Source organism: Felis catus, chromosome E3, assembly GCF_018350175.1.
Source record: "Felis catus isolate Fca126 chromosome E3, F.catus_Fca126_mat1.0, whole genome shotgun sequence".
NCBI lineage: Eukaryota > Metazoa > Chordata > Mammalia > Carnivora > Felidae > Felis > Felis catus.
This window is the reverse complement of record NC_058383.1, coordinates 8,009,617-8,061,631: the sequence shown is the minus strand read 5'-3', so window position 1 is coordinate 8,061,631 and position 52,015 is coordinate 8,009,617. Positions and strand designations below refer to the sequence as shown.

At 50.6% G+C, this 52,015-nt stretch overlaps 2 protein-coding genes across 5 annotated transcripts; both read right to left on the bottom strand.

The window, feature by feature from the left end:
• Window positions 1-6,096: 6,096 nt before the first annotated feature.
• SERPINE1 (serpin family E member 1) lies at window positions 6,097-13,843 on the bottom strand. The gene is made up of 9 exons (XM_003998526.6): window positions 13,686-13,843; window positions 12,625-12,896; window positions 11,784-12,017; window positions 11,082-11,276; window positions 10,099-10,297; window positions 8,995-9,095; window positions 8,789-8,875; window positions 8,147-8,230; window positions 6,097-7,834 (listed from the first exon to the last, which is right to left on the bottom strand). Exons 2-9 carry the CDS (start codon window positions 12,893-12,895, stop codon window positions 7,797-7,799), a joined length of 1,209 nt encoding a protein of 402 aa, XP_003998575.2. The 5' UTR covers window position 12,896; window positions 13,686-13,843; the 3' UTR covers window positions 6,097-7,796.
• A 17,611-nt stretch (window positions 13,844-31,454) lies between these two features.
• On the bottom strand, window positions 31,455-40,274 carry TRIM56 (tripartite motif containing 56). 4 transcript variants are annotated; one of them, XM_045048068.1, is made up of 4 exons: window positions 40,104-40,274; window positions 39,614-39,688; window positions 38,666-38,807; window positions 31,455-38,555 (listed from the first exon to the last, which is right to left on the bottom strand). In XM_045048068.1, exon 4 carries the CDS (start codon window positions 38,552-38,554, stop codon window positions 36,242-36,244), a length of 2,313 nt encoding a protein of 770 aa, XP_044904003.1. In that variant the 5' UTR covers window position 38,555; window positions 38,666-38,807; window positions 39,614-39,688; window positions 40,104-40,274; the 3' UTR covers window positions 31,455-36,241. The 4 variants fall into 4 exon arrangements, with proteins under 4 accessions (XP_044904003.1, XP_044904004.1, XP_019676085.2 ...); XM_045048069.1 differs by lacking the exon at window positions 40,104-40,274 and adding an exon at window positions 39,790-40,043 and having other exon boundaries at window positions 39,629-39,688; XM_019820526.3 differs by lacking the exon at window positions 40,104-40,274 and adding an exon at window positions 39,790-40,042.
• Window positions 40,275-52,015: the final 11,741 nt, after the last annotated feature.

The window sequence follows — 52,015 nt, the reverse complement described above, 5'->3', positions numbered from 1 at the left end:
AGGAGGGGCTGATATTTAAGCGATGTGAAGAAAAGGGAGAGGGGCATGAACGAAGGCCAGAGGAATGTAGAGCATCTTACAAGGTGAGCATGGGTCGAAACTGAAAAGGGACACAGGTAGCCTAGACCCAAGTTTAAAAATGAGGAGGCTGTGGATTGGGCTACGGGCTCTTTGGCTGTCCATGTGCGTGTACCTTTCCTTGCGGTCAAGTAAAGCGGTTCGCACCTAAGAGAAAATCTTAAATTTTGTCACGTGGAAAATGACGTTTTTTAATTTTCGGGTACCACTTGAAACAATTGTTGGGAAGGCCTCGCCTGTCTCCATTTTATGTTCTTTTTTTCTTCCTCTTGGATATGGAAGTCATATGCTATTGTGGCAAGACAGGGGGCCTAATGCATCTGGCATGTAGTGTGGTCTCTGACCCTTACCGGATGTGCGGCCTCAGGTGAGTCATTTCAGCCGAGTTTCCTCATTTGAAAACTGAGGATGGCCGTACCTGCCTTGCAAGATGGTTTTGAGGATGTGCAGAGTATCCGGCATACTGTCAACGCCTGTTAACGGTGGCGCTGGTCATTTTCTCCCATTCTCAACTTTTTTTGGTCTACTCCTTTGTCTTCTTCCTCTTTTTCATTCCCCTTTCTCCTCTGCCTTCAGCTTGCCAATGGCATACATGTTGGCGGAAGTATCTTCATAGTTGTTGGTTTTTTTTTTTTTTTTTTTTTTTTTTTTTTTTTTTAGGTCAAGTATAAGATCAATAAAGCAAGCTGTTGGCGTTAGGAAGGGTAAATCATTAGGGAGTGAAAAAAAGGCAAGGAAATGTGTAAGAAGGGCAGAAGGCAAAAGGAATGAAAGAAATGTGCTCCTGGTGGGAAGAGGAGAAGGTTGTAGATAAGGAAGTAATGAGCTGTGAGGCAAAGACGTAAAGCAGAGAGCTGAGCAACAGCCTGTGGAAATTTGGAAGCTCTAGAGATGTGAACTCCTACACTCCTTGGAAAGCTGATACTTTCTAGAATTCCTTGTCTCAGCGTGGCATTGCCTCGCTGCAGAAAAGAGAAGATTTGTGAGAGAATTGTTAGAAATACGGGTTTTGCTCATGTAGAGTCCTAGACTTCAAGTGGTTTACATCATTTTGAAGACAGTGGGCTGGATTTCTTCACTGTTAGCAAACGGTGAATGTAGCGAATCTGTGAGTTAGTGGATCCAGCGTGGCTTGTGTCTGCAGAGAGGAGTTCGGATTCGAGGCCGTGGGCAGTTGGGAGTCACTATGGTTGCCTGAGCTGATGAATAACTTGGCGAGAACACTTTTAAGAAGGTTAACCTTACAGTAATCTGGGGGACAATATGAAAGGATAAATGGAAGGCTGGAAGATCATCTTTGGGAATCCAGGCACAAAGATGAAATGGAGAGTTACAAATTGGAGAGGTGCCTGAAATGGGCCAATCAACTCACGCTGATGACTAATTTGTATTGTCACCCTACAAACCCTGCCGACACCTCCCTGAGCCTTCCCTCACCTGGTTGTAGCGGTGGTTCCTGCGGTGGTTGGCAGGGGGGTGGCCTGAAGCCTTTTCATCTCTATGAGTTTATGCTCTGTGTTTCTCCGTCTTGTGATAACCTGTGCACCCACTTTTTGCACATTCTTTAAGTAGTCCATAGTTCCCAGATGATGTTATTTGTAGTCATCATTGTTTTTTCAACAACTTCTTCTTCTTCTTCTTTCTTCTTTCTTCTTTCTTCTTTCTTCTTCTTCTTTTTAACTGAGCAATCAGGACCTTACTATATGCTGTTCCTAACAGTTTGGACAATTAGAATATCTTCTGTGGTGGATGTTTGCCCTTCTTTTCACTTCCCAGGCTCCAACCCCATGTCGTAGGGTTTGGGAATCCCACCTTATGAGTCTAGGGTGAGACAGAACAACCTCCCAGTGAAACATTAGAAGTTTCCTGGGGTGTTTGGGCGGTTCAGTCAGTCAAGCGTCCAACTTCAGCTCAGGTCATGATCTCGTGGTTTGGGAGTTCGAGCCCCAAGTTGGGTTCTATGCTGACAGCTCAGAGCCTGGAGCCTGTTTCAGATTCTGTATCTCCCTGCCTCTCTCTGCCCTCCCCTGCTTTCACTCTGTCTCTCAAAATAAATAAATAAACATTTTTAAAAAGAGAGAAGTTTCCTGACTTTCACTTTTGCAGCCTTCTTCGTGCCCAGAGCATTGGCATGTCTGCTGGACTCGACCAATCTGTGCATGTGTCCGGACTTTGGTCCAGGAAGGAATGAGGTGATGGAGGGGATATAAGACTCTGGTAGAAGGGCAGAGGGTCAAAACCTAGGGTGCCAGTACAGTGGCACCAATGGCAGTGTCCGGGGCCCAGTGAAGGTTATAGGGCAGAGTCACCAGTGTGATTTGGGGCGCTACCTCTAGTGTGAGACCTTCCTCTGGTTCTCTGGCCCTCCTGGAAATTCCCTGAGCTCCCCAGTTTCCTCTGGTGCTTCCCTTAGCTAGAGTTGGTTTCTGTCCCTGGTAGCTAAGAACCTTGCCTGGTACTCTCGGTAAGCATGCCGTGTTGTCCCTTGGCTGCACGTGTGAGTTGGCCTTGTCTCTTCAGCTGGATTGTCTCCTTCAGAGATGGTATCTTTTTTTTTATGTTTATTTATTTACTTAGAGCATGAGCAGAGGAGGGGCAGAGAGAGAGAGGGAGGGAGAGAGAGAGAGAGAGAGAGAGAGAGAGAGGGAGAGACAGAGAATCCTAAGCAGGTTCCATGCTGTCAGCACAGAGCCCGATCCAGGGTTCAGACCCACAACTGTGAGATCATGACCTGAGGCAGAATTGAGAGTCAGATGCTTAACTGACTGAGCCACCCAGGCGCTCCCTTCAGGGATGGCATCTTATTCATCTTCTGTTTCTTCACAGCGTCAAACATAGTGCTTGTTGACTGGCTTCAATTATGATTGGTATTCATGGTTATCAAATCTAGATATTTAACTCTTCTAATCCAAACTATTCTAAACTCTAATTTTGTGTATGGTGGGTAGCATATTCAACATGTATTATTTCTGCTAGAGGATGAACTGTCTTTTGGTGTTTCTACTGTGCCTGGCACAATGCCTGACATACGGCAGCAGATACCCAACATTAGTAGAATAAGCGTATCCTGGATCCCCCATTTGGAAATCCCAATGTCGTCTCAAAATTCACTTGATAAAACCTTCGCCTTCCCCTGAAACCATCCCATCTTTTGGTTTCCCGCCATGGTCAATGTCACTGCCTTTTCCTAGACTTGCAGACTATGAGCCTGGGACGTGAAGGATAACAAGAAAGCATGGCTGATTCAAGGGACATAGTCCAGACTTGCCTGACTAGATCAGGAGAGGGGGAGACTTACTGGCTGGGTTATCAGAGGAGGGAGGAGCAGTCTCAAGGTGACTTGGGACTTCCTCCTCAGGTGTGTCCCTTGAATGTGCCTTGTTATTATTTTTCCTTTGTCATTTTGTCCACAGCGTTTTCTCAGATGCCCTACAGTTCTGCCCCACAGACCCAAATCCGTCTTCTCCATCTTGTAAGTTTCCAGCAAACGCCCCACTCCCAAGTAAGCCTCACAGTCTGGTGTAGACTCTAGTGATCATTTCGACAGTGTTCCCTTCAGCCCTTTTTGAAGTGACTCACGTAGCATTGCAGCTTTTTAGTGTCTATTCTCCTTAGGTACTGGATAGTTAGAAAGACCACTTACACTTTGCAAAACGTGCTTCACAGCACCCCTATCAAGTTAAGCTTTTAAATAAATACTTGTTTGATTGAATGGGGTTCAACCTCAGGAAGATTTTGGGAGAAGCCACAGCTGCTTTGCTTCAAGAAGAGCTTTCCACTGGAGTCAAAGCGACACCTGGTGGCTAAGGGATAAAAGGCCATGTGGTGGTAGGACGCCGGTGTGCTGGCTGCAAGGCAGAGGTGTGAGCGCAGGACCCTCTGGTGACTGGCACGTGAGACCCGTGTTCACAAATGCCACAGCCTAAGTAGTTTTGCTACTCTCACCCCAAAATTTACTTGAGGAACCACCTCAAGGAAAGCGGCTTGGAAAACAGATGGTGTCTCCTTGACAAGTTTCATTCTGATGGAATATTTTTTTACCATTGAGGGATTTACAGAATGAGTCATACCCTTTGCCCACACGTGGGCAGATAAATAATCCCACTGCGTGAGGCTTATGAGAAATGTAATGATGGCTGGAAGCAGATCTGGTTGGTTTTTCATTTCTAAAGAAATAGAGGAAGAGAAATTTGGAAGGGTAAGGAGGGGGCCCGGGCGGAGCCAAGCAGGACCAGGCAGGCTTTCCACTGTGAGGCTACATCGTCATCTCTGTGCTCAAAATATCCAAGAAAAGCAGAGGGCACCGCTAAATGGGGCACTTCCTGGAGCAAACTCTCTCTGCGGGGGTGAGGCCTTCTGATGAACCCTTTTCTTCTGAGACCTCTCAGCATGTATGGATGGTTTCTGAACTGCCCACTGTCAAATCAGGCTAACTTGTTATGGTTTTTGAGGCTCTTGTGGTTTCTAAGCAAATCTGTTACAGATAGGTAAAATCCTCAACAACTAGCCCAGTACCTGGAACTGGGTGTAAGGAGGACACAAGATCTGTCTGAGTCCCTGTATCCCTGAATTCTTGGACCGTTGCCTTCATGACCCCAGCTACCTACTACAAGCTGAAAGGGAGACCGGTGTGAGCGGAAGGGAGTATTCTTGCCGGAAGAGGAATACTTTAGTACCAGCTGAAGTTTTGGCTACAAATCTCAGTGATCTCGTGAACTGGATTAGGCCGTGTCTAGTTTGGGTAGCCCTGGTCTGAGCCAGCTAGAAGCAGGCCAAAGTCGCCTCTATGGCCCCTTTTCTCTAGTTCTGTGACCATATCTTGGTCCTACAGGGGTTGCCAGAGATTTGGAAAGGGAAGAGGAAGCACTCATTGAGATTGAGAGCATCTCTCTAAAGCTGAGAGTGGGCTTTAGTGGGCTATGCGTTCTACTCCTTTCTTCTGGGTCTTGCTCTGGTTCCCATTTCCTTCCTTCCTTCCTTCCTTCCTTCCTTCCTTCCTTCCTTCCTTCCTTCCTTCCTTCTTTCCATTAAGTTTAAAATTTTAATTCCAGTAAAGTTAATCCTTTGGCTTTCTAAGGAGAGAGGAAGACTTTCCTTCCAGGTTGGATTGGGCTTTAGGACCCCTCTTACTATATAGACCCTCATGAGGGAAGAGAAGGCCTGAAAAAAGATGAATCCAAAGAGATGAATCCATAAAGAGAAGATGCCAGACATCGGCACCCACCTGGAACACATTAGTGCACCATGTTGGAGGCTTCCAAGAAGGTCCCTGACTGTCCCTCGAGAGGGACACAGGAATGGCGGGGGCAGTGGGAAGGCCTTTCGCACAGGTCGAGTGAGTGAGGGCGAGCAGTAAACAGATGCCCCTCCTGAATTTATGTCATGATCTAAAACTGCTCCAAGGAAGTCTAACACAATTTAGAGAAAGTTGTAACGTGAAGGTTCCTTTAGTTCAAGGCCTGAAATCTATCTTTATCCATGGTAGTGGGCTTATTTAAGCTTGAGAACGGGTAAGATTCTAACCAGGCAGAATGATCACTTTTGGCTGTTTTTGTGCCATTTGAAGATGTTCTTATTACCCAACCCATGGGGAGTGCCAGGCGAAGGAAACAGACTCTGGGTTTTGAGAAGTGGGGAGTGGGGCAGGTGCAGGGTGGGGCATTTGGCGGGGAAGGAGATGGCATGAACAGAGATGGGAACTCCCAGGGGCAGTGGGCATGAGCAGGCCTGTCAGGGAAGGTATGAGGTGACAGGTGTTCGGGGGACCCCTCTTTCCCTTTTGACGGTGGCACCCAGTGTGGGGGGTGTGGAATTATGCCCTGCACACCATGTCCCTTGGGTCTTGTGCAGCCCCGGTGGTCCACCCTGTGGACTTCCCTGTGGCAGGTCTTCGTGCCTTGGGCTTGTGGGTGTGTGTTTCGTAAAGCTCCCCTTTACTGGAGAAGGGCTGTGCACTGATGAGCTTTTGACTTGGCACTGTGCAAAATGTTGGAAATAAAGGCAGGGACTCTTTCGGACTATTTTTAATTATTTATTATTTTTAAAAAATATTTTACTTGTTTATATATCAAAAGTGAAAAAGCATGTAATTCAACAGTTTCAAGAATGTTGGACCCCGCATTGGGGTATCCTTACGGGTACTGTGTGCGGCTGTCACTCTCCAGTGCATGATGAGAAACAAACAAACAGACACACAAAGAACAAAGATTTTTCACTGAGGAGCACGGTGGGATGATTAGGGTCCTACTGGCTCACATTCATTCGTTCGACATCTATGTGCAATTCTTCGATGAATCGGTCTTGATGTCATGCCCCCTAGCTCGTTGGTTTTCAGAAAGATTACCTAGCTGGGGTAGTTGAGTCCAGGCTCATGGTCTCTCTCATTCTCTCTCCTCTCCCTCCTCTTTCTCAGTCTCTCTCTCTCTCCCTCTCCCTCTCTCACGTGTCCACTGCTCACACACAGCAGCCGGAAATGACACGTTGAAGTGAGTCACCAATGCGGCTATGAATCACCCTGTAATTGGGGAAAGTTCTGTCCTTCTAGGTCGTGCAGCCCCTTGCTCTCGTGTTCCTAAATATATTGGAAAATTTTGAAACCACTCTGTCCTCACTCCGATCTCTCTTACCCGCCACATCCTTTTGGTCCCTAAAGTGGGCTGAAGTTAGATCATCTTGCGGGGGGGTGTCTCAGCCCTCGAGTGGAGAAGGGCGAGGAAAAGAAGGCTCGGGCAGCCACAAGGTGGCAGTGTGGGCCCCACCATGCTGGCCACCCAGCAGGGTGGCCAGTCAAGTGGCCAGACTCCTGAGATGCAATGACCAAGACCACCGAGGAACACTACTAGCTAGTTCAGATTATACGTTTCTCTTGAGAGTCCTCTTTCTCTTTAACAAGCACATGTGGACAAGGCTGTGATAAATACTAGGCACACCCCGGCATCCCACCCTCCCCACCAGATGAGGGCCGAGAGCCAGGCACACATCCCACTCTCCCCACCCCCCCACCCCCCCCCATTCCTGCAAAATAAAGTTTGTGGGAAGCAGAAACCTGCTTCTATGAGTAAACAAGTCACCTACACTCCAAAATAATACATGCACACTGTTTCTGGGAGGGAGCCGGCCAGGTCGGAGGGGGTCTCCGCAGGGAGGCGGGCAGGTGCTCTGTCCGTGTGCAGGACCGCCGAGCCAGGGAGCACAGGCCTTGAGATGAAAGGGTGTCTCTTCCACTGGCCTTCTTTGGCCCGCCGCCAGCCTCCTCAGCAGTGGCAGACAGTGCAAGAGTGACAGCAACGTGACTGGAACGCAAATAGTGTCTACCAAGCGCACAAAAGCCCCCGTAAAGCCTTCTGGTGCCATCCTGCCAGGGTCTCGGTGGGGTCCAGGTCTGAAGACCCGGATGGGCAGAGCGATGGGCAGAAGCAGCTGTGCGTGTGCCTGTGCATGTTTTACAGTCTGCTTTGGAGACTCAGCTGAGCGTTGGCGGTCTCCCCGGGGGGCTCCACGAGGGAGTTTTCCTGAAAGGTCCTCTTCTCCATTCCTGGGAGAGGCTGAGGTCTAAGAGGCAGATTTGAAAGATTTACCATTTTTTTTTTTTTTGAAGGCAAAGGCCTTCTCTTTCTCCAGAAAAATTAATTAAAATAAAAGTTTTCTTCCTTTGGAGTTCTTTCTTCTTGGCTACATCTCCAGTTCTGTCACAGATGAGGACTGCTTCACCCTCGTGGTCAGGGTTCCATCACTTGGCCCATGAAGAGGACTGTTCCTGAGAATGGAAGAATCGTAGGAGATGAGAACGGGGAGAAATGGCATGGCTCGCCCAGCCCCATGTTTATGGATGAGCTGAGATGTGAGAACGCGAGTGAGCTGTCTGGAGTCCCAGCTTTTGGAGTGACTAAGCTAGGGCTGGGGTCCTGGCACGGTGCTCAATTTGTGACAGAGCGTCATCCCTGAAGGGAGGAGGAGGGGCAGAGTTATGGACTGGGGCAGGAGGGAGCGTCTACACCTGTCTGGACTGGTGTCTGAGGCGAAGAGACGCGGGGGCAGGGGGCAGTGGAGCCTCCCCGCCCCGGCTCACCTGTGGGGTTGTGCCGAACCACGAAGAGGAAGGGTCTGTCCATGATGATCTCCTCGGGGGCCATTCGGGCTGATACAATAATGGCTGAGAGAGAGGAAACAATGTTAGAACAGAGGGACTGGGCACTGGTGCCTGGATTGATCATAAGTGATCCATTGACACCAGCCTTCTGATGGCAGCATTGGAGGGCGACTAGGAGGCTTAGTTGTTCTTCCCATCACAAACTTTTAACAGTTTAGGGAAGTTCTCTGAGGACTGGCTGCCTCCAGGCATTTCAGAGAGATTTACCAGCTACTCACCAACAGCTATTTGTGTAACCCTTTTTAGAATGTTGATAAGCAAGTTCCTTAAGCCGACTGGCCACCATGAGCACAAAGCCAAGGCTTCCTTTGAGGGGCCTTTTCACCTTCACGGGGCCTCAGGAGCCATTGGGTGGGGGACCGGGATCCCAGGAAAAGTGGGCCTACAGCAGGCTAAGAAACTCTGGGGGGATAAGGGTGATGCCCTGAGCACCTGGTGTGGGGGGTGCCCCTCTTCGAGGAGAGGCTGGTGAAGCAGGGCCGTGGGGTTCCTCCCAGACGTGGGCCCCTCCTTGGAAGTCCTGGGGGGACGCTCACCAGGCCTCACCTGAGCCTGACTCACCTGTGGAGGAGGACGCCACCGTGCCGCTCTCATTCACCTCGATCTTGACTTTTTGCAGCGCCTGTGACACGTACAGTGCCTCTTCATCTGAAACAAGCGGATCCGAGTGTGGATCAGCTGGGGTTCTCAGAGATACACTCCTTTGTCCTCTCGGGGGGCCCCCCAGTCCACCAGCATAAGGAGGAGGTGGAAGGAAAATCTCTTACCTGAGAGACTCGAGAAGTCCGCCTGGTTTGGCTTAAACATGTCAGTCATCCCCAAGTTCTCCAGGGGTCTCCGGAGGTTGACTTCACTTTCCAGGGAGAACCTGTAAACAGGAGGGGGAAATAGCTCGAGCTCAGGCCGCCCCTTGTTGCCTCTGCCAGGCCCTGTCCACGTATCCCCCTCAGCTGACGGGATGGGGATAGGTGTGAAAGCGGAGGAGGGAGGCTTGGTTTTTTCACATCTGTGCGTCAGGTGTAATGTAAATGAACAACCCCTACCCTCACCCCCTGGAATCTTGAGGGGGGCGCTGGCAAAGGGCACATCCTCCTGCAAGATATTTGAACAAAAATCTGGTCTGTAGATTGTGTTTCTGGGAGCGAATTCTGAAGAGGACTCCAGCAGAGAGGTTTTGGGGCACCTCTGCTTCCCATCAGGGCCCGAGTCACCTCGGTTCTCGTTTTCTACACGTGGGGGTGGGTGGGGGTAGAGAACACAAGGGCACCCTAAACAACTGAACCTTCCTCTTTCCCCAAGCATGGCATTATAACAGCTGGAACTTCGGGGTAGGTGTGGTGGGAGGCTTCCTTGCAATTCTGGAATTACCCAGTCTCAGCCTTCTCCACCCTCTGTACTCCTGCAGAAGGATTTTTTTAATCTGCTTTGTTGGAAGCCAGCTAGAAGCTGTAGTTCTGGCTGCTTTGTCTCCTTTTGTCTCTTGTTTGGATGTTGATTTGAGCAGATGGGGGTGGGAGAGGGTCATCTCAAAGGCTGATCCATCCCCCTCCCCTCCCCCTCATTTTTCTGGCTCTTCTTTTGGTTGGCTTTTGCTGGATATTCTGAGGGTGGGGAGTGTGGGGGCAAGGTCTAGGAAAATTCCCCGCTGCCCTCTGCCCTCCAGCAGAAACAGGAGCAGAGATGAGGAGAGGAATCTTAATCAAACCCAGGCCAGAGTGTTTCCCATCAGCTTCCCACACATGTCCCTGCCCTGCAAATGTCATACTTGGGAAACATGGGGGTGGTCCCTTCAGGGAGCCTTGGGGGAGGGGAGGGGTAGATAGAGAGGATTAGAGCATTGGCAAGTGTGGTGCGAGCAAGGGGTGACTTACTTGGGCAGAACCAGGAGGCGGAGCTGTCTGGTCATATTCCCTTTCCACTGGCTGATGAGCTGGGCATCCAGGATGTTGGTGAGGGCAGAGAGAGGCACCTCTTTTTCATAGGGAGCAGCAATGAACATGCTGAGAGTGTCCCCGTGGTAGGGCAATTCCAGGATGTCATAGTAATGGCCGTCGGGGGTGGAAAACTCAGCTGTGAAGACACCAAGATGGCGCACTGAAAATGGCTTCAGCTCTCGTTGCTTCTGACCCGGCACTGGCTTTTCAGCTAGTTCTGTCTCATCCATTCTTTCTGGAAGCCACCTCTCCACCCTGGCTTTTGAGGCTCCCTAGTCAGTGTTTTTTATCCCCATTTCCCTCCTCTTCTGCCAATTCAGCATCTTCTGATACTGTCTCCTTTTGGCCTTCTTTGCCTTTACCCCCCTCTCCCCCACACCCAGCCACTGATTTATCCCAGCGTCTCCTTCATCTCAACTTCCACATAGGCCTTCCCCCAGCAGGATCTGTGAGCCCCTGGTGATCACCTAGAAACACGTGGGTCATGTGGTCATATTTGGGGCTGGAGGGACTTTCTGGACTTTTTTTTTTTTTTTTGGTGTTTTTATTTAATTTTGAGAGACAGAGAGAGACAGAGCTCAAGCGGGGGAGGGGGAGAGAGAGGAAACAGAATCCGAAGCAGACTCCAGGCTCCGAGCTGACAGCAAAGAGCGTGATGCAGAGCTCGAACTCGCCAACTGGGAGATCATGACCTGAGCCAAAGTTGGATACTTAACTGACTGAGCCACCCAGGCACCCTGCACTCTCATCTTGCGTGATATAAAGCTACTTTCTGCTGCTCCAGTTATCCCAGTAGCTCCTACCTGGGGATTCTTTGTCAAAGATGAGCTATATTCGAGGGGTTCTCCTCCCTGAGAGGGGAGCACCCCGGGGAAGAGATGCGGTAGCTGTGGGACTTGGGGAAAGGGTTTTGTACTCACTGTAGTTGAACTTATTGGTCTGAGCCATCATGGGCACAGAAACGGTGCTGCCATCAGATTTGTGGAAGAGGCGGTGGTGGGTGCCTGACTCTGGGAAGGGCGTCTTCCACTGGCCATTGAAGTAGAGGGCATTCACCAGCATCAGGCGCGTCAGCTGGTTCACGGCCCCTTCGCCCAGTAAGTCGCCAATCATGCCTACGGGAAAGCCAGGTGAGCAGGAGGCTAAATATGTTTTGACCCTTTTAGATTGTTCCCTTCAGTCCTTTGAGGGGATCCGGTCAGGAGGCAGACGGGGGTGTAAGTGAGCCAGTCTAGCTGTGTTCAACCTGTTCATCTTCCTAAGAGTCTCAGGAAAGCTTCCCGCTCATCGCATGCTCTGGCGCTGGGATCCTGCCCAGGATCAGACCCGGACACTTAAGTCTTGCCTTACTTTGCTCCCCCAGCAGCAGTGTGGAGGAGCTGTGTGTGTTTCTTGTGGTTATTGCTGTTGTCATGACATCTCACGGCACGTTAGGGAGGCCCTTAGAGTCGGTTCGTGAGAGGGCCTACTTTGAAAACTAAGACGCTCTGATTCTTACAGCACCTGCCCTGTCTACAGAGAACAGCATGCTGATGGGGAGAGGTTGGGATTCTGGGGACTTGTTTCTAGGTCCCCTTCCTCTGCAGGCCCTTGGGACTGGCCTCCGCTCCCTGCCCGCTCACCTTTCGTGTGTGTCTTCACCCAGTCGTTGACGATGAACCTGGCTCTGTCCACCTCTGAGAAGTCCACTTGCTTGACCGTGGTCCGGAAGAGCCTGAAGAAGTGAGGCATGAAGCCCTTGACCAGCTTCAGATCCCGCTGGACGAAGATGGCATCGGCCGTGCTGATCTCATCCTTGTTCCACGGCCCCATGAGCTCCTTGTACAGCTGGCGGAGGGCAGGGGCCATGCCCTTCTCTGTGCCGAGGCAGGGCCGAGAGGACACATTAGCTTATGTTGAGCCGAGGGCCCCCAGCCGGGCCAACTTCCCCCAGGAGAGGCCCAACGTTGCGCATGTGGATGGGGCTCTTCTGTTCCCCCAGGGGTCTCTGGAGGGAGATTCCCTTCCAGACCTTAATCTCTTCGGCATCTCTCTCTTCTCCTCAAAAATCTCAGGCCCTAACCCCTTTTTGGGTTAGAATACTTTTCTCTGCTTTTGACGAACCCTAAGTTTTTTCTTACCGTAAGACTAGCTGTGCTAAGCATTCACATGTATAATCCTATTTAATCCTCACGGCAGCTCTATGTGGTAGATAGTTTTATCGTCCCCATTTTGCAGATGTGGAAGCTGAGGTCCAGAGGTGTTAAGGTAGTAAGTGGTGAGGCACACCTGTTTTACACCACATCCCCTGGCCTGTGCCCCTTGTGACTGACCCAGAGCCCAGTAAAGATGCCCCGTGACATGGCCGCATAGGAGCTGGCTCGGCTCAGCTGGCGTCCGCCCGCCTTCTGCTTCTGGTTGCTTACACCCCTGTCCCGTGAAGACAGTGTGAGTGCCCGCCCCCTGCTCTGCCCTGTCTCTCACCATCAATCTGGAACTGCATGGCTGCTTGGATCTGCTGCCGAGTCTCTCCCCCTGTCGTCAGCTGCAACATGGCCAGGACCGAGGCCACCCCGTAAGGTGAGAAAACCATGTTGCGGTCCTTGGAGGCCCATGCCACCTGCTGAAACACCTTCACTCCAAAGTCTGTGGTCAGTCGGGCCGCCTGAGTCTGGCGGTGGTAGGAGGCCGACCCTTCACCAAAGACGAGGGCCAGGCCCAGGGCTAGGCAGGCGAAGACTGGAGACATCCGCATCCTAGAGCAAGCGGAAAAGGATCTGGTGAGAGGAGAGTTCTGGAAAGCGGCACCCCAATCACAGGCCAGGCTCCTCGGGTTCACCACTGGCAGGTGATACCTAAACACGAGGACAGGAGTCCTTAAGAAACCCTGATGGGCTCCGATTCTGAGCCTTTCCCCTCGTCTCAGCCCCAGGGAGTCTTTTTTTTTTTTAATTTTTTTAAAGTTTATTTATTTTTGAGAAAGAGAGACACAGAGCCCGTGCTGGGGAGGGGCAGAGAGAGAGAGGGAGACACAGAATCCGAAGCAGGCTCCAGGCTCCGAGCTGTCAGCACAGAGCCCGACGTGGGGCCAGAACCCACGAACCGTGAGATCATGATCAGCCCCAGGGAGCCTTAAGTGCATTTCCACCAGTGGGACTTTGGGGAACCCCTGGCAGCACCCTGTAGCGTATCTCCCTTCCCTTCAGGAGGCCAAAAGACTAAATTGTAATAACGCCTTTGATTTGCATAATGCTCTTAATTCTCTCCTAAAGCTTTCTCAACCGTGAATTTTATCGAGCGAGCCGGCGTGAAAAGCCCCTTTCCAGAAGTGGGCTGGGCGTCCTGATGGAGAGGGACGGAGAGTCGAAGCCCCTGTTTCTGTGTGGTGGGGTTGACGGTGTGGCCTGGCCACCTTCCGTCAACTCAGGTCTGCAGTTCTCCAGGGGGAAAAAGAGGAAAAGTGAGGATCGTGGACAGAGAACATTTTATGGGAGGGGTGTTCTTCGCTTTAACCTCAGGAGGAGATGGAGTTTTTTTTCTCTTACCTGAAGTTCTCAAAGGCCCCTCGTGATTGGTGGTCTGTCCTGCTGTTGCTGAATCGTGGTGATTCTGCAGCTGGAGAGGGCGTGTGGCTCTCCCGACAGTGCTCTTGGCCCCGCAGCCAGACGCAGCTGTGTTCCTCCAGAGGCTGCCGCCTCCCTTTATACCAGATGTGGGCAGGAAATAGATGAACTCATGGTTCAGCCCCACCCACTTTCTCGCTCTGCAAGTCCCTCTGAACAGCTGGCCAGGCCCCCTCGGCACCTCCCTCTGCCCAACTTGCAGAGGCGTGTGCGCGTGCTGTTCTGTGTGTACGTGTGTCAGAGGGGTCAGGAACAATTGGGCAAACCCCGGTCGCCTTGGCCCGAGGGCCTCCCTGGACTTGCTACCCTCTGCCTGTGTCCCCCTCTTTTTGGATGATCTTCCAGCTCGACCCCTGGCAGTGCCAGGCGGCCCCAAACTACCCCGTGTTTGGGATTACCTTCCCCGATACACAGCTGGGGAAAAACAGTTTACGTTTCCTCCTTTTGGAGAAACGGGTCACCGCGTAGTTACCAAAGAAGCCGTGAACTTTTGTCTGCCAGTGCTGTCCAGTCTGTACGTGCTGGCCAGCCTGGGGAGAACACCCCTCCCTCCTCTTGGCCTCATTCCAGTGGCCAGAGGGCACGGAGCGTGCCATGTGATTGTCTGGGTTTTGACTATCTAGGACATGAGCATGCGGAGGACTCCCTTCCGTTTTTCCCTCTTCCCTGCCAGGTGCGCGCCCGCCCGCTGGTCGATGATACACAGCTGACTCTCCCACGTGTCCAGACTCTTAAGATGCCCTCGAGGCCCTCTTTTGTGCCAACAGCCGTGTCTGGAGGGGGTTTGGGTGTGCTGGATGGGGTGATGGTGATGGAGGCTGAAAGAAACCAGGGGTTGACAGGGTAAAGACTTGGCAAGGAAGTAGGAGCCCAATGTGTAAGTTTCATTTCTTTAAGCTGCCTTCTGTGCCTGGGGAGAATTATACCTTATCCTTTCCTCGAGACACAGACACCTGCGGGGTGGTGCTGGGGCGGCCAGCGAGAGTCAGTTCGTGGCGGGTTTGTGGGGTGTGCTTCCAGGACACCGGGCTTGGGGATGGAAGACTAACCAAACAATTCTGCAGAGGGTGGGAATTGGCCAGAGACTGGTGCGTGGGACTGCACCTGGGGGCTTGGCAGGGTCAGGTCACGTGCCCAGGATGTTGTGGACAGAGGGGTGGCTGGGTGGGGAGATGATGCACTTGACCCTGGGCTCCACACGCTGTCTCGCTTTGTGTAGGTGGTGGGGTTCAAGTGAGAGTATCCATGGAGACAGCGGATAGCAGAATCACAGGAAGTTTAAGTGGGTGGAAGCTTTGGGATATTTGTTTTGGATTTTTTCAGTAAGCAGATACCAAGGGCAACCACAGCTGGACGGCTTTCCCACTTTTTACTCTGCCTCTGCCTGTGTTTTCTCTGTTGCCCCTAGGAGTCAGGTGGGGAGGAGGTGGCAGGGAAAAAAGGGGAAACCTCGGTCGGAAAGTTAGGATCACCCACTCTTTTCAAGTACAGGACTGTTCCCATGTAACTGCTTCTTGTTTATGTCCTTTTCTTTTCTTGGTCTCGTTTGGAGTCTCTGAGAGAGTGGTTAAGCATGAGAAGGTGGTTACTTCTGATCTCTTTCAAGTGGAGAAGACAGAAGTGAAGCCCCCAACCCATCTCCTACCCCCCAGAAATGCCCCCAGTGCCCTGCCCTCCACCTCTGGGGCTCAAGGGGGATGGGGACATGGGCATCCAGGTTGGGAGTGCCAAGCCCCAAGTTAGAAGGGCAGTGGGTCGAGACCTGGTTGAAAGGGGCTCCCTTGAGGTGCCCCACTGCCCATCCTCTCCAGCCACTTCAGCTGACCCTCCTTCCCTTCTTTTGTTGGCCATCCAAGAACCATTGTCCTGGACCTGATGGATGATCTTGATGCCATTCCAGAAAAGACACTCTGTTCCCAGGCATGGAAGGGAGCAGCTCTATGTCCTGTTGGGGAGAAAGGGGACATGACTTATGTTGAAAACACAAAGGGCTGACTTAAGCAGGGTTTTTTCCAAAACTGGAGGGAACGTGTAGGTATCTGGTGGGTGTAGATTAGAAATTGAGGCAAGGCCCGGTGTAACTGGGTCCCATGCTGGGGTTTCTGACTCTTCCTTTGACTTTCTCATGAGCTAGGGCCGCTGGATGATCTAAGCCCAGACGTGACTGTGACCATGGTGCCTGTTGTTCCTCTGTGTGTTAAGGCCTTGCTTCCACCCTGTCTGCCCTCTGGAGACCTTCCACACATCACAGTGTAGCCGGATCGCCCCGCCACCCTCAGACAGACTTCCCTGCGATGCCCTTCTCAGAATCCAGCCTGATTCAAGGGGCCACATCACTATCCCTCCTTCCCCTGAACCCCAAACAAAGCCTTGACCCAATCACCTTGCTCAAGCCGTGGCTCTTTTGTAAGGGGTCAAACAGCAGAAAGAGAAAAGTCCCTGCTTTTGAAATTGCTGGATCTGATTCCCAGAGGGTCAGAGATAAGAGGATGAGTTACAAGACTGTGGATTTCTGGGGAAGTTTCAGTTCCAGCTAATTGGGAAAGATGTTTCCATCTGTCCGCTAGCAGGTGGTTCACGACTAGACCACACTCACACTTTCCGTGACTGTCCCCCCACCCCATGCCCATGGGCCCTGGCAGCCCTGGTTCTCTGTGGGCCTATCTTCCCTTCAATCCTTCACCTCCTGTCCTTCAGCTGCCCTCTTTGCCTACTCCCTTCTCTTCCTCTTTGCTCTCCCAGCACCACTACCTGCTTTCTTTTTCACTTTCCCTTTCTCTCTCCGAGACTCCCTTTTCTTGACTTCTCTGTTCAACCCATGGTCAACTGGTCTACTCCACTAGCCTCAGCCAGCCAGGGGAGGTCTCTCCCACTTTCCCTCTCTCTCTTCCGTTCTCTCTGACTCAGTCCCCCTTCCCTGGCTTCCCCTCTTGAAGAATCCCTTTTACAGTCAAATGCTCTGCTCCAAGTCTTCCTGCAGGGCGGAGAGTGCTGTCCCCTATCAGTTACACAGGCTCCCTGGAATGTTGGAGCTGGCCTCCTGATTCTTGGTGATTTCACTGGGAGAGCTGGGGGTGGGAGCAGAACAGGGTCCTACTAACTCACAGCACTATTTCTGGCCTGGTTGCTCTCCAAACAACACAACACCAAAAATAGCCTGTGTTTAGGCTGGGCTGGCTCTGCCCTTCTCGTAGGAGTGAGCTGGGGTGAGTGCCCTGTGTCCCTCCCTGCCTATCCTTGCTTAAGATCTTGACCCTGGAACCCCGACAGACACGGGCCACCTTGGCCCGTCCAGGGTCTCTCCTCACACTGGTACCATGCCCAGCGCGTCTCCCCTTCCTCTGCCTGCATAACCACCTCCATCTCCCTTTCCCAGCCACCGCCAGCCTTCTCTCCTTAAATGCCTGTAACATGACAGCTTGAGGAAGGCAGAGGGCAGCCCCCAACCCGTCTCCTTCCCTCAGTCTCAGCCCTGCTTGTCCACAGTTGCTTTTTTTCTGCAATTATATCCCTGCGTTTCAGAGCAGGAGGGTCTGAAGAACCATTTAATGCAGCCCTTCGAATTTGCAGGCATGGGCCCTGAGGTCCACAGAGGCTGCATGATGTGTTTGAGTCCACACGGTGCCATCCGGTGAGGGGGAACGGTGGTCTCTGCAGTGGATGGACCCGCCTGGTCCCAGATCTGACACCTTGCTGGTCATGTGTCTTTAGGGAAAACTTAACTTTCGGGTGCTTTGGTTTTCCGTTTTGCAGCTAGGTGCAGATGACAATTTATAGGTAGGTTGAGAATGATCCCCATCCCTCAAGGTTGTTGGGGTTACATGAAATATTGTCCCCAAGTGTCTGACATGTTCTAGGCTCTCACTAAGTGGTGGCCACTCTTGGGGGGAAGGAGCCAGAACAGGAACCCAGATGGCTTGAGCTGTTAATTTCAATACAATGTGAGTTCCTTGATGTGGGTGTTCTTTTCACTTCCCTTGGCCTGTACTGAGTGTTGACATCAAATGCCTCAGGCGGCCGGTGACAGGAGAGAATGGCTACCAGCCCCTCTTGTCCACTTCAGGCCGGATCTTCTCATTTCTACCCCCCGCCTGGCATGCTCCACTGGCTGGTGGGCAGATTTCGATCTTAGGGAGATCTTCCTTTGTGGGCTCTGTTTGCATGTGGCCTTCACTGACATCTGACACTTGTGTCCCAATCCCTCGAGCATACCAGGAAGGAGGGGGGCTTGTTTTAGTAAAAGGTAAAAACCAAACTGAGTTTGACCTGTTTTCTTGGTCCTGGCCCACTGGACCCACTCTCTGCCACCCGCGTCCACTATCTCTTGTTGAGTCTCCATAACTCTTTACCCATTGCACATACTTTCCCAATCTCAACGGTCCTGTGTGTACTTACTAAACTCACTGTGCTGTCGCCACGCCTCATTTATTTTTATGTCCTGGGGTGCCCCTTGGAGGCTCTCTCATAATGTCAGAGTTCAGTAAGCATTGAAGACCCCCCCTACCCCCAAGGCAAGAATGAGCCTTCTCTCTTGGGGGAAAGAAGCAGAGAGAGTAAATGGGACCCACTGTGGCCACAAGGGGAAGTTTAACGGGCCGGGAAGGGTGGGGTGTGCAATTTTTCGGGTAGCTGTGACCACAGAGTCTGATGGTGTCAGCCAGAACGAGGCGCCTGTGGGGCGCCCCAGGGACACCCCAGGGCCACCTTCCATTTCTCTTTACTCACGAATGTGGATTGTCCAACTCTGATTCACTTCTTTTATCTTTACCAGAACTTGTTCCTCATTCTCTGAATTCCTGAATCTCCCTTTGTAACTTTCTCTGGAACACATCCTGTCTTTTTTTACCCTGGCTGTTGCGTGAATCTTGGCTTCCCCAAAACGGCCAAATATTTGTTGACAATGAATGCTCAATGGTGTGACCTAGAGACATATACGCTTCTCTCTCCCCGAGAGAACAGACACAGGGACAGGAGCAGAAGATCAACGAACGTGCGACAATTAGATTAAAACTTAAAACTGCCTGCATGTTAAGTTGTGAGACTTGGGCTTGAGGGTGGAAGGAAGGCTTCCCAGAAGCAGAGGGACGGTGCTGGGTTATGAGGGAGAGGCAGCGTGACCTTGGCAGAGAAATGGGGATGGGGTGGGCCTAGGAGGTGCAGAGCCGTGTGGGGGAAGGGAGGAAAACGTGCCCATCGTCTCTCTGCGTCTTCATCTCCAGGGAACAACTTCTGGCTGAGGCTTCCCGTCTCTGCCTTGTTCTCTTGTCGGCTTTTGTGTTGCAGGCCTCTGCTTTTCCATCTCCTCAAAAGAGATGTTCTTGCTCTAGTCTGGATCCTGGCCCTGGGCACCGCTGTTTTACTGAGCAAATGCCCAGAAAGACAGTGACCCCGGGTCAGTGGGGGACCTGTGGGTGGCGGAGGTCCCAGGGATGAAGCAGCCTGAGTGATGCAGTACAGATGGAATTTGCCACCGGAGAGTCAGGGGCCCCTCGAGTCACTGACCATTCCTTCTCCCTCACTTCCTTGCCATATGGAAGCAGGCTCTACTGTGTGTCTTTCCATCTGAGTCAGCCTGGGCTACTTGGTGAGCAGCTGGCCTGATGAACGCTAATGCATTCAGGCTGCTTGGTGTGCTTCTTGGATTTGCCAGAGCCCAGATATGCCAGGTTATATACCATAACCTTTCCCAGGATTCCAAGCTGTAAGGGCCGGGGAGGGCGGGTATGGCGTGTCTGCTCTCAACACAGGACTCTGAGGGTCATCAGTGCGCCCGCGCAGTCCCGGGTCTGGTTATCATTCTTCCTTCCCAGAGCCTCCCTAAGACCGACACCATGGCTTGGAACAACACGCTTTGCATAGAAAGAGGCAGATGTGGCCCGAGGACCAGCGGGAACCTCTGGGCAGCTTCCTTTGTTCCCCTGAGCCTGTTTTCTCTGGAGAGAAAATGTTGCCATTTTCATGATAGCGTAGTTAGGATTTCAAAGGGCAGCACGGATGAAATGACCGAGTGCCTCTATCTCTACAGAGAAAGCGACCTGTAGGTTTCAGTTGACTTTATTATTATTTTTTTTTAATTTAGTTTTTGGGGGAGAGCACAAGCGGGAGAGGGGCAGATGGAGGGGGACAGAGTATCTGAAGCAGACTCTGCGCTGACAGGTTGACAGCAGCAAGCCCGATGTGGGGCTCGAACTCACAAACTGTGTGAGATCATGACCTGAGCCGAAGCCGGATGCTCAACCGACTGGGCCACCCAGGTGCCCCTGTCTCAGTTGACTTTAAAACTTGCATTCTTCTTCTTTTCTTTTCTTTTTTTTTCCCCCTGTGCTTCCTCTCAAGAGCCCCTTGGTTTCCTGAGGGTAGACTGGGTTCCTGTGCCAGAGGGGGCTAGCTAATCAGGTCCTGGGGTAAGGGATCCCAGAAGCTCAATGGTGGGGCTGGACAGGGCCTCCACCAGGACAAGGAAGGCCACCAAGGGTTCTGGCCCACATATGTCACTGGCAGGAGAGGACCAGGCTTCCTGTGGATGCCGGACAAAAGTATTGTCGCCATGTTAAGAACTTGGGGACACCTGGGTGGTTCAGTTGGTTGGGCGTTGAACTCTTGATTTCCGTTCAGGGGATTGAGCCCCACATTGGGCTCTGCACTGCCTGTGTAGATCCTGCTTGGGATTCTCTCTCTCCCTCTCTCCTGCCCCTCCCTGTGCTCGCTCTCTTTCTCCACATAAATACAGTTAAAGAGAAAAAAAAAAAAAAAAAGAAAGAACTTGGATCTGAAGCAGGTGCTCCAGGCCAGCGGTGCCTGCTGTCCATCCTGTTCTGGGACCCAGAATTATAACATGCCCTTCTCTTGAGTCCCTTGCCTGGGGGGCCTTGCTGTGCCCCCACAAATGTGTCAAGAAGTATTAGGACTCTGAGTAAAGGCTGATGCAGGCAGAGTAAATAACTTATTCACATGGCAGTGTGGGGGTGCTGGGGGAGGGAGCCGGGCCTGTTGGGTGAGGGGAGCCCAGATGGCAACGTGAGGCAGTTCAGGCCTGAGAAGGGCTCTGGGGTGGGGGGCAGGGCAGGCTAACCTGGGGGATATTTAACACCCCAGGAATCAGACTTAGGCTCTTTCCTGGAGCTGCCATGCGGGCTGGGGTCTAGGGCAGGAAAGGGGAGGCATGAGCCACCCCCACCCGCACCTGCCCCTTCTCCCGACCTTGTGCAGCTGCATGGGAAGTGCCATGGGCAGGGCGGTTGGCACAAGTGGGGCAGTCTTGCCTGTCACGTCCACTATCCACCCCCTGCCCCGTGACCACAGTGGAGACTGGCCTCAGTCTTGGCCTATCTGGGCTCCTTGGCTTCCTTAGAGCCAGAGCGGGTCCTGCACCAGATCTAAGGAGAAACTGATCAGGGATCATGAAGTTCCAGCTTGTAAGGTTTGTCCCCATCTGTGGGAAACCTCCTCATGTGTCTGCCCCAGGCTTGCTCACTGAGCTCACACTGCCCACCACCAGGCGGGATAGGGCTTGCCCACCCACAGTGGACACACCGCCCACCACGGACGCTCTGCAGGCCCCACGGAAGAGGCCTGAGGCCCTGACCAAGGAGGAGTGTCAGCTTCCCACTTCCTGCTTCCCACTTTGCTGTCTTCGGCCCCTGTCCTCTCCATGAATGGTCGAGGTCCTGGCCAGTGGCCAGCACTGTCTGGACAGGAGGAAACCAGGATGTGAGGTCTGGCGATGGTGGTGGCGGCGGGAGTAACACAGAACACTGAGTCCTCAAGAGCAGAAATTCCACCGGAAAGAAAACAATGCGCTGAAGACAGTCACCCTCTGGGGAGCATGGGGGCAAGGAAAGGGACGGGGCCTTCCGGCCCCAAGCAGGTAAACAACCCCCAGCCTAGGGAAGCCCTGTCATGAACTGTCTTCCAGATATGAATGCTGGCGTGGAAGGCTGGAGGCCTGGGTCCTGCTTTGGGACAACTGGGAGAAATGGTCCTCTGCACCCTCTCTGGCCTTCTAAGGCAGATGAGCTCCTACAAGGAAAAAACAGGGTCTCCTGCCAAGGTCAGGAGGATCGTAGGGAGGCCAAAGGCAGAACTGAAGGAGCATCTGGCGAAGAAGGCCAGTCATGCTGGGGCTGGGATCACCCCGGCCCCAAATGGCCAGTCGGCTGCCAGAAACCAAGTCAAAGGCAAGTCTAGGTTCTAGGATAGGATTTGCGGAGGTTGGAGCCTCTGAGCACTCCATTTGGGATGAAGGCGGTCAGGCCAGCCCAGTGCGGAGGCCAGCCTAGGACTCCCCACTGTGTGCAGGGCTAGAGGTGAGAGGTTCCTTCCTCTTTCGGAGCTCAGAAGAAGCTAACATTGGAAGCGACAGAAAGAAACACCCAACCGGGGCTGCAATGCCCCCAGGATGCATCCCAGCCTCCCACGCTGGGAAGGCTGGGGATGCTGAGACTTTGAAAACTCGTGCCAGGCTGTCTGGATTTGTGGTTGCCCCTGTCTATTTCTTTAGGCAGTTTCTTTTCTTTTTTAAATGTTTTATTTATTTTTGATAGGGGGAAAGAGCGCGCGAGTCAGGGAGGGACAGAGCGAGAGACGGAGACAGAGGATCTGAAGCAGGCTCTGCACTGAGAGCAGTGAGCCTGATGCAGGGTTAGAACCCACAAACCGTGAGGTCACAGCCTGAGCCCAAGTCATCCGCTCAACCAACCAAGCCCCGCAGGTGCCCCTATTTAGGCAGCTGCCGATCTGCACATCTCTTCATTCCTAAAGTGCTGGGTCTGCGTGCCTTTTCTTCAGAGTTGCAGGGAAAAGTCCCCTTTCCCCGATCTGCCGCGGTCCCAGTGGCTAAAGTGTGCAGAGAAGTTGCTGTCTGCCAGGCCCTGCTGTCCTCTCATTACCTGCGTTCGTTCTCATCTGGCTCAGGGATTGGGGATGGCACTGTCCCATTCTACAGATGAGGAAACCGCCACAGAGATGGGTAGGATCTCTTGCTCCAGGTCCCTCAGCTAATGAGAGGAGCTGGCTCCAGCACGCCCTGCCTCCGTTCTGTTTTTCGGCGCCACAGCTGTCCCCGTGGTGTCCCCTGTGGGCCTGTGCCCCTAACCCCCCGACCCAGGATAGGGCCCGGCTCTGCCCTCACTATATCCCACGGCTCCCCTTCCCATCCCTGACTCCTTCCTTCAGAACCTTCCTGTCCTCTGAGCAAGGAACTGATTCTGGCTCAAGCCGTGATGATTGACCGTTTCATACCCTCGAAGGCCACGCTCGCTTGGGAGTTGTGACATCCTGTGCTTCGTCCAGTGGCTCTCGGCCCCAGCTTCATATTAGGCTTACCCAGGAGCTTTCAAAAAGCCGTGAGAGCCGGGCCCATCGCTGATGATTTGAATCTTGAATCAGAATCCCAGGATGCTGATTTGGTTTGGTCTTTACTGGCTCCCCTTTGGGATTGAGATTGCAGCCTTAGACCACCCCAGCCAGGGGTGGGGAATTTCAGACCCGTGTGCTTTCCCCCACCCCCACCCCCCAGGTGGCTTTTGGAGACAGGGATCTCATCGCCCCAGAAAGAATCTACCGGAGGCCCTGAGCCCGGGTTGCCTGGTGACGGAGCACACTGCCCTTTGACCCATAGGCTCGGTTAGCAGTTTCTGTGCCCTGTTCACGTTTGTGGGCTGGTTATCTGTGGACCTCGGACTGCAGGCTCGACTTTGAGATGGGTGGAGAAGGCAGAGAGGACATGAGAAGCTGGTCAGGGCACGGAGGCACTGTCCTCACCTTCAGAGCCAGAGAAGCCAGTACCGGCCTCGAATGCCTCAGGAGAGGTACCCGTGAAATGCTCGGGAGGCCCCTGTGGGAGCGGGCCCGTGAGCTAGACCTGAAAGAATGATCTGCAAGCATTTGCAGAGAACTGCTTTTATTGCTTTTTCTGTCCGCGGGGCGTGTAAAGGTGCTGGGGCTGAGGATAAGGGTCTGGCCCTGGAGGGCCTTAGGGCCCTGTTCCGGTAGAAAGACAGACAGCTGTAAAGACAAGGAGTTCCAAGGAGGGGTGTGCCAAATGCCTCTTGAGTAACACGGGAGATCAGGCATCCGGCCAAGGGATGTCTGAGGCCTGGGGGCAGGCAGGAAGAGTCCAGGGACCCGACCTTTGGGATAAGGCAGAGAGGCTCGGTGGAGAGGATGCGGACGACACGTCAGGGTGGAGAAGCAGAATCATGGGGGGAGAAGGGCCCGAGAAGGAAGGAGCCCGAAGAGCAGCCAAGGGATTCGCCCCGTGTGTAGGAGCCCGGCACTCTGCTCCTTGCTCGTCACCCACTCGCCCAGACCTGCTCTCTTAGTCAGTCCCCGTGCTGGGTGCTCCTGCCCCTGCAGCTCTGGGGCGGTGATGAGGCCCCCGTTATTCACGGCCCAGACCGACAGCTGGCTCTAACCCTCAGGCACACTCCCTCTTTCCCAGGGTGCAGCCCCAGCCTGCCAGCTCACCTCCCTACAGGGCTGGCCCAGACCCAGACGGCCTCTGTCGGTCTTGCCACGGTCGTCAGGAGCTCAGGGCCATGCGGGTGGACACCCCTCCCTCCTTCCTCCTGAGCCCTCAGCCCCGCACCGGCCAGCTCTGTCAAAGGATGTGGCGGTCTGAGGAAGCAGAAGGGCAGTCTTCTCTTTTCCAAGGTCTAGACCCTTCCAGTGGAATGACAGCGGGGCCAACAGGAGAGCTTTAGGGTCCAGGAAAGCTGGGGGGGGGGCCCTTCTTATTCTGAGCTCCTGTTTTAATTTTTTTTAAATATTTTATTTATTTTTGAGAGAGCGAGAGCGAGCGAGCGCGCGCACAATAGCAAGTGCAAGCGGGGAGCAAGTCCCTCTCTAGACGGGGAGACAGAATCCCAAGCAGGTTCTACACTGACAGCACAGAGCCCAGTGTGGGATCGAGAGATCACGAAGTAGGATACTCAACCGACTAAGCCACTCAGGCGCCCCATACTGAGAATTTATTTATTTTTTTAAATGTTTATTTATTTTTGAAGGAAAGAGAGACAGAGGATCCGAAGTGGGCTCTCCACTTTCAGCGCAGAGCCTGATGCGGGCCTCAGACTCACGAACCGTGAGATCATGACCTGAGCTGAAGTTGGACGCTAAACCAACTGAGCCACCCAGGCGCCCCCTGGGTTCTTGTTTTAGACTAGCGCCAACAGACCCCGTTCTGCTGAGTGTATCAAGTAGACCTAAACCCCCAGGATGGGCTCAGGGGACCTGTGTCCTCAAGTGCTTATCCTTTCAGGAAATGGCGGGTCCCCCTCTGTTTTGTTCTTGTCTGCCTGTGGTAGCGGCTTCCCCGGGGAAATGGGGCTAAGGTGGGAGCTGAGCCCAGACGGAAAGCCCCTGACTCGGGAACTCCCTGTTATCATTTCTGCGAACCCCAAGGGACTGTAGGTAAGGGGAAGGACGTCTTGTTGTGTCTGGCACACCGGCCTGGTTTCCGGGCTGAATCAGGCACATCGTCAGCGCAGCAGGTGGAAGGCGCGGGTCTGTCACTCCTGGTCTGGGGCCGAGGTTCCCCACCCTTCTGCTCTGACAGGGCTTTCCTGCCAGTGGACCATTAACTCAGCAGCTGGACAGGAGTGTGTGTTTATGTGTGTGGGGGTCCTGGTACATGTGCCAGGTCTGTGTTAATTGCCGGGCCTCCTGACGCCTCCCGGGTTTCTCAACAGACCCAGTTCATGTGTGGGGAAGATGAGCAAGAACAGTGTGGGTGAAAGAGGGAAAGTGGGCAGGCATTCATAACGGCGGGGACAGGATCTCCATCTGCCATATCTATCCCCTCCATCTACACTGCCTGATTTCTGGTTTTCCCACCCATCTCTGGCCTCTAGAATGTTCCACACACCCCCTGCTGTTCATATGCAAATCAGCTCTTCACGGAGCCTCCCAAGGGGGCTTGGATCCTACCTTTTCCCCAAAGCCATTCCAGCATCCTCCAGGCCACCCTAAGCTGTTTCTCCTTTGAACTTGAACACTCTTATGATCAGACACACCATTCAGCATTGGAGGGTTCTTCATCTGTACCACATGTGTTCATTTTGTTCTCCCTACTGGGTCGTGTGCCATTTAGAGGTAGGAAATGTTTGGGTCTGTGCTTTCCTCCTCTGCCCCTTAATACTGCCCCACGTGGGCAGGACTTGGGCCTGACAGCCAAGTACCTTGAAGTTAACATTGCCTTTGGAGAATCCAATTAGGAAGAAACCCGGTTTAGGAGAGGATATTAGCCCTCTGTAGAAATTACCTAGGAGACTGTCTGTCTGTAAATATCCCAAATCCAATTAAGGAGACCTGGGTGAAACCTCAGAAGAGCAGATAAGATTGCAATTGATTTTAGGGACCTAACTGCATTGTCTTCTGCCTGAGGGAAAATGCCAACAGAGGAGAGAGTTCCTTCTCATTATAAATGGGGGATCCAAGGAGATCCAGCTTGGGGCCGGGTCTCTAGGCTGTGCAGGACAGTTGGTGCTCTGTCCTAAAACCTCAGGGGGCCGGGCCCTGGGACTGGCTTATCCAGAGGTGGTGTGGACACCTCAGGCTATCATCCAGCCATTAAAATCATCCAATGGCCTGGCCTTGTTCTAATTCCATCCTCAGCAGTTCCATTCTGAAGCCCCCAGGAGAGAGGTGCCCAGGTGCCTGGGGATAGTGGCTCTGTCAGTAAACTAACGAGCTGGCATTTGGTTCCTAACGCTACCCTCTGTGCGTCTTGTACGCACGCTTGACGTCAGTACGCCCTGAGATCGGTTTGTCCATGGTGTGCACATGTTAGTTGGAGAATCAAGTGCTGGGCTGTGATGTGATGAAACTCCACAGAGAAGTCACTTCATTTGGGTGACCAGCTACTTACCCCAGCTGGTCTTCCCTCCACATCTTTGTTCTTGCTGTTTGCATTGGTAACTTAGAGGCAGGGCCCAGTAAATGCTTTCTGTATGGTGGGCTGATTGAGTGGTGGTGCATGGGGGTGGAAGGAAAAGAGCTCAGCCCGGGTGTTTTGTGCCCAGAAGGTGTGGGGAGAAGGCACGTGGTCCCAAGAGGTGAAGGCAGGAAGGAGCCATGAACTCTGACTAGACATCCCCTATGTGCCAGACGCTGGCTGAGTGTGTTCATATTCTTTATCTCATTTATTCATTTGGGAGCCCCATGGGATATCTCACTGCCTCCATTACACAGGCAAGGAACCGAGGTCCAGAGAGGTTAAGAAACCCATGTGGGTGTCCCCTGTTAGTGAGTGACAGAGCTGGGATAAAATGAGGCTGTTCTCACCCTGAATCCCTTTCTTGGAGGGAAAGACCCCAGAGGGAGAGCATATCACCTTCTGTGTTAGGAGAGGGGCTTGTGGGTGGAGAGGTGGACCGGGTATGGGGGCATTCCTGGAGAACTCTGCACCTTGCCCACTCCCCCAGCACCTGCCCTTGGGAGGCCCTGTGGTCCTCGACTGAGGATTAAATGGTAGGAAATGATAGCCTTAGGGAAATTCCAGTCTTGCTTCTTTGCCTGCCTGGGAACATCCTAATGGCATGCGTACCGCCATGTGTTTATAAGACCACAGAGATACACCCCCTCTCTCATATCATCACCAGCGAGGATGCTTGGCTCCAGCCACAGGCAGGATCCCAGGTGTGAGGTGTGGTACTGCTTCCCCAACATCTGGACTCAGTTTCTCCCTGACAACCCCCAGTCTAGCTTCTGACTCCCCCGACCGCCCGTTTCCAGATGTTGCTTAGACATCCCAGCCTCCTTACCCTCGCTCTCTCACTGCCCTCCTGAGCCCTTGGAGGGAGGTGGAGGTGCTGTGTCTCCCTGAGCATGGACATGGGTGCCCTCAGGTGTCTGTAGGCTTCTCGCTGCTCCTGCTGTTCCTGGGTCTTCGTTCTTTTCCCCAGAGATCACTAGGAGCAAGGGGCTGGGCTGCCTGAGGCCAGCTCTCCATCCATCACTCCCTGGGGAGGTGCCCTGCAGGAGGCCTTCTGGGGAAGCCACACCCGCTTCATGCCTTCTGGTGATATTTTTCTTTATCACTCTTCCTACTGATTTCCCACATGACCCCATCCCACCCCCAAAAGATACCTCTGCCCTGAAGCACAGCATCTCTTCAACTTCCAGACTCTTCCTGGCAGGAGAACCACAGAAGCTTAAGGGGATGCAGGGAAGGGGCCAGGAGAGTGAGGTAGGAGGTGAGGGGCCTGCAAAGCTGTCCTTGCCAGGAGACGTGTCTGGGAGCACTGGCCCCCCTGGCATAGGCAGAAGCCTTCTTGTGTTCTAGCCTACTTCCCAGCGGTAGGAAGCCCACAGAAAAGTGATCTGGGGGTTTCTGCCTTCCTTGAACTTGGGGCTGGGGAGCCTCCCACACAGTCTGAGGGACAGCAGGAAGGGAGGTGTTAGGGAGTGGGCTACAGGAACATTCCTGCCTCAACTCTGCAGGGCCTGGGTGGGGAGAGCCAGGCCTAGGTTCCCCAGTCCCCTTCTCTGCTCTCAGGCCTCTGCGGTTCTGCCAGGAAAAGTCTGGAAGCTGGGGTGCTGTGTTTCAGGGCAGAGATATTTTCTGGGGGTGAGACGGGATCATGTGGGAAGTCGGTAGGAAGAAGGATAAAGAAAAACATCAACCAGAAGGGATGAAGCGGGTGTGGCTTTCCTGGAAGGCCTGGTGTGTGCAGTGCTTCCCCGGGGAGTGATAGAAAGCTGTCCCTAGGCAGACCACAGCTCGCGTTGGCCTCTGCCCAGCCCCTTGCCCAGCTCCTGGTGATCTTGTTCGTGTTACATAATCTCTAACCTCACCTTCCTCATTTTTAATCTCTCTCTCTCTCTTTTTTTTTTTTTAACGTTTATTTATTTTTGAGAGTGCCTAAGTGTGAACAGGGGAGGGGCAGAGAGAGAGGGAGACACAGAATCCGAAGCAGGCTCCAGGCTCTGTGCTGTCAGCACAGAGCCCGACGTGGGGCCCAAACCCATGAGCCATGAGATCATGATCAGAGCTGAAGTCGGGAACTTAGCTGACTGAGCCACCCAGGCGCCCCTCACCTTCCTCATCTTTAAACCAGGGAAGACAGTAATACTACTTCCTAGAACTGTTAAGGGCACAAAATGAGATAATACATGTAAAATGGGGCCTGGTTCAGAGTAAATGCTCAATAGATACCATTGATTGATTGATTGATTGATTCATTCATTCATTCAGTATCTACTATACCCCAGGCATGTAGGTTAGATCAGTGCATGAAATAGACAAAATGCCTTCTGGGGCTTGCATCCTTCCAGGGTAGCAACTGGGGGGGAAACACAAACAATAATCAATAAACAGGATAAACAATTAAGTGAAATAGCACCTTAGAAGGTTAAAGGAGTGGTGGGAAAAAGAAAAAGGACAGCACAGCGGGATTACTATCTTTTCCCCCCAGAATTTGGATAACTTCTGTTCATGCCTCTCTTCTAAGGAGGAGGGATAGTCGTCTCTTGCCCCAGGGCCTGTCCTCTCCTCCCAGGGCTTCCTCCGACCTTAGGGACGGTGACTAGGGTTTTAGCACAGATTCACTCATTTGTTCTTTCAACCAACAAATATTTACAGAACACCTGATCATGGAATGCTCCATGTGAATCAGAAGTTCTTGTCCTGAGGGTTTGGCAGGGGAGGAAAGGACTGTATGAATAATCGAGGTGAGAAAGTAACTGGGGTCACCAGACAAGAGTGCCCAGGCACTGGCAGGGAGGAGCAGGTCTGTGTGCCCTCCTGCTGACCTACAACCTCTGTGTCCCGGCCTCCCCCATAGAACTCGGGGGCCATTCTGTCTCCCTGTTGCTTTGGCTGTTTTCAGCTGGTAAGTTGATGGACTGTCCTGACCTGAGTGTTAAGGGGAGAGAAAATTTCTGAGGGGGAAGAGACGTTTTCTGAGTTAACCCTTGAGCAAAATCAAGAGCAGAGCGCCCCATTCCCTGGCCCCTCAGCAGGAGGAGGGATGCTGTGACCATCTGCCTAGTCGCGTGCCCCGCCTGTGACATGTGCCCGCCTTCCCCCGCCCCTACAGCGGGGCCCCTGCTGCCTGACCTGGCAGAGCAGTGAAGGGGAAAGAGGCCCCCAGAGTCTGTGGCCACAGTATCCTGCAGCAGACCCCAAGGCCATGGGGAAAGGAGGCAGCCAGGCCTGCAGAAGAGGAGACCCAGGTCTGAGGGAGGAGGCTTGGCCACATGGCTAGGAACCCCAGACCGTGTGTGTCTGACCACAGAGGCAGACGCTCCGCCTTGGGGTTTGGGGCCTGGAACAGGCCGTTCTCCCCACAGTTACCGCTCACATGGACCGCGGCAGCCTCTCCTGCGCCCGGCCCCCTCAGCTGCTGAGTCATGCTCCCCGGGGTTCACAGAGGCTCCGGTCCAAAGCCAGGCTGAGTCATTCGATGATGAATTGCGGAATTCTTTTTCAGGCTGTCACCGCAGCAGTGGTGGGCCCTGACTCCCACCCCCTGCTTCCCCACCAGGCCACTCAAAACATTGTCTCCTCCGCTGTCTTCTCTTCTCCGTCTTGCTCCCCCCGCCCCACCCCCCTGCAGTGAGCACTAGCCGCTGGGATGCTCAGAAGTATCTCTGAGTTTCCCTTCCTGTGTTAGATTCCAGTCCTATTATAGGGACAAGGGCCTGGTCTGTTAGCTCAGGAAGGAACCTCAGATCTCATTTCATTCGGCCGTCATTGACGAAGGAGAGAAGAGGAACATAGGCTTAGGATTCAGAGCTGGTTGGAAGGGCAGCTTCGGAGTCAGGATCCAAGAGCAAGCCTCGCCACCTTTGGTTTCCTTGTCTGTCAAATAATGCTAACGATTCCTACTCTGTAGGAGTTGAAGCTTCTGGAAGCCGATGGGTATGAAGCACAGGTGGGCGGGCACTCAGTAACTGCTATTCCATCTACTGTATTTGATGGGGAAGTCAGAGGTTGTGTGAGTTAGAAATAACAACTGGGGTGCCCGGGTGGCTTAGCCTGTTAAGCGTCTGACTTTGGCTCTGGTCGTGATCTCACGGTTGGTGAGTTTGAGCCCGGCGTCGGGCTTGCTGCTGTCAGCACAGATCCTCTGGCTCCCTCTCCCTCTGCCCTGCGCCCGCTGTCTCTCTCTCCCTCTCTCAAAAATAAGCAAACATTAAAAAAAGAGAGAGAGAGAACATCTGAGGTCTTTCCCCTTCTGGTTCAGCACAGCTGGGGGCAGGAGCTCCCTCAGGGGCTTTGGAGACTAGGTCAGAGCGGGTAGGTTTGGCGAGCAGGCACATGTTCCGCCCAGCCCTGCAGGGCCCACCATGCATGCTGGACGGTGCCCACAGCTGCTTGTTTGGTTCCTCCAAACCAGAAAACAAGCAGAGACCAGTGGGGGGCACAGCCACCCTGACCTGGGCCCCTTGCCTGCCCCCCACCCCACTTCCACGCAGTCATTCCCCACCTGAGTGTGCCCACATTCAGTCCTGCTGAGCCAGGTCACCGGCTGGCTCCCACCGAGGCCTAGCCTGTAAGACACCTCTGCCCAGAGGGCCCTCTGTCTATAGGTGGCAGTGGCCGGGACTAGGTGGGACCTCCTGCAGTGTCCCCAAGGGCGAGATGTTGGCATCTTTGGAGCTACAGCAGGGGTGGCCATGATACCTTTGCTCTCTGGGCTTTGGTGTTGACAGTTCCCCACAGCCATGAATCCATGTAAGAAAAGGTTCACATTTTTTCAGAAGAATTTATTACGAAACGGAAGAAAAATACAAAGTACACGAAGGAATGAAAGAGTTTACAACACAGATTCTTCAGCCCATGGCAACTAAAACTTTGCTGGGCTGACCCCATGGGTACTGAGGTCTCGGTTCCGTCTCCAACCCTGTCTCTTTTGGCTGCCGAGCTAACCGGTTCAAAGTTTCTCCAGAGACAAGTCAAGTTGTCCTTCCAAACCTCCTTCCTAATCGCCTCTTTATATGGTCCCAAAGATTCCTCACCTGGGGCTTCAGGTGAGGTCTTGCCTGATCCCACTGTACTACTCCACTCTCCTGTCAAAGGCGTCTATGGTCCCCAGAAAACCTGTTTTTGCTTCTGTCCTGATCCGTTTAATTAAGCTATATTCATGAACCAGTTGGGTAGGCTGGTTCTGTGGTCTTCAGTCAAACTACCTATTTTCCTAAGCTTGCATCTGCACTTGATCTTTCTCCTGCCAGGAACATCTTCCTGAGTGCCCGCTCTGGCAGTTCTCTGCCCCAGCTAGTCCAAAATCGCCTTCCCCTCTGCTGAAACGGACCTCTATGCCCTGTGTCCAATCTCCCACTCAATTTACAGGATAGCTATAGTGTCAGCTGACCTGCCACGGAGAGATGGTCAAACACCTTGGCCTCGGCAACCACCTATTGAATCCTGCCCAGCTCAGATCACTGACTTTACCGATTTCCTTGGAAGATTTCTGACTTCTCTCTCAGACCTCTGCCCCTTTGGAATTCTCCCTCTTAAGCATGTATTAGGTAACATGGCTTTATAGATATAGTAATTATAAGATTACAATGGAAGGGGAAGTTAGTCCCTTCCGAGTTACATTTTCTCTAAATTATCAAAAGATCAGGCCACGCTTGCCATTTTGAATTTTTCCTAAATGTCTATGGTTATCGGTCCTTAATTTGGCACAGCCTGGTTCTCAGCTGGCTTTTAGGAACAGCACTGAGTCTTAGCAAGCTGGCCATTGGTCCCTTCTGCTCCTACAATTACTGTTGTGTCTTACATATGGCTTCTTCAAATAAATGCGGCAAGGCAAAATATCTCCTCCAAAAGAGAAACAGGTAACAACTCTACCCAGACCTTCTTGAGCTTTGACCTCGTCAACATGTTCCTATAACATCCCCATTCAGGCTTGCACTGGCAGAACAGTCCATATGAAGTCAGTACAAGTTGGCTAAGCTTTTTCCTAACCCACACTTCGGATCTGAACTTCATGGTATGCAAAACACTTCTCTGTGCTTCTCACCCAGCACTCATGACAACCCTGTGAAGTGGGTATGTTGTGTATTTTACTGACAGAGAAATGGAGGTTCAGAGAGGTTAGGAAGCTAGCCAAGATCACACAGCTGTCTTGTGGAGGAGCCAGCACTCAACCTAGGTCTCTGCTACCTCATTCACTTCCCTTTAGACACAAAGACTACGAAAGAGGTTTTCTACCCACCCTCTCCCTACCGGGACGGCATGCTCCTTTCACCAGTATATGCACAACCTGGAAAGTTCCAAACACGAAATGGAATGAAAATTGTTACAAGCCCAATGTGGTGTGTGTGTGTGTGTGTGTGTGTGTGTGTGTGTGTGTGTAGGGGAGGGGTGTTGCATCTTTCATGATGTTCCTGATTTCTTCACATCTTTAGTTTAACCAAGAATTTTCTTTTGGTGCTGAGTGGGATTCCTAGGTCACGGGTAAGGTGATGGAGATTTTACCTCCATAGCACGCTCAATACTGTACTTCTCTTGCATTTCACGTTTTGCCAGTGTTCTGTGCCTTCCCACCCCTACCCCTCAACGAGGAAAAGTTAGTACTTCCGTCAGTCTTCCAATGCCTGGCTTCCCAGGATTCCTACAGCTTTCTGGAAAGCCAAGTGGTTCCCGCAGCTCTGAAGCATCTGTGGGATTCTCTTCTTGCGGCCAGATGGCGTTCCTGTGGTTCCAATGCAACCCTCAGAACGGCTCTGCTAACCTGAAGGTGTATGAGCCCCTAGAGCCTATGACCTCCCAGGTCCCCCTTCACACACAATCAAGTCACCCCAATCTCACCTCTTTTGTGACTCAGAGGAGGGCCACCCCCCAGGAGGCATATGGTGGACTGTGTCCCTAGTGCCCCCTACCAGAAATTTCTCACAAGCTTTTGGACAGCTTGGTTGGCTGGGGCTTAGACATCTGAGGTGGGAAACCTCTACAAGAGTCTTACCACTGTCTGTTCATTTCACAGACATTTATTGAGCACCTACCATGAGCCATCCCTGTGCTCACTCTGGAAATAGAGCTTGCAAAGCAGATGAGACACTGCCTGCCTCACCCCCACCCCCGTACAACTTACTCTATACTAGTTGGTTCTGTAGAAATACCACTTGGTTTCCAGTTGTTCTGAATTAGTTGGTAAACTCAATATGACCTTCCCCTGCTTTGTGGACACTCCACAATGATCTGATCACCCGAGAGGACTCTCCAACCTCTGCAGACAAGCCTCTGCTCCTCTGCTCTGCCCTTCCTCCCTGCCAGGCCCTGGCCAGCTGGGATTCTCCTCCAGACTCCTGCCTCTCCTTCAACTGGACAGTCTCGTTTATACCAACTGACACATTCATTTGCAAATCCAATAGCTATGCTCACACATCATTTCTAGAGGTGTATGTTTTTGAAGTAAATATTAAGCATATATGTTACCTAATGGTCAATAAGAACTGAAGTAGGAATGTGCATATATGAATGTGCATATATATGTACACGAAAGAACTCAGAACTCAGTCTCCCAAATCACTATTTACAAATGTTGAACATATTTCCACTCGGTAACTATTCAGACATACCTTGTTGCTATCATTAAGTGGTCATAATCCCAAATTCTTTCTCTCTCTCTCTTTTTGCTATGATTGCATCACATAACATATTCTTCTAAATAGTTTTCATAGTTGTCATACGTGAAGGCAATAGCTCATGGTCCGAACAGACCACAAGCTGCTTGGCTGTCCCTCACAGCCAAGCAGTTTCCAGTCGATGACTGTGACATACAAGACGGCCACAAATATCTCTGTGCAACTCCTTTCTTCCTCTTGAATTATTTTCCCAGAACGTATTCCCCAAAGTGAGATAACTTAGTCCTATGGTCATTTCTTTTTACCTTTGTCAACTATTGCCAAATTGTTCTCCAGAAAGCATCACACTTTATAATGCCAGCAGTCTACCTCCCTATGACGTATTTTTAATATATTTTTGGTGAATGCCAAGCGGTTGACTTTATTTTATAGTTTCCTAGTCCTGGCCTGTGTGCATTTCCTCCTGCGTACATCGCCTGATTGGTCTTTGAACCAAGTAGGTCTCTTGGTCACTGCTTGTACTGGAGGCTCAGCCCTTACTTGGACCAATTCTACATAATTTCCTCATCTTACTGGCTTTCCTTTCCTTTTCATTATTTTTTTGCTGTGTATACATTTCCAGGTTTTATATAATTGAATTTGTACACTTGACCTTGATGATTTCCCCCATTACTTCAACGGAATAAGCAACGACCTCTCCAGAAAAGGGTTTTCTTTTCCCTTGCACTTTCCCTCTGGACTTGTCCAAAATCCCTCTGGTCCCCCATGAACATTCCATTGTCCATGATCCCTAGATTAAGATTCCCTTTGGTCATCTCACGACAGCCCCAGGCTCAACACGTCCACCTCGGTTCTGGTGCTGCCATGGCCCGTGCAAGAGTGCAGTGGTCGCGGCTCACCTCTGGCAGAATTCCCTGTGGGTTTCATCCCTCCACCCAGCCCAGCCCCACAACTGACTTCTCAAGTTTTCCAGCTGGTTTGGCCCCACAGTCCAGCACCTGGCCTCCAGGGTTAGGGTAGGCTGTTTTTCCCACAGTAATGGCCCACCTGAAGGCAAACTCCTTCACCCTTTAGTTCTGCCAAACCCAAATTTTCTCGAAAGGAATCACACCGGGAAACTAAGGGGAACTAAAAATAAGACTCTAGGAAGTATAAAGACATCAAAGCAGAGATTATACATCCTATGTAGGTCTTGCCTTGGATTAGCCTGGTGGTGGGAGGGGAGACCCTGGGGTCTCCCCTCTCATACTCAGAACCCTGTGTTTTAGACTCCAACCCTTCTGTTGGCACATTCACCTCACGGACTTTGAGGTACACACCTCTTGGCCTCAGCTGGTGTCTGTACTTGGTCCCCCATAAAGCCCACCCTCAGAGAGATCTCTACGTCAGGACTGTGGCTGGTTCAAAATCCCAGACCTCTTCTGACCTGGTGTGTCCCTGCTTCCAGTCTGAGGGGAGCTGGGTTCTCAGCTCTCTTCTAGAAGGCACATGCCTGACATACCCCAAGCCCTTCTCGACTCGGAGGATTCCTTCTGCCAGCCTCGCCAAGACTCTCCCTGGGCCATCCCATCGGGAGTAGTTTTGAAGAACGCCAATCAGCACAAGCTTACGAATTTCAGAAACTTGACCTACAAGGGTGGCGACGGAAGCAGCAGTCACCCCCCAAAAGCAGGAGACACAGTTAGCTCTCGGCGCACTCCTCCCTTCCTCCCCTGCTTCTGAGAGCTGTGGTCACACCGCTGCCCTTGGTCCCATCCCCACAACACCCTGAAGAGGGGTTAGCAGTTTGGCACTTCACATTGAAAGGTTGCCAGCCCCTGCCTTCCAGAAAACACCCTCAGCCACCACATCCCATGGCGGCCTTGCCTCCCTCGTCCCCCCTATAGCCCCAGCACCCCCCCCCCATCCCTCCCCAGTCCCTCTCCTGTCCTAGCCCTTTAACTATCAGGAGAGCGGACCCGAAAGACATGAATGGTCCCGTTACTGAGAGACACGACCAGGTGCCTGCCGTCCACCATGGTGGTCACCCTAGGCTTTTCCAGGCCATGATAGGCCGTCAGGAAGTCGCCGAGCAGTGACCCCTTTGGATCCAGGATCACCACCTTGTTGACCTCGCGAAGGGTCAGGAAGATGTAGCCTTTCTTATCCACGGACACAGAGCCTGGCTGGCAGCCATGCAGGCCTGGCCCCCGGTACTCACCAATCACCTGACCCAGACCATCACAGACCACCACGCTGTTCTGCTGCCAGTCGGACCCCACAAAATTGCCCTGGGGGCTGGTGGTCAGGAACACCAGCGCCCGCAGGCCCCTGTTGGCCTTGCCCCCAGGGATGAACCGGGTGGCCAGGCTGCCTTCCATGTTGTACACTTCCACGTGGCCTGACACACTGACGGCCACGCGGTCCCCACTCGGCATGGCAGCCACAGCGTGGCTGGCCTGGGAGAGGCTCAGGGCCCGGCGCCACTGCACCTCACCATCAGGGCTGATGAGGTAGAGCCTCGCGCCGGCCGAGAAGGCCACTGCTCCCTGCAGGGCAGCCACGCTACATGGGGAGCAGCCCTCGGGGACGGGCACCGCGCCCTTGTAGTCGCCATTGAGGGAGAAGCGCTTCAGCGCCCTATTCTGCTCATCCGCCACCAGGATCTCCCGGGGGCCAAAGGGACAGAGCCCGGTGATGCGGGGAGACCGCTTGTCTCCTGGCATCCGCGTGGGGAAGCTGCAGGAGAAAATGGGCCTGGGGAGGAGGCCAGAGCCCTCCAGGTTCAGCCCAGGCACTGGGCTGGGCTCCCGGGAAACTGACTTGAGCCTGCCTTTGAACTTCCTCTTCTTGTTGGATCTGCCACCCCTCGGGGTCTGGGCTCCTTCATCTTCTAGGGGTGTCTGGGCTCTGCCCTCTTTTGGAGTCTGGGCTCCGTCTTCCTGGGGTGTCTTGGCTCTGTCCTCCTTTGGGGTCTGGGCTCCATCCTCCTGGGGTGTCTGGGCTCTGTTCTCCTTTGGGGTGCAAGCTCCAGCCCTACTCTGGGGCTGGATTCCACCGTGTCTCTCTGACTTGGCTCCATCCTCTCTCTGGCTCGAAGTTTCATCACCTCCCTGGCTTCCAGCTCCTTCTTGCCCACCGTCCTTCTGGGGCTGTTCCTCAAAGGAGAGCCCTAGCAGGCGGCAGTTCTTGTCCAGGAGCCCAGGATGGAACTCCAGCTGGGGCAGCAGGCGGGGGGATGGCCCTGGCATCCAGGGACAGCCCTGCAGCTGCCGGAGCCTCTGGGCAATCGCCCCTTCCAGAGAAAGTATCTCGGCCTCGCGACCCAAGCTGAGCACCCGACGGGCAAAGGCGGCCGCTGCCCTGGCCACCTGCTCCCGGCCCTCCAGCTCCTCCAGTCTCTCCCGAGCAGCCTCCTCAGCAGCCTCTACGTGGGCCCGTAGCTGCCCCAGCACCTCCTGCTTCTGGGCTAGTAGGGCCCGGAGGACCCCCTCGGCCACTTCCTCCACCTGCATTCCCACCCTAGCTGCCTGTTCCCGCAGCCGGGCCAAAGCTTCCTTTTCCGTCATCCGGGCGGCCTCAAGCTCCGCCAGGTTGCTGTCCACGCCTGCCAACAGCTCCTCCAGGCCTGGCCTGCGGGCGCGCACAGCCTCGGCCAGTGGCAGGCAGGGATGGTCCAGGTGGGGGTCCAGGCGGCACTCGCGGCACAGCAGCTGGGAGCAGGGCTGGCACAGGAAGCGCAGGGCCTCTCCCGGGTGCTGAGGGCACTGGGCCGCCTGGCGCTCCCGGGCCTCCTCGTCGTACCAGCCTGCCCGGTAGCCCACCAGGTCCACCACCCGGTGGGTGTGGGTCTGCCGAGTGCAGCGGTGCCCGTCAGCGCAGGCCTGGCACAGGTCGTCCGCGCAGTCCAGGCACCGGGCAGTGGCCGGCCCCCCCGTGCCGGCCCCCCCCATCAGGGGACACAGCGCGCAGGCTGGCTTCCCCGCGCGCAGGTCTCCGCCAGCCCGGGCCCTCACCAAATCCAGGAGCCCGTTGACAAAGAAGTTGGTCTTGAAGGCGGCCACGCCCGCCGGTGGCACGGGCACGGTCTCTCGGCACTCAGGGCATCGGAGGTGGCCTCCCTCGGCCAGCTGGGCCAGGCAGTCCTGGCAGTAGGTGTGCAGGCAGGGCAACGTTTTGGGTGCCCGAAGCTGCTCCAGGCATATTTTACAGGCCAGGAAGTCGCTGCTCAGGGCTTCCAGTAGGGAGGGTGAGGATCCCTGGGAAACCATGCTGCAAGGGAGAGGTCGGGGTCAGAGGGCAGAGGGTACCTCCACGTTGCCTCCAGCCTGCCAGCCTGCCTCTCCCCCCATCCCCAAGCCCCACCAGGGCTGAGGTCTCACCTGAATAGCCAGGAACGTCCTTCTGGTCTTCCAGGGCCTGTGGCCGCTTGCTCTTGAGCTAGGGAGCCGCCCCGCTCCGGGCATACATTCAGCAAATGCAAAAAAGTAAATGCTTCCTGCCTTGTACCTTGTGCCTAGTGCCCTGAGAAAGAACCAGACCAAGAAGCCCAGCCTTAGGGAGCTGTGTGATGATCAGCACCCCAGGGTTGACAGGCCTGTTGGCAAGCGTGGCGCTAGCCCTGTGTGAGTAGTCCTGAGGCCCTGCTGGGGACCGGTGCAGGGGTGGGGTGCAGGCAGAGAGGACATAGGAGAGGGTCCGGCTGCTCAGTCACCTCTACTTGTGGCAACTGGGGCAGGGTAAGGGGCCCCAACTCCTGTAGCCCCTCACACCTGTCTTCTAGACCCTGGGAACCGCATCAGGGGTCAAGGGGCCCCACTTCCTGCCCAATTACCCCTGGGAGGGTTCTGGAGCAGGTGGAAGTAAGGCTGTGGGGAGCAGGCGGCCTTGCTCTCCTTCTAGCTCTTAGACCTTGGGGTCACCGCAACCTGTGCCTCATCTCCTAGAGGCCTCTCTTTCTACCCGTCCTGCTGAAAGAGGCCTCAGCTTTCCTAGAAGCCTCTGAAGGGGAGTTGTGTGGACCCGTCTGTGACTCCCCCCCCCCCCCCAGATCCCAGCACAGTGGACGAAATCCTCCAGGAAGAGACTGCGGGAGGGGGGTGTTCCCCCAAACTTCTGGAGCGTGGGGTCGGGGAGGACAGGCCAGAGAGTGGGAGGAGGCCTTTCCCAGGTAAGCCTCAGGCCTCTGGCCCCGGAGTGGGGCGAGGTGGGGTGCTCCCTCCCACCCTCTCCTCTCCTCCCGCCTTCCGGGTCCCTCCCCTCCCCCTTCCTCTTCCTCCCGCTCCCTTCCCCCCACGCCTTCCAGCTCTTCCGTCATCCGCCCTGCTTACCGGGTCTGAGCTGACCTTGGGCTCCGGGACGGGGCGTGGGGGGCCCGGGGCCTGGAAGCCGCTGGGGCTGGGTGCCTGAAAGAGAAACAAAACTGAAAGTAATGGTACTTCTGCAACTTCCGTCCCCAGCCCGGGACACCGACTCGCACGGCCTCAGGCCCCGCCTTCTTCCCTACCCCAGGCCGGACCTCTTCCTCGGGAGGGGGGGGGCCTCCACCCTTGGCCGGCGCGGCCCTTGCTGCAGGCCGCGGGGCTCGGCGGGGCTCCCCAGGTCGCCCTGTGAGATCCAGCATCAGGATCCGCTCAGCCAGCTAAGTGTGTTTGCGGCACACGCAGAGGACCTGCCCGAGGACGCGTCCTCTGAGGGGAGAAATGAGAGCTCCTCCTCGGTTCAGAGCCATGTAACTAGAGCCCAGCCCTCGGGCCAGGCCTCCAGTGAGGCGGCACAGCTGCCAATCTAGTCCTAGGTGGGGCCCTGCACGCCTTAAACCTTTGCGAGCCAGGGGAGACGCAGAGGAACCAGATGAGTCCGCGAAGGCTTCCTGGAGGAGGCATCACTTGAGATGAGTTTGAAGGGCACAGAGGAGGTTGGGAGGAAGAACGCAGGGAAGAACATTTTGGGAATTGGGAACAGCAAATCGGTGGGCACAGAGGAATGAAATACCCCAACTCTCCCCAGTAGCACCAAGTATTTGGATGGTTTATGGGAAGGGACGTGTGTGGCGGCAGATGATGTTATAGAGTGACGCAGAGGCCATATCATAGAGGGCCTTATGGTGTACATGAAGGAGTCTGAGTTTTATCCAAGAAGTCAAAAGAAACCATTGAAGGATATTTTCCCCAATATCTTATGAAAAATTTGAAGCACAAAAAAGTTGAAGGAATTGCCACAAATACTCATATACCTACCACTTAGATTCTACAGTTGAGATATGAAAGTTGATTTCTTGAGTATCTATTCCTGTATGCATCCCTTGGTCCACAGTGATGGGCTTTCAGCAGGATGCTGAACCAAGGAGTGCTCACTCTGGCTGCAGGGTCCAGGTAAAAAGTGGAGAGGTTGGAGCAGACCCAGTGGCCGTAGGACCTAGCGGAGGGTGGAGGAGGATAGAATCCTTCAAGGAGCTATTGTTGACACCACAGCACTGATGACTCACCCTGGGGAGGGAGGTGAAGGAAGGAGGGCAGGCTTTGCGAGTCTGGAGGTGAGAAGGGAAGAGTGAGGCTGGTGACATCCAGGCTTGTGACCGTTCCACACTCTTCCAGTGTATCTGTGCTTTTGGTGAAGTCACTCAACAGTGTCCAAAGCAAGAAGAGCAGGGCTGAGGGGCTCCTGGGTGGCTCAGTCGGTTGAGTGTCCGACTTCAGCTCAGGTCATGATCTCACGGTTTGTGAGTTCAAGCCCCGCGTCGGGCTCTATGCTGACAGCTCAGAGCCTGGAGCCCACTTTGGATTCTGTGTCTCCCTCTCTCTCTGCCTCTCCCCCACTTATGCTCTGTCTCTCTCTCTCTCTCTCAAAAATAAATAAACGTTAAAAAAGTTTAATTAAAAAAATTACTTTAAGAAGAGGGCTGTGATGGCACTACGGGGACCAGACATTTCAGGGCAAGTGGGGGAGGGGCTGGGCGTGCAGGAGGTGAGAAGTAGTCACCAGAGAGCTAAGAGTGGAAATCCAAGGGAGGAAAGATCCTAGGAGCCACGCTAGGGAATGCTTCACTTCCAGAAGGTGGGGGTGATCAGTGCTGTTGAATGCTGCAGACCAGACAGTCCAGCCAAGTGAGGACAGAAGGACAGACTGATGCATGTGTGTCCACAAATGTATAGGCACACACCTGCACATGTGTATGGCCTTCGTGTGTGCTTCTTTGTGCACATTCAGGAATGATTGGTCAATGTCTACTGCGGCAAGAGAGCCTGCCACGCGCTATGGAAGATACAGAGATAGACAGGATATATTCCCCGCCCAAGATGAGTTTTCGATTTAACAGGGGAGGTGAGAGTGTACATGCTGCAATATGAGACAGCAAGGCAAATGTCAAAATAATCATCACAGTGGCTTCTTTTATTGGGTATTTTCCCTGAGCGTGGCATGGGGCATCGAAAACATAACCTGGTTTAATGCTCACTATAACCTGGTGACATAGGTACTGTTACTGCTCCATTTTACAGATGAGGACTCTGAGTTAAGAGAGAATAACTCTGTCACCCAAGGTCACATAAAGTGCTATGCCAACACAAGAGAGGGAGAGTTTGATTTCTCCCGGAATGGTGGAGGTGGTGTGGGAATCAGGAAGGCTTCATGCAGGAGGCGGCCTTCAGTGGCTGTCCTACCCTGTCTTCCCAAACATCGAACAATTACTTAAAATACCTATGGGGTCCAGGAAGATGGTTTCTTTCCCCGAGAAGACTCCTAAGCTAAGGGATAACTCACCTACAGCCAAGTGATAAGGGTTACCACAAAGACACGTATGGGGGCGGGGCATGTGGATTCTTACCAGATGCTGGGGGTCCCTTAAGATAACCCTAGGCAAGGAAGGCCTCTCACGGTGGTTGGTCTTATAGGACTGAAGCACAGGTGGCTGGAGGGAAGTAGCAGGAGATGGGGGTGGGCAGGCAGAACAAACTTAAAAATTACCTGTCGGGCCTCAAAGTAATGGGGAGCCATTTATGGGATTTTCATTAAGCAGGTTTGAACTTTGTTCTGTAGGTATTTGGGGAGTGTGAGCTGAGCACAGGTTTTAAGCTTAATTTATACAAATAATAAGGATTATTTATTTTTAATGTTTATTTTTGAGAGAGAGAGAGGGAGAGACAGAGTGCAAGTGGGTAGGGGAGGGGGCAGAGAGAGAGAGGGAGACAGAACTGAGCTGTTAGCACAGAGCCTGATCCAGGGCTTGAACCCACCAACTGTGAAATCATAACTTGAGCTGTAGTTGGACACTTAACCGACTGAGCCACCTAGGCACTCCAATTGTTTAAAGTTTAGGGGCACCTGGGTGGCTCGGTGGATTAAGTGTCCAACTCTTGATTTTGGCTCAGGTCATGATCTTACAGTAAGATCGAGCCCCACATCGGGCTCTGTACTGATAGCACAGAGCCTGCTTGAGATTCTCTGTCTCCCCTTCTCTCTCAATCCCTCCCCTTTTTGCTTTGTCTCAAAATAAATAAACATGAAAAGTTTTTAAAAAATAAAGTTTAAAACATTCCTATCATCATTGTAACAAAATAAAACATTCCTATCATTGTAACAAAATAACCTTTTCCTGTGTTTATTTCTTTTGGTCTCTGTTTTAGGAATATATGTTACATAGTTGTATTTATAGTGTGCTTATATTTTTGTTTACTTACCTAACTTAATATTGTATTAGCGTTTTCTGTGTTTCTTTTTTTACTTTTTTAAATTTTTATTTATTTTTTTAATATGAAATTTATTGTCACATTGGTTTCCATACAACACCCAGTGCTCATCCCAACAGGTGCCCTCCTCAATGCCCATCACCCACTTTCCCCTCCCTCCCACCCCCCATCAACCCTCAGTTTATTCCCAGTTTTTAAGAGTCTGTTATGGTTTGGCTCTCTCCCTCTCTTAACTTTTTTTTTTCCTTCACCTCCCCCATGGTGTTCTGTTAAGTTTCTCAGGATCCACATAAGAGTGAAAACATATGGTATCTGTCTTTCTCTGTATGACTTACTTCACTTAGCATAACACTCCAGTTCCATCCACATTGCTACAAAAGGCCATATTTCATTCTTTCTCATTGCCAAGTAGTATTCCATTGTATATATAAACCACAACTTCTTTATCCATTCATCAATTGATGGACATTTAGGCTCTTTCCATAATTTGGCTATTGTTGAAAGTGCTGCTATAAACATTGGGGTACAAGTGCCCCTGTGCATCAGCACTCCTGTATCCCTTGGGTAAATTCCTAGCAGTGCTACAACTGGGTCATAGGGTAGGTCTATTTTTAATTTTTTGAGGAACCTCCACACTGTTTTCCAGAGCGGTTGCACCAGTTTGCATTTCCACCAACAGTGCAAGAGGGTTCTCGTTTCTCCACATCCTCTCCAGCATCTGTAGTCTCCTGATTTGTTCATTTTAGCCACTCTGACTGGTGTGAGGTGGTATCTCAGTGTGGTTTTGATTTGTATTTCCCTGATGAGCAGTGACGTTGAACATCTTTTCATGCGCCTGTTGGCCATCTGGGTGTCTTCTTTAGAAAAGTGTCTATTCATGTCTTCTGCCCATTTCTTCACTGGATTATTTGTTTTTCGGGTGTGGAGTTTGGTGAGTTCTTTATATATTTTGGATACTAGCCCTTTGTCCAATATGTCATTTGCAAATATCTTTTCCCATTCTATTGGTTGCCTTTTAGTTTTGTTGATTGTTTCCTTTGCAGCGCAGAAGCTTTTTATCTTGATGAAGTCCCAATAGTTCATTTTTGCTTTTAAGTCCCTTGCCTTTGGAGATGTGTCAAGTAAGAAATTGCCGAGGCTGAGGTCAGAGACGTTTTTTCCTGCTTTCTCCTCTAGGGTTTTAATGGTTTCCTGTCTCACATTCTGGTCCTTCATCCATTTTGAGTTTATTTTTGTCAGTGGTGTAAGAAAGTGATCTAGATTCATCCTTCTGCATGTTGCTGTCCAGTTCTCCCAGCACTATTTGTTAAAGAGACTGTCTTTTTTCCATTGGATATTCTTTCCTGCTTTGTCAAAGATTAGTTGGCCATACTTTTGTGGGTCCAATTCTGGAGTCTCTATTCTATTCCATTGGTCTATGTGTTTTTGTGCCAATACCATGCTGTCTTGATGATTACAGCTTTGTAGTAGAGGCTAAAGTCTGGGATCGTGATACCTCCTGCTTTGGTTTTCTTCTTCAATATTACTTTGGCTATTTGGGGTCTTTTGTGGTTCCATACAAATTTTAGGATTGCTTGTTCTAGCTTCGAGAAGAATGCTGGTGCAATTTTGATTGGGATTGCATTGAATGTGTAGATTGCTTTGGGTAGTATTGACATTTTAACAATATTTGTTCTTCCAGTCCATGAGCATGGACTATTTTTTCATTTCTTTGTATCTTCTTCAATTTCCTTCATAAGCTTTCTATAGTTTTCAGCATATTGATCTTTTACATCTTTGGTTAGATTTATTCCTAGGTATTTTATGTGTTTCTTTTTTTTTTTTTTAATGTTTATTTATTTTTGAGAGAGAGAGACAGAGTACAAGCGGGGGAGGGTCAGAGAGAGAGGGAGACACAGAATCTGAAGCAGGCTCCAGGCTCTGAGGTGTCAGCACAAAGCCCCACGCAGGGCTCGAACACATGAATGTGAGATCATGACCTGAGCTGAAGTTAGATGGTCAACTGACTGAGCTACGCAGGCGCCATTCTGTGTGTTTCTACACGTTCTTCATAGCTATGATTGTTAATGGCTGCATAAGTTGTATGCCGTAATTTACTTAACTATTTAGTAATATGCTGATAAGCCAGCTTTCCCCCCTTACCAGTTTCCATGATGTAAATAATAGTGTAAATATTCCCATCATGGCTGATTTCATGCTAACGATAATTTAACAACTGGCTGCAAAATTCCTAAAATTTAACAATGAGCTTTCAGGAGCCAGTCCTCCTGGGAAGATTTTAGAATCTTCTCTTTGTCCCTAGTGTTCTGAATTTCACAGTGAGTTTTTCATGCTGAGCATTTAGTGGGCTCTTTAAATCTCAAGGCACGTTTTCCTTCAGGTCTGGGAAATTCTCCTGTGTTGTTGGTGATTCTCTCCCCTAAGATTTCCCCCTCTGGAAATCATTCAGATGCTGGATCTCCCGGATGGGTCCTCCAATTGTATCTTTTCTCCCATTTTCCATTTCTCTCTCTTTTGGGGAAATTTCTTCAACCTAAGCCTTCTAACTATTGTGTTTTTCTTTTCTTTTTTTTTTTTTTTTTCAACGTTTATTTATTTTTGGGACAGAGAGAGACAGAGCATGAACGGGGGAGGGGCAGGGAGAGAGGGAGACACAGAATCGGAAACAGGCTCCAGGCTCTGAGCCATCAGCCCAGAGCCTGACGCGGGGCTCGAACTCGCGGACCGCGAGATCGTGACCTGGCTGAAGTCGGACGCTTAACCGACTGCGCCACCCAGGCGCACCACTATTGTGTTTTTCAAATCTGCTGTCACTGTTTTAATTTGTGAACATCCTAATTTTTTTTGTATCCTGTTTTTACTGCACAGATCCATCTGGTATCTTCTCCTATCTTTCTGAGGACAGGAATGTGTTGGGGTGAGCGTGTGTGTGTGTGTGTGTGTGTGTGTGTGTGTGTGTGTTCTTACTTTGCGTGGTTTCTGTTTACCGCCCCGCCCCAAGTTATTGTTTCTTCTTTCCTTTCCTCCTACACCTTCCCTTCCTCCCTCTCCCTGTGCCACCTCTCCCTCCCTCCCTTCCTTCCTCTTTTTTTCAGTGACTGTACTACTTATTATTTTATATTTTAAAGTTAGCACTCTGAGGTATAATTTACACACAGTAAAAATCACCCATTTAAGTGTATGGTTCGGTGAGTTTCGACAAATGTATATCATTAAGAATTACCAATGCAATATAACAATTGCATTGTTCATTGCATTGTGCATTGTACAATATAACAATAAGGAAGTTGACATCGGGGACAATACTATTAACTATAGACCTTATTGACTTCTCACCGTGTGTGTGTTGTATATAATTCTGTGCAGAATCAACATGCAGAACTGTCCCATCAACACAAAGAAACTCCCCCCATCCCTAACTCCCGCAGCTGGTGAGCTATTGTCCCCCTTCTCTGTAATTTTGCCATTTCAAGAACATTACATAAATGAAATCACAAAGTATGAAACCTCTGGATTGGGACAATCCACCCAAGTTATTATGTACATGTTGGTAGTTCATTCCTTTTATTGCAGGGTAATGGTTCATTGTTTGGGTGTTCCACAGTTTATCCATTCTGATGTTGGAAGACATTCAGATGGTTTCCAGTTTGGGTTATTACAAATACAGCTACTAAAACCATTTCTATACTGGTTTTGGTGTGAATCTAAGTTTTCATGTTTCTGGGATAAATGCTTAGAAGTATGATTTCTCAGGGGCACCTGGGTGGCTCAGTCCGTTAAGCATCTGACTCTTGATTTCAGCTTAGGTCATAATCTCATGGTTTGTGAGATCAAGCCCCATGTCAGGCTCTGTATTGACAGCATGGAGCCTGCTTGGGATTCTCTCTGTCCCTCTCTCAGCCTCTCCCCCCACCCCGACTTAAAAATAAATAAACATTAAAAAAAAGAAGTATGATTTCTCAGTTTTATGATAGGTGTATGTTTAATTTTACAAGAAGTGCCAAACTATTTTACAAGAGTGGTTGTACCATTTTACCTTCCCATCAGGAAAGTACACAAGATTCAGTTTCTCCACATCATCGCCAGCATTTAGTATAGTCCGATTTCTTTATTTTATTTCTAGTAGGTGTGATAGCATCATCATCATCATCATCATCATCATCATCGTTTTTGCTTGCAGTTCCCTCATGGCTAATGATGTTGACCATCTTTTCTCATGCTGATCTGTATATCTTCTGTGGTGAAATGTCTGTTCTTTTGCCATTTTTTTAAGTGAATTTTTTAAATTATTGTTGAGTTTCAAGAGTTCTTTATATATTCTAGGCACAAGTCATCAGTCAGATTTGTGATTTACAAATATTTTTGCCCGGTCTGTAGTAGCTTATATTTTCATCCTATTCACAATACTTTTTGCAGGAGAAAGTATTTAATTTTGATGAGTCCACTTTACCAATGGGTCATGCTTTGGCATGATTTTCTCTTATGTTTTCTTCTCGAAGTTTTATAGCTAAAACATTTACATTTCAGTCTTTAATCTGTTTTTAATTATTTTTTATTTTTTAAAAGTTTATTTATTTTGAGAGAGAGAGAGAGAGCAAGCAGGGGAGGGGCAGAGAGAGAGAGAGAGAGAGAGAGAGAGAGAGAGAGAGAGAGAGAATCCCAAGCAGACTCTGCACAATCAGCACAGAGCCTGATGCAGGGAACCGTGAGATTATGACCTGAGCTGAAACCTAGAATCAGACACTTAACTAACCGAGCCACCCAGGTGCCCCTAATTAATTTTTGTATATGTTATGAGATAAGCATTCCTTGTTTGTTTGTATGGTTTTCTCACTGTTCCACCACTCTTTGTTGAAAAGCCATTCTTTCCCCTTTTAATTTTTTTGGAGCTTTTGTCAAAAATCAATTGACTATAAATATAAATATTCTGGACTTTCCATTCTATTCCATGTTCCACATGTTTATCATTATGTCAATGCCATGCTATCCTGATTACCACAGCTTCATAGGAGGCTATGAAATCAGGTAGAGTGAGTTCCCAAACTTTGTTCTGCTTTTCCAGAACTATTTTGGCAATTCTGGGTCTTTTGCATTTCCATATAAATTTTAGGATCAGCTTGCCAATTACTAAAAAAAAAAAAAAAAAAAAAAAAAAAGCTTTCTGGGATTTTGATAGGGATTCCATTGAGTCTATAGATAAATTTGGAAATAATTACCATCTTAATACTTTTGAGTCTCCTAATCCATGAACATGGTATATATCTCTCCATTTGTCCTTTAAATTGCTCAGTAGCTTTTCCAGTTTTCACTGTGCAGGTCTTGCACTTCTCTTGCTAAATTTGTTCTTAAGTATTTTATTCTTTCTGATGCTTTTGGGAGTGGAATTGTTTTTTTAAATCTTATTTTTGATTGTTTATTGCTAGTTTATGGAAATATTACTGGCTTTTATATTTTGATCTAGGATCATATGACCTTGCTAAACTCACTTATTAGTTATGATAGTTTTTTTTCTTTTTATAAGTTTCTTAGGATTTTCTACATAAAAGGCCATGTCATTTATGAATAAAGACAATTTCATTTCTTCCTTAGATCCATTTCTGTTCTTTATTTTTTCTTTTCTTTTCTTTCTTTCTCTCTCTCTCTCTCTTTTTCTTTCTTTCTTTTTTTTTTTTTTTAGAGAGAGAGTGCAAACAGGGAAGGGACAAAGAGAGAGGGAGAGAAAGAATCCCAAGCAGGCTCCACAGTGATAGCAGTGTGGGGCTTGAACCCATGAATCATGAGATCATGACCTGAGCCAAAACCAAGAGTCAGACACTTAACTGACTGAACCATACAGGCACCCCTGGATCCATTTCTTCAAAAGTAATATGTATACTTCGGGCATGGAGCCTGCTTGAGATTCTCTCTCCCACTGCCCCTCTCTCTCTTAAAAAAAAAAATGAAGACATACAGATTACTTTAAAAAAATTGTTTAAGCTTTTATTTATTTATTTTAGAAAGACAGAGAGAGAGAGAGAGAGCACAAGCAGGGGAAGGGCAGAGAGAGAGAGAGACACAGAATCTGAAGCAGGCTCCAGGCTCTGAGCTGTCAGCACAAAGCCCCACACGGGGCTCAAACTCATGAACTGTGAGACCATGACCTGAGCCGAAGTCAAATGCTCAACTGACTGAGCTGCTCAGTTGCCCCCGATTACTTTTTTTTTAAGTTTATTTATTTATTCTGAGAGAGAGAGAGAAAGCATATGTGAGTGGGGGAGGGGCAGAGAGGAGAGAGGGAGAGTGTACCAAGCAGTCTCTGTACTGAGCGTGGTATGTATGTGTTTAATTTTTTTCTTTCCTTTTTGAACTGGATAGAATCTACAGAAAATGTTGAATAAGAGTGGTAAAAGCAGACATTCTTGTCTTGCTCCTGGCTATGTGGGTGAGCAGTCAGTCTTTCATCATTAGGTGTGACATTAGCTGTGTATTTTTTTTTTATTAATTTTTTTAACGTTTATTTATTTTTTTGAGACAGAGAGAGACAGGGCATGAACAGGGGAGGAGCAGAGAGAGAGGGAGACACAGAATCCGAAACAGGCTCCAGGCTCTGAGCTGTCAGCACAGAGCCCGACGCGGGGCTCGAACTCACGGACTGTGAGATCATGACCTGAGCCGAAGTCGGACGCTTAACCGACCAAGCCACCCAGGTGCCCCTTAGCTGTGTATTTTTTGTTCCTAGTTTATTGAGAATTTTTGAAGGTTTTTTTAAAATCATAAATGAGAATTGGATTTTCCAAATTCTTTTTTTGCATCAGTTGAGATAATCATGCATTTTTCCTTTGTTCTATTAGTGTGATACATTACATTATTTTATTTTTAGACTTAAAGCAATGTTACATTCCTAGAATGAACTCCATTTAGTCATAGTGTATAATCCTGTTTCTATGTTACTGGATACAGTTTGAAAATGTTTTGTTTAAAATTTTTGTGTCTAGGGGCACCTGGCTGGCTCAGTCGGAAGAGCATGGGACTCCTGATCTTGGGGTTGTGAGTTCAAGTCCCACACTGGGTGTCGGGATTACTAAAAACAAATAAATAAAAACTAAAAAAAAAATTATGTCTATGTTCATGGGTCATATTGGCCTGTTATTTTATTGTCTTGCCATGTCTTTGTTTGGCTTTGATATTGGGATAATATGAAACTTATAAAATAAGTTGGCAAGTGTTCCCTTCTCCTCTGTTTCCTGAAAGAGTTTATATAGAATTAATATTGGAGCACCTGGGTGGCTGTCAGTTGGGCATCCAACTTCTGCTCAGGTCATGAACTCATGGTTCGTGAGTTCAAGCCCCATGTTGGGCTCTGTGCTGACAGCTCAGATCCTGGAGCCTGCTTTGGATTCTGTGTTTCCCCCTCTCTCTGCCCCTCCCCCACTCATGCTCTGTCTTTCTCTCCTTCTTTCAAAAATAAATAAACATTAAAAAAATTTTTTTAAAGAATTAACATTATTTCTTCCCTAAAAGTTTGATAAATTCATTGGTGAAGCCATCTAGGCCTGAACTTTGTGGAAAAGTTTTTAAATTATTCATTCATTTTTTTTACAGTATTGGTCAATTCAGATTTTATCCCCCCCCCATTTTTTTTAAGTTTATTTATTTATTTTGTGAGAGAGTATGAGCAGGGGAGGGGCAGAGAGAGAGGGAGAGAGAGAATCCCAAGCAGGATCTGTGCTGTCAGCACAGAGTCAGACTCAGGGCTCAATCCTGTGAACCGTGAGATCATGACCTGAGCCGAAATAAAGAGTTGGACGCTTATCCAACTGAGCCACTCAGGCACCACCCCCCGCCCAGATTTTCTTAATAGAGTCAATTAGGTGGTGTTAATAGGAATTTGTCCATTTCATCTAAGTTGCTTAATTTGTTGACATAAAACTCTTTATAATAATCCCTATACTCCTTTTGATTATTTAGGATCTGTAGTAATTTCTCATCTGACATTACTGATTTTGGTACTCTGTGTCTTCTGTCTTTTTTTCTTGGTCAGTCTTGCTAAAGATTTATCAATTTTGTTGATCTTTTCAAAGAACCAATTCTATTGCTTTTCTATTTTCTATTCCATTTATTCCACTCTGATTTTTATTATTTATTTGCTTCTACTTAGTTTGGGTTTGATATGCTCTTCTTTTTTTAGCTTCTTGAGATGGAAACTTACATTATTGCTCTTATATCTGTCTTCTTTTTTAACATCAGCATTTAAAGCTATACGTTTTCCTCTAAGCATTGCTTTAGCTGCTGTTAAGTGGTGTTCTAGTAAATGTTTAATGACTAGGTCTGGGGACTTTACAACATTTGCCAATTTGTGTGGTGTAAATACTCCCACCATGATTGATTTAAAGCTATCAGTGTGAGGCCACTGAACACAAAGTTGAGGAGGGACATACGCAATTGGGTCTCATGAGCCAATACCAGCTCGCTCTATTATACCGCTTGCTGTTTCTTACCAATTTTGCTACTTGTGTTTGCCTTTTCATTCAGTTCTAGATATTTTCCAGTTCCCTTATGATATCTTCTTTGACCTGTGGGTTATTTAGAAATGCATTATTTAATTTCCAAATATTTGGGGATTCCCAGATTTCTTCCTTTTGTGGATTACTAATTTAATTCTGTTGTTGGAGAAAATGCTTTGTATGATTCTAATCCTTTTAAAATTACTGACTTGATTTATGGCCTGGTATATGGCTTATTTTGGACAATTGTTTCATGTGTGCTTGAAAAGAATGGATGCTCTGCCATTGTTGGGTGGAGTGTTGTGTATATATATTAGATCAAATTAGTTGATAATACAGTTCAAGTATTCTATGTTCTTTTTTTAATTAAAAAAATTTTTTTAAATGTTTATTTAGTTTTGAGAGACAGACAGAGAGACAGAGCGCAAGTGGGGAAGGGGCAGAGAGAGAGACACACACACAGAATCTGAAGCAGGGTCCAGGCTCCAAGTTGTCAGCACAGATCCCGACATGGGGCTCGAACTCATGAACTGTGAGATCATGACCTGAGCTGAATTCAGAC

Coding starts and splice junctions, on each gene's coding strand:
- SERPINE1 (XM_003998526.6), bottom strand. CDS start 12,895: ATGCGGATGTCTCCAGTCTTCGCCTGCCTAGCCCTGGGCCTGGCCCTC. Junction 8,876..8,994: donor GGACTTCTCGAGTCTCTCAG/GTAAGAGATTTT, acceptor CGCTTGTTTCAG/ATGAAGAGGCACTGTACGTG. Junction 7,835..8,146: donor GGTTCGGCACAACCCCACAG/GTGAGCCGGGGC, acceptor TTCCATTCTCAG/GAACAGTCCTCTTCATGGGC.
- TRIM56 (XM_045048068.1), bottom strand. CDS start 38,554: ATGGTTTCCCAGGGATCCTCACCCTCCCTACTGGAAGCCCTGAGCAGC.